Source organism: Galendromus occidentalis, unplaced genomic scaffold, assembly GCF_000255335.2.
Source record: "Galendromus occidentalis unplaced genomic scaffold, Mocc_1.1 scf7180000076872, whole genome shotgun sequence".
Taxonomy (NCBI): domain Eukaryota; kingdom Metazoa; phylum Arthropoda; class Arachnida; order Mesostigmata; family Phytoseiidae; genus Galendromus; species Galendromus occidentalis.
This window is the reverse complement of record NW_003804861.1, coordinates 1-63,889: the sequence shown is the minus strand read 5'-3', so window position 1 is coordinate 63,889 and position 63,889 is coordinate 1. Positions and strand designations below refer to the sequence as shown.

At 51.0% G+C, this 63,889-nt stretch overlaps 8 protein-coding genes and 1 long non-coding RNA gene across 9 annotated transcripts in view; 3 read left to right on the top strand and 6 right to left on the bottom strand.

Moving 5' to 3' along the window:
- Positions 1-709, bottom strand: part of LOC100907701 (lachesin) — a 22,400-nt gene extending 21,691 nt beyond the window's left edge. Inside the window, exon 1 of the mRNA XM_018638313.2 lies at positions 454-709. Coding sequence (XP_018493829.2) covers positions 454-562 — 109 coding nt within the window. The 5' untranslated portion in view covers positions 563-709. The remainder of the gene's footprint in view (positions 1-453) is intronic.
- Positions 710-7,504: 6,795 nt separating this feature from the next.
- Positions 7,505-9,730, top strand: LOC100906400 (serpin B6). Its single transcript, XM_003740296.2, has 8 exons — positions 7,505-7,582; positions 7,674-7,800; positions 7,912-8,041; positions 8,149-8,240; positions 8,315-8,471; positions 8,654-8,849; positions 8,942-9,356; positions 9,496-9,730. The coding sequence occupies exons 2-8, from the start codon at positions 7,744-7,746 to the stop codon at positions 9,682-9,684; spliced, it is 1,236 nt and encodes a 411-aa protein (XP_003740344.1). The 5' UTR covers positions 7,505-7,582; positions 7,674-7,743; the 3' UTR covers positions 9,685-9,730.
- Positions 9,731-10,753: 1,023 nt separating this feature from the next.
- On the bottom strand, positions 10,754-12,351 carry LOC100907556 (serine/threonine-protein phosphatase PP1-beta). The gene is made up of 5 exons (XM_003740303.3): positions 12,268-12,351; positions 12,012-12,180; positions 11,644-11,876; positions 11,369-11,546; positions 10,754-11,239 (listed from the first exon to the last, which is right to left on the bottom strand). Exons 1-5 carry the CDS (start codon positions 12,301-12,303, stop codon positions 10,965-10,967), a joined length of 891 nt encoding a protein of 296 aa, XP_003740351.2. The 5' UTR covers positions 12,304-12,351; the 3' UTR covers positions 10,754-10,964.
- Positions 12,352-13,474: 1,123 nt separating this feature from the next.
- Positions 13,475-16,774, top strand: Rpn2 (Regulatory particle non-ATPase 2). The gene is made up of 2 exons (XM_018638317.1): positions 13,475-14,438; positions 14,581-16,774. Exons 1-2 carry the CDS (start codon positions 13,586-13,588, stop codon positions 16,629-16,631), a joined length of 2,904 nt encoding a protein of 967 aa, XP_018493833.1. The 5' UTR covers positions 13,475-13,585; the 3' UTR covers positions 16,632-16,774.
- A 1,034-nt stretch (positions 16,775-17,808) lies between these two features.
- On the bottom strand, positions 17,809-18,682 carry LOC100907412 (uncharacterized). The gene is made up of 5 exons (XM_003740302.1): positions 18,621-18,682; positions 18,494-18,521; positions 18,224-18,315; positions 17,990-18,075; positions 17,809-17,896 (listed from the first exon to the last, which is right to left on the bottom strand). Exons 1-5 carry the CDS (start codon positions 18,648-18,650, stop codon positions 17,809-17,811), a joined length of 324 nt encoding a protein of 107 aa, XP_003740350.1. The 5' UTR covers positions 18,651-18,682.
- A 9,871-nt stretch (positions 18,683-28,553) lies between these two features.
- LOC100907127 (solute carrier family 13 member 2) lies at positions 28,554-32,996 on the bottom strand. The gene is made up of 13 exons (XM_029110608.1): positions 32,916-32,996; positions 32,518-32,646; positions 32,135-32,271; positions 31,384-31,489; positions 31,132-31,227; positions 30,951-31,057; positions 30,682-30,801; positions 30,335-30,526; positions 30,177-30,237; positions 29,388-29,514; positions 29,109-29,277; positions 28,849-28,972; positions 28,554-28,694 (listed from the first exon to the last, which is right to left on the bottom strand). The coding sequence occupies exons 1-13, from the start codon at positions 32,994-32,996 to the stop codon at positions 28,554-28,556; spliced, it is 1,590 nt and encodes a 529-aa protein (XP_028966441.1).
- A 5,237-nt stretch (positions 32,997-38,233) lies between these two features.
- On the bottom strand, positions 38,234-45,791 carry LOC100906981 (anoctamin-7). Its single transcript, XM_003740299.2, has 18 exons — positions 45,714-45,791; positions 44,846-44,933; positions 44,510-44,637; positions 44,192-44,323; positions 42,881-43,002; positions 42,227-42,395; positions 41,844-42,097; positions 41,574-41,740; positions 41,269-41,489; positions 40,966-41,161; positions 40,533-40,797; positions 40,221-40,345; positions 40,039-40,126; positions 39,824-39,941; positions 39,594-39,733; positions 39,328-39,412; positions 39,060-39,191; positions 38,234-38,928 (listed from the first exon to the last, which is right to left on the bottom strand). Exons 1-18 carry the CDS (start codon positions 45,789-45,791, stop codon positions 38,836-38,838), a joined length of 2,601 nt encoding a protein of 866 aa, XP_003740347.1. The 3' UTR covers positions 38,234-38,835.
- Positions 45,792-48,060: 2,269 nt separating this feature from the next.
- LOC100906004 (eukaryotic initiation factor 4A-I) lies at positions 48,061-50,881 on the top strand. Its single transcript, XM_003740293.1, has 4 exons — positions 48,061-48,126; positions 49,003-49,090; positions 49,250-49,412; positions 49,539-50,881. Coding segments are annotated over exons 1-4 (1,236 nt in total). The 5' UTR covers positions 48,061-48,124; the 3' UTR covers positions 50,522-50,881.
- A 7,063-nt stretch (positions 50,882-57,944) lies between these two features.
- Positions 57,945-58,949, bottom strand: LOC100905856 (uncharacterized). Its single transcript, XR_001951151.1, has 3 exons — positions 58,855-58,949; positions 58,468-58,584; positions 57,945-58,267 (listed from the first exon to the last, which is right to left on the bottom strand). It is a non-coding gene; the product is annotated as an uncharacterized LOC100905856 (long non-coding RNA).
- Between the last annotated feature and the right edge of the window lie 4,940 nt (positions 58,950-63,889).

The window sequence follows — 63,889 nt, the reverse complement described above, 5'->3', positions numbered from 1 at the left end:
AGCGAGAGCAAGCCCGCTCATCTGTCGAGCGGCTACAGGGGAAGTGACCAGAACTGCCCCCTCGCGATTCCGAATAATCTGACCGCCGAGTATAGGTATGTAGGCGGCCTGATTATTAGCGAGACGTGATGTGGGGTTTTCAAAACCCGGGTCGACCTACAAATCCCGCGCTATCTCGTCTAAATCGCGAGGGTCAGTTCGAATACTTTCCTTGTTTGCGTGCATGAGAGAGACATTCAGCCATCGAAAACATCTCGGCCTGGATTCTTACTCATTTTGGAGCATGTCAATGGTGGTTTAGACGCCGGGAATGATTTGACTTGCCCCCTCGGAACCGCGGGTAAGAACCGAGAAAACCAGTCGGCTCCGGATCCGAGAGAATCGGCCGAAACCCGCGGTTCCAGAACCTCGGGTAGGAACCGCTGGAAGCCCTACATGTGACGCTTCACCTACCGTCATCAATCTGTTGACCTTCTGTGTGAATCACCGAAACCAGCAGGGTAAGCAACAACAACGACAACAAGGTCGAGAATTCGGACGTCCAGGCAGGAGGATGCACCATATTGAAGGTTTGGGAGCAGATTTATGATTCCGGGCAATTAAGAGTCACTTTTCAGTCTGAAAGCTCGTCGCGGTGTCGAGATTCTCCGTCCACTGACATGTTGACAACAATCCTCAAGTTTGGCAAGTGTTGCCGGCGCCCGCGTAACTCGTGTAACAAAAGAGGCCAGCCGAAGGGAGTCTTGAGACTCGTCCACGTTCGTCCTGTGACTCCTCCCGTTGGCGCACGCGCACTTGAGACCACGCCTCCCCCCGCAAAAGAACGACGTGCGAGATCTCAGGAGGCGGATTGAAGACTGCCAGCGTGGACTCCATGTGCTCCTGAGCTGGGTGGGGTGGAGAGAGCAGGATCGAGAAGGGAAACCAAGGTCAGTCGAGGACGCATCAGGGCAGAAGCCGACGACGGAGAATCGATCCAAAACTCGATATGATTCGATCGCGAGAAGCCCGAGGGAAAACCAGAGAGGAGGGATACCGGAAAGCGATGACCAATCGAATACCTTCGAGGGACTGCTACCGACGCAAGGCCTTGCACGGCTCCTCGAATTAGAAAACTCGAAGGGCTCTGGACAAATACGAGATATTCTCCGTTGCGTACAACACGAATAGACGTCGGAAGTTTGGCGTTTCTCACTGCTCGCTGGGACTGTTGGGCAGCCGGCAAGTTCCCATGCATCGCCTCCGAGGGAAATAGTGGGAATTTTCACATCCTTTTGTTTTTCTCCTGTCTTGAACAAGGGAGGAAGACAGCGCTGGAAAGAGAGTCACGCCAAGCTGCCATTAAAGAACGCTTAAGAAAGAATTTTGAGGGTGAGGTGCAACGGTGAGGCGCGATCAAATCTCTCGGAACTAAATGAACACCGGAAACATCGAAAATCATTTTCGATCCGTCTCTCGCGCACCTCGAGATGAGATCGATCAGGTCATCGGATCTTAAAAATCCCTTCCAAGGTCTCATTAGCATCATCCAGAGTATGTGCTGCGATAGAAACTCATTTTGTGTAGGGCCTGGGGTACACCGAAAATTCTCTTGCTCTTCGTCGGAATCAGTCGGCTCCATGCCTCTTTTACAATTCAATCACAAGGTTTATACCGAGGAGAACATATGGAAAATGTTCGTTCATATTGCTTTCATCATTTGCATGAAAACATTCACGAAAACTTCTTCGCAAGAGCCCAATCTCCTACTTTCAGCCAAGTTATCTGAAAAATTGTTCGGGAGGGTCTATGAGACGAATGCCTTGGCTTCCGCTTGTTGAGTCCATTATTCAAATACACATATGTATGTATGTGTATATTCGTTAATATTCATATTAGTATCTTAAGTATTATCGATGTTTGAGCCTTCAATCATGCTGAGGGATATCCGACGAGGAGTTCTCACCGAGCGCCGTCAGGACGGATTCCTCGAGGACGTCGTCCTTGAATCTTTCTTCGTCCATCCCTGTTCCATAGATCGCTTTCAGAGCAGACGCGGAACACTCCTCCCTCGAAGCCGAAACCCAGTGTACAAAGACAGTAAATTTCGGGAGACTTCTCGGTACAGCCAATGCACCTACGGTTTTGATCAACTGCCAGGAGAAACTCGTCACATCGACGTTACGCTATGCGGATTTTCGAGTGACCTATGCTGGAGCCCAATCGAATGCCCACCTCGAACGCTTCGGCGTAGACTAGCGGACGCTCTTCCGAATCGACGCCTCCTGCGTACGAAATGGCGAAATTTTTCCATGCCGACTCGAATTCCGAGTCGCATCCACTCGTATTGACGACCGGCGCTCTGGAAAATCGGGAAAAGTGCTCGGAGCCTAGTGATTCCGCTGCAAGAAAGCTCCTCAGGGAGAAATAGGGCAATGATCATCGGTCGCTCCAGTCGATCCCTCCCGGGACACGTTGAGCGGATTCCCAATGAAGTTCCTGGGGGGTCACTCACTGCTCCTGTAGAACACCGAATTCCTCTCTCGAAATGACGCCATTTCTAGTCTGCGGACAGAACCAAGTCGTCCGCACCATTCCAGACCCTCTGTCGACTCCGATCGAACGGATGATGCCAGGTGAGAATTCCAAGCAAGGTCGGCCTTTTACATCACCCAGTGTCACGAAAAACGGCAATATCCCGGTCTCATTCACGTGTTTGGTAGCCACATCCGCGAGTTCACTCAGAGGAAGCTCCCTCCGTCCCGAAAAGACGATTCGCAACCAGTTATTATTGAGATTCTTCTTTAGACTGTGACACTTGTGGAACGGAAATGACGAAGAAACCCCGAAAATCTGGGACATGATCTCCGACTGCTTTCGAATTTTTCCGAGAATGTTCTCTAATTGAAGGCCGGTTGCCGAGAAGAAATTGAACATCTGGAATCGCCACAACTTCAGGTAGTTGTCTCCCGAAGCTTTTCTGATCGCGAACAGTTTCCCCGCGAGGCTCATAGTGTCGTCGACAACGATTTCTCTGATGGCTACTGTGAATTTTGTCATCAGTGCGGGATCTTTCTCGAGAGATCCGGTGCTCCCGACGTAGAAACCGATGGCCGCCACGGCCAGGAATCCTAATACCGCTGTTGAATAGTTCACGAAGAAATCTATGTCATATTGCACGTAGCGGCACAACTCCTCCCTGAACGATCCCCGGGTTTCCCTACAGAAGGGTGACTGCTGTTGATTTGCGGGTAGATGAGCAACCGAGCTTTTGGAGCCTGATGTTTGAGTGCTTTCTTCGTTGTTCATTCTTTTAAGTGTGAGATCGACTTGGAATTTTGGAACCCTGATGTTCTTCGTGGGCGATCGGGGAGTTCGGTTCAAGCGCCCGTTCTGCCTGGAGATAGCTCCCGTGTTCCATGTCCAAGTCACGAGATGAGGGCCCGAAACTATTGTATTTGGTGGAGAAAGTTCCAGTACGTGACGTCTGAGATTCCTCTCCGTCTCATACCTGCCCCGGGCGACCCACTCGAGCGATTGATGTCCGATGTGATACTTTATGAGGAGCAGACGGGGGCCCACGTACAGAGTACGAAGGATGTGTGTATCCATTCTGCAAGGAGCCACTCGGAACGGGGTCGAATTCTTCCCTTCAAGCTGAATCAGGATCGATACTGGCATCTGGCAATGAATGGTTTGGGAGCAGTAGTTAATCTTAGAGGGGGGAGCGAGGGGGAACAGCGCCATCTAGCTCCATGGTCTTCATCATTCCCGAGATTTCATTGATGGGGAGCACGACAAGGGGTAGACTTGGGGATACAAGTTCTGATCGAGTCTCTCGACGGCATTCCATGGGTTTTCCGTCGAAGGTTCCGAAAGCTTCCTTTCACGGGACTCCCATCGACCGCGGAGGGAATTCTCATGAGTCCTCTAGAATGGAAATGTATCCGCAGAATACAGAGTTCAGGTCGAAACATGAAGAGGTTGGACTGTGGGCTCTTCTGGAAAATGTCGCGACTCCCGATATCCTGCGAGTTTTGAAGAGCCGTGCTTTCGATAATTCGGATGGTCGCGATCGTTCGCAGTATTTTGAAACTTTTAATTCTGTGGCAGGGTTGGAGCAAGCTCAGAGCATCTCGAGGCCGGTAGTTGCCTCAAAGCAGACATGAGAGCTCAGTTGATCATAAAGGTATGACGCTATCCGGGACTCGTCGGGTAGGCAAAGCTCGGATCATCTACCTAAGTAAGTCCAGGGTCCCGATGTCAGCTTGTTCACGGTCGCCGGGGAGGGCGGGAGCAGGCTGCCTCTGTTTTCTGCGGAAGCGGATACGATCAGGGTCACGATTTCCTGAAAAGCGTTCCCAAACTCCCGACGCGAGATATTCCAGGCCAAAATCACTGTGTCGCCACGCTCTGGACGGTAAGCAATTCTCAACTCAAGCCTAACGGGGTACATCCCCGAGGCCGAATGGATGCTTTATGAGAGACGGACCAAGTTATGGTTGCCCTCAGATGCGACGCTCGGACTCGCCCACGGGGCCGCTCACCTCAGGAGAAACGGAAAGAGGCCAATCGCCGCATCAGCTCAAAGTATATTAAGGTACATAATCACATCCCATCCTCGCATCGAGGAATCGAGCCCGAATCGAGTGATGAGGATCAAGTGAAGCATTCGACACAACTTCCACCATCGCTCGACGGCGGGCAAAATTACGACGGGGTATTCCAGTCCTCGCAGAGGGTCTTTATGGACCGCTTTGAGGACCGTCGTTTCAAAGGCTCTTCAAAAAGCCTGTCTATGCACAAAAGAACTGATGCTCACGGAAGGACAGAGTGCTCGCGCCGGAATTTTATTCCTCCGTCACGGAGGAGCTGTCACAAGCAGGAAAAGGCATCTAGAAAGATGATATGTACCGACACATGCTCCTCATGGCTGTTACGATTCGGAGCATCGATAGGGTCTCGAATTCTCTGATCGTTTCCTTCGTACGAGGTCCGGAATCCGGAATATGAATGAACTTCGTGCGAACATACAGATTCCGGAGAGAATCGCCTCCACGCATGGATGTGGCGCCCTCAAATGATTCGAAGAATCGCTAGAGTGAATGGATACGACGTATGGTTGGTGCGACGGACATCCGTATGAAGACTAATTGGCGGATCGAGTTGCAGAGAATTTGGGAGACTATTCTTACTCTATCAGCATTAGGAGGGGGACGAGGGAGTATCCCAGGGGTACTCTGTACCGATTGAGGTCTCGAGACCTCTATTCGAGTTCATTGTCGTCCAGATTGACCCTGAAAAATATTTCCGGGGCTGGCGCTGTTAAAAGTTGACGAGGAAACTCTGGAATGGACACTGAGTCTAAGAGCTGTAGAAAGATTTCTTCATATTCACCCATGGAAATGATCTCTTGCAGCGGGTCCACACCCCTCGCTGACGGGGCCGATGGGGTTCTTAATCGCCTAGTCCAGAAATGAGCATTTATGAGTCAAAAATCGTTTCGCTCGTAAGCGAGGCTCCATGATGGAAATTATCGCTTCCAGCTCGGAACTTCTTCTGGACTGACAATGAGCTGACTTCCGACGCCGATTACGCGAACACCGAGTGCTGACTTCTGAACCAATGCACTACTGCGACGGGATCCTCGCGAGACCCGCCTTCAGCTGCGGAGGAAGCCGCCGCTTCCCGGCTATCATCCTGTCCCAGTAAAAAGCCAAGTGTTCAGGTGCTAGAGGGAGACGCACTCTCAATGAATCAAACCCACTCGATATATCGGGAGACTAGAAGAAGTCGTCTTCGATATGATGGGCCAGCTTCGGACAGCGGGGCTCCTCACTGAGCGGAGCAGCATCCTTTGATTGGCTCCTTCCCCGCATTTTCCGTGTCCGCGATGGAGATGCGCAAGCTCTGGGATTCCGCACAGTCGACCCTATCGCTCAAAATCGATCTCCACCAATGCAACCGAAAATTGATCGTGAACCGAATACGGAATGCCAATCGCCGGAGCGATGCCTCAGCACTCGCAGCGCGGGTTTGAGAGGATATGACTTGGTTTCCCGCGAGGATATGGAAAGTTCCGCTGAGCATCTTGAGTCCATCTCGATATCGCTGGCCGCGGAAGAAGTCCACAGCGAATTCGCGTTCCGTGGACGAAAGAAAATCCTCTCCCTCCTTGATACTCTCCCGAGGTCTCGAGCTAGCCTGAAATGGAATTTTGGGACGACCTTTCGGTGCCTCCGGCAACTCTTAATTCTGAGTAATTTCCGGGAACTTCTTGGAGTCGAGGGACTGCCTATCGATGGGAATCACGGTTTTGGTGAATCACCCCGAAAACCGCGAATTCAAGCTAATTTTTTCGACTTCTATTGCACTTCAATAACGCTGATGATCGATCAGGCGGCGTTCTCTTCAAAGCATAAGACCGATCGCACTTCAAACGAGCACTCAGTCAGTCGCTGTGCTACGTGAATTCGCGTAGCTGGTTTCCATCAGAACTTTCTGTGGATCGGAAGCAAGTGTCTACTGATGACGCCTGAGTATGTTCGCCCGATCGGGCACCCTTGTTCATTATTCGGAGTTCTCCCGCATAAAATCCATCGGAGTCTTGGTAGTCAACGGGATCGGACTACAGGCCATGTCGCGATTCCTACGAAGGGGTGGAATCGCTGAGACGATCAGGTAAACCTCAAATCACCTCGACATCGGACGGGGCTCGGTCCTGTGGCTTTGCGACGGACCAAGAGAGTGTCTGATTCCCGTTCAGTCGGATTGAGCAGGTAGAAGGCATCTATGACAACTTCGTGTTCGCCTACGCCCAATAAAACCTGCATGAATGACGATTAATCGTGATTCGTGACTTTTCCGTGCTTCGAGTGGACCTTCGACTGAGCTTGGTTCCGCTCGATCAGAAAAACTTATTTCGGAGAGCCCAAAGTCTGATGTCCCGCTTGAAAATTTCCCGGAAGCTCCGGAACGCCAAGCATGAATGAGCGGAGATCGAGATGTCGAGCGATACCGGAATACTCAGCAAGGTCTCCTCGATCTCGAGTATTCTTCCGTATCTCTAGGTCCCAGATAAGGCGGGACAGCGGTCATGCTTCAAGTGGATTGATCAAGCTGCCCTTTTGGGCTGGACGAGCAACCACCCTTTCAAGCAGGTGCGATCTTGAAGCCCGACGCCATATTAGAGGCCTTCCTGAAATTACTAGGCGTCAGATGCTTCCTCGGATCTCGGGATTCTCCCCCACGAGAGTCTTCGCTAGATGTGGCCCTGCTTATGAGAGCACCGAAATTCGGCAGACTCGAATCAAAAGGGTTATCCCAGAGCGAAGCGCTGATCGAGAGAGGACGGTCCTTACTCGCTCCTGAGACGGCGCCTATGGTCAATGGGAATCTATGAAACGTCACCGTGCGGCATCGACACCGTGTTCTTCGATTCCGCCAACTTCCTCTTCCCTCTGCACTCCCTCCCATGCTTCCCTCTCCCTAGTTCTGGTATCACCGAGCTAATGCTCTCGATTTCAGAATCTGCCGGTCGATTGTTCCTCGAGGCGGCAAGCAGCGCTGGATATTCCAGAACGAACCGCGAGGATTCGCTAGGGTACGCGGCCAGCATCTGGACGGAGAGGTGGGCTTCATTCAGGTACATGAAGGAAAGCTTGCCAGGTCTGAATTCGCGAGGATTATTCCAGGGAACCCTACCGTTGGGCTCGGAAGATTTCCGTTTCCTTCCCAGGAATCAATTGCGACTGCGTTCCCGAGATGAAGAGTCTCTTATTGTTTCTGATGGCGGGGACCGCGACAGCGCAAGTAGACATTGTGAGTGATTTGTTTATGCCACAGTATCGGGCTCGTCGACCCTCCGATTCATGGTCTGATCATTGAACAATAGCCTAAGATTGCTCAACAAATCATGGGTCTTTGCCGAAGATAAATAATGCGATCGGTGAGTTCAGCATACGGATGCTCAATAGAACCGCAGAAGGAGGAGGAAGGAACACAGTTTTCTCCGCATACAGCGTCTCGACAGCCCTCGGCATGTGCCTCCTGGGATCTAAAGGTCCGGTTTCCTTAGCGATTCCATCCGCTCGTGGCACGTATTCTGGATCTCTGAATCTCCGACCGCATCAAACTCTTCACGGAATTATTCTTGTCGGTGGTTTCCAGGCGAAACATTCCTCAACATGAAAGAAAATCTTGGACTCGCTGATGCTAATATAAGCGATATTGAAGACGGATTCAGCGATAGCGTGACCGAAGTAGGCTCGAAACCTTTTCCGTTATTCTCGACCTGTACACAGCAGGAAAAAGGCTCACAACATGCTCTCCACAGCTGACGCCGTTCGCGCAACCCGACGAAGGGCTCAAGGGCTTCGTTCTCAGCGCAGCGAATCAACTTTTCGTTGACGAGTCTTTCTCCTTGAGTAAGAGCTATCGTCAACGCATGCGGAATATTTTCCACGCCAATGCAACCCCGGTGAATTTCACTCGTGAGTACAATCGCTTTGCTGACCGGTAGGTATTGCTTAGGTGCTCGATTCTAGATCATTGAAGCCTTGGAGCGGGTGAACTCTCTCCACGCCCCGTCAGCTTTGATGAGGACGGTGATGATTTTGTTGCGAAGACACTGCTTCCAGCCCCTTATGCCGGCCCGGACATTCTCCATTCACAGATCGAGGGCCCGAGGTGCAGGAGGAAATTAATTCGTTCGTATCGAACAAAACACACAAACTCATCCCCAAACTCCTCGATGAGCCGCTGCCTTCAACCACCGTGATGGCTCTAGTGAACGCGCTCTACTTCAAGGGAACCTGGAAGAAGAAAATGGAAGAGCGACCGTCTCCAAAACGATTCAACGCATTCCCAGGGTTAGCGTACCACGAGGCGGGCGTGTGTCCATGCAAGTTTTTCGAGACTGACGCGTCGACAGCAGATAAGGCGCTAATTTCCTTAATTGCAGTGGCTCCAACCAAACAGCGAATTGGATTGGTTTGACCAAAAGTTTCAAACATGCCGCGTCAGAACAACTGAATGCACAATTCGTGGAAGTCCCCTACGCCTCCCGTCAGAATTCTCCGGTACGGACGTCGATGTTGTTCATCGTTCCCGACGAATCACTGAACGGAAAATTCGTGGACTGGCTCAAGGACGATAACTTCACGTGGTCGAATATAGACGCCACTATCCGATCCATGAAGAGGAAGAAAGTGGATCTGACTTTCCCGAAGTTCTCTCTTGAATCGGAGTTTTCTCTCAAGAACATGCTGACCGATCTAGGAATGGACATACCATTCACGGCGCGCGCGAATTTCTCGAAAATGGCCGAGAAGTCCGCGGGAAACCTTCACCTGAGTGAGGTCCTGCATAAAGCAAAGGTTCGTGGTGTTACTCCGGGAACTGAGTGTCACGGGGGCGTGATGGCTTTCCGTTCCTTGAGAAAATCCCAAGTCCCGATCGCGGGGAAAAAACTCTTCAGCACTGTGGAGCAAAACAATTCCTCGCAAACAATTTCAGATCGAAGTCGATGAATTCGGAACAGAAGCCGCTGCGGCAAGTACGGCGACGATAATGCTCATGAGCATGCCGATGCCCGTCATTCCGGAAGTTCGCCTGAGAATCGATCGTTCGTTCGTGGCCATGATCATCCTACGACAAGAAGAGAGCTTCGTCCCACTATTCACCGCAGTCGTCGATCAACTTTGAGCGTTTGCGGGAATGATTTGATAAAAACACGCGCTGTTCCTGCCCCTCTCGAGTTTCTCGCTTAGATTCATACGAGCCTGACGCCCGTCATCGATGTTCAATCGCCTTCATTCGATCTGTGGTGTCATATGCTATCCAATGACGCCAATCATGAGCCCGTCCATATCCGAAGCCGACCGAATACCGGAAACCGAAATCATTGGGGCATCCAGAAAGTCTCCGAGACTCCGAAACTTCGAAATAGGGGACATAGGAGCCGTCCGATGTCGTGTGACCTTCTCGCTTCTCGTAAACATGCCTCCGTTCGTCACAGCCACGTGCGAATACCGAGAACTACTCGGAAAAGGCGCAAAAATGATTCTATAATGCTCTCGGGGTAATGTCCGTTTTTCCGGATCCTGACTTCATGGAGGACTGTGCAAGCGAGGTCGGAGCATCCACGTCGGTCTCCACCTAGAAGCAGATATCGGTAGGAATGCACGGATAAATGACATCACCCAGAGAAGGAGTCCGATATGACTGTCAGCGAGTAACACGGGCCAGCGTTGGAGTCACTCTGCGACGGAAGAGTTCTCCCGGGACCGAGAGGTTCACGACCGAATTTCCGCCCCGAAGAACGAGGAGGTGAGCGGAGGCCAGATAACTGAGCAGTGGTCAATCCGGTCGGAAATCTTCTGGCGCAGAGACAGGCAGAAGACTCGGATTCTGCAACGAGTCCTGGCTAATCACTCGATACGTTTTGCGAATAATGATCAATGTTTGTTTGGGCTAGCAAAACTCGTTTACTTCGGGTCAGAAATCTCCCGTATCTCGATCTATCCAGTCGACCTTATATGACTGATTGCTCTCTCGCTGTAGCTATCCTTATTAGGTCACGAAAGGTGCCCGAGGCAGGGACTGACCTCAGCTCTGCTAGAATGGATGTAGACTCGTGTTGCGATTTATTTGGAGAATTCGGACAAACGAATCGATCCGTAATAAGTATTGATTATGGGCTGATTGAAACATCACGCTCGCAATTCGCGAAAACCTTCAGAAGTAGTTTTGAGATGAGGTGCGAGATGGAGTGTCGGTTCGCTTCAAGAGTTCTTCGCCAATTTCTTCTTCCGAGCTCGGAGTATTTTCAATCGACAGCAGAGGTTCTCGTCAACATTCTGAAAGCGACAGAGAAATGCATGACGACAATTCTCGGATCGAGATGACTCGAGATCGATTCCCAAGAAAGGGAGGAGCCTAAAAGTTTCTCGGGTCGCTGCGAATGAATTCTACGCGGGATGTCTTCAAGCTTTCCCGGTCACGTGTGGAACGCCGAGACACGCTGCGTCCAACCATGGTTCGTTATGAGGAGGATGCCCTGATCGACGTGAACCCCCGTACGAGGTCATTACCATGAAGGCACCGGCGTTGTCGAAATATCCGCAATAGTTCGGAGCTGAGAATAGCGTTATGAGTTTCCTCTTGCAGAAGAACTCGTAGCCATCTTCGACGACTTGATGAGCTCGACAAACTAGATCCATATCTTGTTTTGTGAGAAAATCTTCGACGATATTAGCACCTGAGGAAAGAGTTCCCTCCGCTCTAATTCTGAGGCTGATCGGAGGACTGCCCCGTTATCCCCAATGGGGATTATCGCGTCTCAGCATTCACCCTCCTCCAAGGGAGGGTGAACTTTCATGACTTTTACCGAAGACAACAGATACTCCGCGATCATTATCGGCCCATCCCATGATATCTTTCTCAGGATCCGACCACAGCAGATCGCACAGCAAACCCGCATCGGGTACTTCAGCAGGTCTTTTCAGCTTCCGGATTTGTTCCAAGCTGGCAAGTTCTGGTGACAGACCACCATGGCAGCAGAAGATCTGTTCGGAGCGTCCAATCGATCATTATTCGAGGAAGCAGAGTCGCGGGAGGTTCGAAGATGTCTTTCAATCTCGAAGATCTCGCTCGTCTTCTCACTTTTTCATCGATCACCGCAGCCACTGGAAGCCACTGGAACGTGTAGGTGAACGTGTTCCACAGCTTTACGCTGTACTGACGATTGCATTCGTCGTAAAATCCGTACAGTCGCGATATGCTCGACGCTTCGTGATTTCCGCGAAGGAGGTGAAGCTTATCTGGATATTTAATTTTGTACGCGAACAGCAAGGTGATTGTTTCTATGCTGTGCTTGCCCCGATCGACGTAGTCACCTGGAATCGATGCTTCCGTAGAATTTGGACTGCTCGCCGCTGAGAGCAGCGGGTGGTCGACAGGTATCGGCAGAATGGAGATCATGTAATTTCTCCGAGCGGAGTACCCATGGATAGAGTCATCTCGATTCTCACCCAAGAAGAGGTACTGGCTCTCTGGCGGGAAGCCTCCGATTGTGAAAATTTGCAGAAGATCATGGAATTGACCGTGAACGTCGCCGCATATCTGGATCGGGGCCTTGAGTTCCAGAAGCATGGGCTCTTTTCTGAGAACCTCCTCCGTAGCTTGACATAGGGCGTCGAGCTGCGTTGCATCGAAGGATGTATTTTGTGGCCTGACATTCAGGATTACAGATAGCATGAAAGCGGAACTTGCTCGAAAAATCGATACCTCAGACTCCGTAAACTGTACGCCCTTTCCGGGCATGGTGTCTTTAACCGCCAGAAGCTGCTCGATCAAGTGATCGACGTTAGCCCTATCGAACGAGGACCCATCCTCATCGCTTCGTCGTTTGTGAGCCATGGAGCCTCGAAAACTCAACCCATCACCCATGGGTAATCTCGTAATTCGTAATCTGGTCGCATAGCTTTTTCTCATTCACTTATTCGAGAAAATCGTGTGAATTGATGTCGGAGCAGCGCTCGGAAGCTGACCGCCATCGCAATCCAGAGGTACCTCTCCCTATGTAGAGGCCTCCAGATTCCTCGGATGTATGTTCTCGTGTCTGGCTCGGAGCGAGGGCTCCCACGATTTCCTGAGCTCGCCGAGGATCCTTATCGTATGATACCGTAAGAGAAACACATGCATCCACCAGACAAGGCTCCTGCGGAATCAGATGAGACCTCGCAGATGATAAAATATCGATATGACGTGTGACGAGCGCTCATGTGAGCCCCGAGCCTGAGGGTCACCAGAGAGTTGACAGAGCCATTCTCAGACGCCGGAGCTCTCTCCACCCACAGTTTCACAGATTCTTTCATTCTTCGAGGCTGCCGTCTCGGCTCCTTCGGAGCGGCTTCCCGCCCCGATGGACATCTGGAATTCAGGCGCGCATGAGAATCTCGGGGGAGTCGTTTCCCCTCTCATTTGGAATAATGATGGACTTCGACGGAATCTTGGAGACCCCAGGGTAATTTTTTCGAAGTAGAAAACCCTCCGGAGGGTATGACTGGAAGCTGATGTGACCAGAGGGAGCCTATCCGCATTCGGATTGGAATTCGCTCAAATCCCACTTCCTACCTTCGTGGACTTCATCCGCGAAAATTTCGAATGCTTAACATTGTCAAGTGTTCGGTGGGGATCACCGCGAAGAGGAGGATCTGCAGCTTTATTTGCAAACACACGTGCGTGAACCGGCGGATAGGAACAGATCCGACTCTCCCTGCTTTCTGTTCACAAGGGGTTTTCCCCCGGAGTCCGGATCTCGGGTGAGAAGATCGAGCGACGATAAACTAGTTTTTGAAAGGGATATTTCCCCCGCTCGGTGTTCCGTGGACGACACCGCATTGGAGGAAATTCGAAGGCTCCGATCCCGCAAAGAGCCGCTTCCATGACATTTGTTCGTCTGCTCTGACGGGACTACTGCCCTGTCAATGATACAGTAGATTTTTGTTTGTGCCGGACCGACGACTGGTGTCTGGCTCAGATTGACACGGAATTCAGTGCTATCAGTGATATTCAGCATCGAAGAAACAAAGTTCGAGTTGAAATGGTAGCGGGCACCTTACCCCTGACCTCCGCTCAGGGAATCATCTCCCTGCTGGACGAAAATCAGACGGAACTGAAGATCTTCGCTCTTCGAAAACTCGATCATATCGTCGATGAATTCTGGGCTGAAATTTCGGAGGCGATCGAAAAAATTGAGATTCTCTATGAAGACCAGCAGTTTCCCGACCGGAAATTGGCGGCCCTTGTCGCCTCGAAAGTGTACTATCACCTGGGATCCTTCAAAGATTCCTTGGAGTTCGCTCTACATGCAGGGGATCTGTTTGACATAAACTCATCGAGTGAATTCGTGCAAACAATCGTGTCCAAAGCGATCGACGACTACATCAGTATGCGACAGGCCGTTTTTAGCCAGGTCGCGAAGAAGGACCTCACCATCAACGCGCAATTGGAAGCGATCGTCGATCGAATGTTCGACCGGTGCTTCGAACACGGCCAGTACAGACAAGCGATCGGAATTGCGCTCGAAACTCGGCGAATGGACATGTTCGAGAAGGCCATCAGGCAATCGGACGACATGGTGAAACTGCTGCAATACAGTCTGCGTATTGCGATGACCCTAACCCAGAACCGATCCTTCCGAGACGAGATTCTCCGAGTTCTTATAACTTTGTACCAAGATCTGGAAACCCCCGACTACGTCAACATGATCCAGTGCCTGATATCGCTCGACGACGCTGCCTTCTCCGCCGAGATCCTGGAGAAACTGGTTCGTGGCTCGAAAGAGAATCAGCTGATGGCCTACCAAATTAGCTTCGATCTCTACGAGTCCGCTATCCAGCAGTTCCTACTCAGGGTGATCGACTCCTTGCGCGAGATAGTCGGCCCGAAAACAGGTCAGTTCTTTGGAGCCTTTCGAGTTGAATTACCAATATAAGCACAAAATCGAGAATGGACTTCCATGACGTCGTTAGGCCTCCCAACCTGACGTCATACTTTCTGGCCTACCTACTCATTCCAGAAAAATTCGATCCACAGAAACCCCGGCTGTCGCCGAAGGCAGCGAGGACAAACCCAAGCTGAAACCAGGCGAAATCCAGAAGACCGGTGATGAGCAAGTGGACAAACTCATCCGGATACTGTCCGGAGAGCTTACGATCGAGCTCCATCTCCAATTTCTGATTCGTTCGAATCACTCTGATCTCCTGATCCTGAAACAAACGAAAGAAGCCGTTCGGAACAGCGTATGTCACACTGCGACTGTGATCGCAAATTCTCTGATGCACTGCGGAACTACTTCCGACACGTTCCTCCGAGACAATCTCGACTGGCTCGCGCGGGCCACCAACTGGGCCAAGTTCACCGCGGTCTCGTCTCTCGGAGTGATCCACAAAGGACACGAGAAGGAGTCCCTCCAGCTCATGGGGCCCTATCTTCCAAAGGAGAACACAACCTCGTCGGGCTACACGGAGGGCGGAGGACTCTACGCCCTCGGCTTGATCCATGCGCATCACGGCGGAGCGATTATCGATTATCTCATGAACCAACTGAAAGACGCTCCGAACGAGGTCATTCGTCACGGCGGATGTCTCGGACTCGGTCTCGCGGCCATGTGCACCCATCGCCAAGACGTCTACGAGCAGCTGAAATTCAATTTGTACCAGGACGATGCGGTCTCCGGAGAGGCGGCTGGTATCGCGATGGGTCTCGTGATGTTGGGTTCAGGAAACAGCCAAGTCATCGATGACATGGTCGCCTACGCCAAGGAGACTCAACACGAGAAAATTCTCCGTGGTCTCGCCGTCGGCATCGCTTTCCTCGTGTTCGGATGCATGGAGGGAGCCGACGCCCTCATCGACACACTCGCCAGCGATAAAGATCCCCTACTGAGGAGATCGGCCATGCACACGATCGCGATGGCGTACTGTGGCTCGGAGAACAACGCGTCGATTAAGAAACTGCTCCATTTCGCAGTGTCCGATGTTAACGACGACGTGCGCCGAGCGGCGGTTGAAGCTCTCGGATTTCTCCTGATCCGGACACCGGAGCAATGTCCGAGTGTGGTCTCCCTCCTGTCGGAGAGCTATAACCCGAACGTCCGATACGGATCTGCGATGGCTCTCGGAATTTCCTGCGCGGGAACCGGCAACAAGGAAGCTCTCGCACTTCTCGAGCCGATGACAAACGACCCGGTCAACTTCGTGCGTCAAGGTGCCCTGGTAGCCACAGCTCTCGTCCTCCTCCAGCAGAGCGAAGCTGTCTGCCCGAAGATGAAGGAGATCCGCGCCTTCTACCAGAAAGTCATCACGGACAAACACGAGGACGTCATGGCCAAGTTCGGAGCCATTCTCGCCCAGGGCATCATCGACGCGGGAGGCCGTAACGTGACCGCGGGTTTGCTCTCGCGAACCGGGCACGTGAACTATCCCGGTGTCGTCGGTATGTTGGGCTTCACCCAGTTCTGGTACTGGTTCCCGATGAGCCATTTCCTGTCTCTAGCCTTTACACCGTCGTGCGTGATCGGATTGAACTCGCAGCTAGCGATGCCGAGACTGGAGTACCGCTCGAACGTGAAGCCATCGACTTACGCCTACCCGCCTGCTCTGGAAGAGAAGAAGGAAAAAGAGAGGGAGAAGGTCACTACCGCCGTGCTCTCGATCACAGCGAAATTCGCCGCCAAGAAAAAACAGAAAGAAAAGGAAAAGGAAGAGGAAAAAATGGAAGTGGAAGAAACTCCCGCAGTGAAGGCCGAGGTCAAGGCGAAGGAAGAGCCCGAACTCCCGAAGCCCGAAACCAAGAAGGACGAAGTCGAAGCGAAAAAAGAAGAGGAGAAGAAGCCCGAACCAAATTTCGAGATTCTCAGCAATCCTGCGCGAGTCGTTCGGCCTCAATTGAAAGTCATCCAAATGCACGAAGCTCCGAGATACCGGCCGGTGAAGGACATTTCAATAGGAGGCATCATTCTCATGCAGGATACGCAGGCGGAAGTGAAGGAAGAACTCGTGGAGCCGGTCAGTGCCGGCGGTTTGTCCGTCACACAAGACGAACAAGAGCCCGAGCCTCCGGAGCCATTCGAGTATGACGAGTGATTAGGAGAAGCTCTTCGTACAGAAGACCATCCTTCGATCTAGCCTCGGAGCACGAGAGAAATATACGCGGATATTTAAGACTATAAACTTCTCTACCACAATTTAAGGGAGATCGCAAATAAAACTGGTTTTCATAAACGAGATGGATAAGTTATCTTGCTTTCCCTTCGAAGCGAATTATCCGTGGAAAAATGAGGGCGGATCATCTCACAATCAGAGTGCTCGATGTCGAGAGCAGGAGCACTTATGATCTGGATTAAATGGCATCTGATGGCGCAGACCCCTTTATAAGGACCCAATCGACGCTCCCTAATTTTACTCCCGGGATCATTTCCCTACGAACTGGATCAACCGACCGCTGGAAATTGAGCCGCTCGATGCCAATTCGTCCGCTTTTCTCGTCCCGGCCGGACGAAAGTCCAATCATTCGCGGCAGCTGAGAACCACTTCGTCTTCCACCTATCACCCCAATGTCGAGCGGAGTCAAATCGAGTATCGTGGAAGATTAGGAAGCAAACCCTTTTTCGAATAGGCATTCTCGACAGAATCGTTGCGAACGACTGCCCTGTTCGCCTGCTGAGTATTCGTAATTATTCAATCATTGAGGACACGACGGCTCCCGTAGGTTTCCGCAACTTCATTGATCGAAAGGCATTCGTCTCGGGGTAGTAAACCATTGAGCCTTAATTATTACGGATGCGAGTTAGACGCACGCACTGTTTGTGCTCCTACAACTGCTTGCCGGGCCTTGCAAGCTGAGGTATCGTCGAAGAAACGAAGGAGCGAGCCCGCAATGATTCTGAATTCCGTCGTCTGTTTCTATCTGTTCTTGAGGACGGGCGGCCATATCTCGGAGGCTCGGGCTTCACTCCGTCGAGGACTGGAATATAACATGGAATATAATATTCGGAGTCATTGTGTATGCGTATCGCTAAATAATGTTTCTTCCTCCCGCGGAGACACTCGATGAAGAATTGTTTTTTCTCGAAGAGTCTTTACCTGGGTAGAACATGGGGTCAGGGTCCATGTCGAATCTTGAAACCGAGAACAGATCCATCCAGTCGGCCCCGTGGAGCGGAATCGATTCGTCATATTGGATCTCTTCATCTGGAAGTTATCGGAAGCATCAGCGGTCGGCATCGCGAGGGAATATTCGTATCGAGATTCGAATCCGAACTTAACCGAAAGGATTCTCGTCACTGTCCCTCGGTGAGCCTTGATCGTGATTTTTCATGACCGAGGACGAGAAAGGTCGATCCCAAGCGCTGAGGAGATGAGCCTCCGGTAATTTTCCGCAAGTTCAGAGAGTAGAGGAGAATAAGATCGGAGCGTTGTTGGCTATGAATCGAAAAACCTACTTCAGCCGATCCCTAGATGGCTTTCTGGAATCTCCCGAGGAATCCTTGGGAGGTCGATTAGATCCTGGAGGGTCGATTAGAACTGTCTGGAAATTGGAGCACTTTGACCATTTCTTCTTCTCCGAATCCCTCCTCAGACCTCGAGCCGAATTGATACTGTGGCTCGCGGTCCTTTTGACGCGAGACGAGCGGCATTTCTGAGCTCAGTTCTCGACAGATGTCCTCACAATTCACCTGGATCTGTTCCTCCCCATTCTCGGCACAAAGTTGGGTCATGCTGGTCAAGAGCGCTGCACATTGTTGGAGGGAGCATCCTTGAGCGTGACCTGAGTGCGAGAATTCAAAAGCCCGAGATAACATTCCGCTGACTTGCGTTGTCCTCATGATACCGTTTCGGAACAACCTATTCCGGTTTAAGACATGAGAGAAGAATCAAGGGGAAATTCTTGTGAATCTCCATCCCGCTCAATGGCTGAGATCCCAGTCCCGATCGGTTCCACGAACCTTGATCGACGATGATCCCAAGCTTTACCTGCGTGCGAAGTAAGTTGATCATTGAAAAATACGTGGGAACGTTCGAATTTTCGCTCAATCTCAAGGATAAATTTGCAAACTCAGACGCAGGACTTACAAGGAGCACAATAGCAACGTAGAAGGCCATTGTGGCAGACGTTGCTCCACTACCGACAAAACGCGGATAGATCTCGAATTCAAGCCCTTTTCTCGGTCAAGCAGGAGGGACCTCGGAATACGTGGGTCTCTAAGAATTGATTCTGGGAATCGTGAGCCACGAAAATTGCTTCTGTCACTGTAAATGTCCATCGAGTGATTTATAGTCTATGGTGATGATCTTGACGAAATCAGGAAAATAATGAGTTTGGTCCTTCGTCGACTCTGATCATCTGGGGACTTCCGCTCCCTTTTGGACTAGGCTGCGAATCAGCTTCATCGGAAGAACGAATAGATACCGGCTGAAGATTCGGAGCTCGACTGAAACGGAATGACGGCAAGGCTTCTGAGACGAGCTCATCGGATTGAGAACTCCGAATCTTCTTTAAAAATCGAGCCCATATTACGTCCATCCCGTGTCCTCCTCCACCCGCCGATTTCGAGATGGTCCGTGCCATTCCGGGGATTCATAAACATAGATCCCTCTGCGTTCCGACCTCCGCTGGAAAGTTTCATGATAGCCGGACATCAGCATCCGATCGAGCTCTATGAGCTCGCTCAGCCACTTTCTCGTTCGATCAAAGGAAATGATTGTTGGGGAGGCAGCGTTGACCTGGGCGAGCTAATTCAATTAGTCCGATCACGACTCCATCTCAAGATGACTTTGAGTGATTATCGATCAACAGCTCCTCATCCTCAGCTGTTTATAAGATGCTGAGAGGATAACATTTGGTTCCGTTGAGTCATGTGGCACTACTGGACGATAATCGCGGTGGGTGGCGTGGCCTTTAATTCGTGATGTCCTGGTTGCGGCTGGAGTCGCAACTGAGTTCTTTTAATTTTTCTCTTCCAGTTGACTTGCTCTTCGCTGGTGGCGAAAGGTAAAACGTCCGGAAGTCGAGTTGACAAGTCCGGAATAAGCGCTCCGCGAGCATCAGGCTCGGGAAGATGAAGTAGGGTTGGAAGTGAGCCTCATAACCCTATCTTCTTGAACTTGTTCAAATTTCCAGCGCAGTACAAACTCGATCACAACTGCGCGGTTAATCGGCAGATCGCGCTGAACAAGGCTGCCCTCCCGGTGCCTGACGCAGGAATCCAGTTCGTTCCTGATTGCAGCCCGAGCGGAATCGATTACTATCCCCTGCAGTGTCTCGCATGGGATTTCTGCGCTTGCAGTTCCGCCGAAGGGCGTATGCTCACCAACTGGACGCGAGGACTAAAAGGCTGTGACTGTCTCGTAGCTCAAGACAAGGCTAGACAAGGTGCGACTTTCGATCTCTTTGAGGAGTGAGCTCAATCTAGCTCCTCGGACGGGGAGCTAACTCATTCCCCTATCGGTGTCGGGAATCATGCGATTTCAAGGTGGAGTGACCTAAGAACTCCTCTCAGTCGGCAGCTTTGTACCGCAATGCGACTCAGTGGATCGCTTCACGGAGCTGCAATGCAATGAGCAGAATGGGCGGTGGGTCGATTTCGGTATTTCACTAGATACTTCTTCCCCTCGGTCAGGAAGGAATATTCGCCCATAGAGGAAAGAGAAGAGAAACACCCATGACGCATGAGATTTCGTATCGGCAGATGCTGGCGAGTCGACCCGCAGACTGGATTGGTCATTCGACAGAAGAAACGCTTTCCCACGCACCATGGTCTCCCCCCGCCCCCAGCTGCTGCTCCGAAACCTCATGATCTCGCAGACTTGCTCAGGAAACGCGAGATCGCCAACCACAATCGGTAATTTGCAGAAGGCCTAGAGATGAAATAAAGGGAAGCTCCCCGGATCCTTCCTCTATTCTCGATTCCTATCGCTGTTCTAGAATCGAGCCTCTCAGAGTCGAACCGGTCAGGGTTGCGCCCGCAAGAGTCGAGCCTGCCAGGGTCGAACCAGCCAGAATAGAGACTGGAAAAGTCGAACCTGTCAGATTCGAGCCGGCCGGCGTCGAACCTGCCAGGTCGGAAATTGTCAGAATCGAACCCCCGAGAGTCGAATCGGTCAGACACGAGCCCGTCAAGGTGGAACCTGTCAGGATCGAAGCAGGCGGGCTGGAGCCTGGAAGATCGGAGTTCGCGCGTCCGGAACTCGTCCGGAACGAGCCAAATGAAGGCCAAAGGGAGACGATGTCACCAATTGAGATGTACAGGCCCTCAGTGCACGTGATCCTGTCGAATGGGACTGTGGTGGGAACGGCGATCCCGGTGAATGGAACCCTCGTGATCCTCAGGGAAGGAGGTAAGCAGGCTTGAGTATCGGAAAAGCCCACCCTCGTTGCGAGTTCCCTGAAACATTTTCAATCAGAATGCCATTCGCCGCGAATTGCTGTCGGGACGTCGAGTCCGAGGGAATGACTGAATTATCCTGATTCAGATCTGGAAAAATTCGTGGATTCCCGAGCTGGAAAGTGCGTTTCTCCACGGGATATCGAACAATCGTCGTTGCGTGTGCCCCAAGAGCTCAATGTTGTGGCCACGGAGAGAGTAGAATAAACTTTATATCTCACCTCATATGCCTCTATCCTTGCTACATCAATGCTCCATCGATTCCCTTAAAGATGCAGTGCCGGGCTCTCGAATTTCTAGCCTAACGAGTTTCATTCCTGCCTTTATTCCCCTCGGTATATTATTATTTGGCAGAGATATTCATCCAGTGTTCATTCTCTGCCGGAACAAGGCTTGAGTTCGACCGGAAAGACACAAATTTTCGAGAAATATTTCCAACAGCGACGGATTGGATTCCGATGACTACCTCCGTAGCTCTTCGCAGTAGCTCAGCGCAGAGACGCGTGTTCGATGAGGAGAGATTGCAGGGAAGGCGGCACCGATGGCTACGGTCACAATATTAGTATACAGACCTATGTGTGATACATTCGATTCACGGATTTGAAGTGGTGAAAACCGTAGTACACAGTGCAGCCGCAGTCTCCGCAGATTCGGATGGTTTTTTTCTTCAATCAATTTTTCCCGCTTGTCGAGCGAAAATATCAGAACCTAATATCCATTCTGAGGAGCGAAGACGAGCCGACAAGGATGAACAAAATCTAGTGCTGGAAGCCCTCCTCAGAGCCTATTACGTCAGCTGCGATCGAAACGGTGTGAGAAAAGACGTCCATGCACCGCTCGCTTACTAGACTGTGGAATGTGGATTCGAGGCGAAACAAAAGCCACATAGAAACGCAATTAGTCCAGGTCGACTTCCGTAGACAAGCTCCGTCAGAAGCTATGGGATCGCTCTTTCGCGAGCAAATGGTCGGTCAGAATAAACTTCTAGAGAGCTAGCTTCAGACCGCGGAAGCAGTACCTGCTCAGCAGCAGTGCGGTCCCCGTTCGTTCTCGCTCTGATCGTGCTATCGTCTTTCGGGCAGGAACTTCCTCAGGCTTTTCTCTTCCCCTTCCTCGAAGTCAACGTCTCGCATGGGACTCGGAATAGGAATTTAAATATCATATATCGCATCTGCTCCGATATCCTCCTCAGCTCAACGAGGCCATTGGAGACTTCAGTATCCGACTTCTGAAGAAAAATTTGGGATACGACGCCAACGTCAACTCGATATTTTCGGCATCCAGCATCTCATCTGCGCTGGGCATGTGCCTCCTCGGAGCTCAAGGTAGGTGCCGTCGCCGCCATTCCTTTATCCCTTGCCAGATGGATTCTAATATCAGTCCGTGGACCACCCCGTGAATCTTCGAGTTTTCCCTAGGTGAAACCCAGAAGCAACCCCTGGGTTTCGATGAGATTTCCGTTGAAGACATCAAAAGAGGCTACGAGCAGAGCTCGAGTTCGGTACGGCCAAGCATCACATCCCACATCCCACCCTTCGCTGCGCGCAATAAATTACCGAATTCTAGCTCAAGCAGTGCGTACGTGTAGACGCCGATCCAGTTTGTGAAATGATCATTTCTAGATATCGGTCAAGACCGGCGCGGAATCCAGGGACGGGTACATTATATCGCAAGCGAATCGCGAACAAGTCGCAGCCTCCAAGCGGGGACTTCCTAGTGAAAGACATCTGAAGTGGAAGACATCTTCGACTCTCGATGGATTCCGGTAAATATCGGGATTCCCCTCGCAAAGAACCTCACCATCGATATTGCTCCAAATCTACTAATAAACGAAGAGGTCTCTCGACACAAAGTAATTTCGGTAAGGTAGCCATCGTGAGAGGTTTTCTCCGCAGGCGTGAAACGAGCGACCCGGGAAGCGATAAATGAATTCGTGGCGCGACATACAAATGACCTGATCCGCAAGATGCTCGTCGAGCCCCTCGAGTCGAGCACAATATTGGCTCTCGTGAATGCTTTCTATTTCAGAGGGGTCTGGCAAAAACAAATGAAGAAGGTGAACCTTTCCCCCTTATTTCGGAGGTCCAGCCAGGTGAGTGTCGCTCGGCCGACCGGCAGAGCAACCTCCTTTTCTCCTTCGCTCAGTCGAAGGACCCTCATCCCTCTGGGGAGGGTTCAAGCAAGGATTTCGGTTTTTGCATCCCTGAGCGAAATATTCGACTTTGGACATCGGAATGCTATCTGAGGTTCTTAATCTACCTTCAGCGGCGGCGGCGAACCCCAGTGGATGAACTCGACAAACTCATACAGGAGCAGCCAGTCCGACGAGCTCGAATCCACCCCCATCGAAATTCCTTTTGTCGGTAACCCTAACTCCTCGAATTCGACCTCGATGGTCATCATTCTGCCTGGAGGAGAGCACAAAACATGTCGGAATGGATCGAGTCTCATGTTACTTGGACGAAAATCGAAGAATCCATTCAGGATCTCGAGTCGGAACCGGTAGAGCTCACCATGCCACAGTTTCGGGTCGAAACTGTTTTCGATCTCGGCTCGACGCTCGCGGGTCTCTGTATGCCTCTCGCGTTTGCGACCGATGCGGGATTCGGCAATATCCACAGTGATCAAGTCCAGGGAAGAGGTGTGCGAATTTCAAAGATTGTCCACAAAGCCACGGTACGAGTCGTCATCACTGGAATCTGGGTTTGCAGCCCGATTTCTCGCGTTTCGATACCAATCTAATTATTGTTCATGCCTTGGCGTTGGGAGACTCCTAGGGGTGAAAAGAATATGTCTCCATTCCAGATAACTATCGACGAGAAGGGAACCGATTCAGCGGCAGCGACTGCCGCCGCTGTTAGATTGATTAGCGCCGCGAATGCGCCGTCGAAGACGATAATAATCGATCGACCCTCCTTGTGCCTCATCGTTCCGGAAGAGAACAGGAGCAGACTTCCCTTATATACGTCAATCGTTCGAGAACTGCGAATGCGTCCAGGAACAATGAAAGATGTTGGGCTCCAACTCCTCGTTAATCATCGGAAATACCCGCGATTCCGACTATCTCAATACCTACTATGCTGATAATGTCCGACGTGAGATTCTGCTCTGAAACTATTGGGAGAAATGCTGCGAATCAAGAGAACGAACGAGTTTACCCTCGAATGTCGACAAGGCCAAGAACCATGTGGGAAAACCTTGCGTCCACGGATTCCTCCTCTGGTTCGGGAGCGGAGGCTCCTATGCCGCCTCGCTCGCGGGTTCCTACCCGTCCTGGACAGAAATTTCATCCTGATGTCGTTCGCATGAGATTCATTCAAGCACGCTCTCGTAGACGCAAGGCAATCCACCGATATTTATTATGATGATGAAGATGGAGAACTCCGGACAAACGCCTGTCATTTCGGAATGAGAATCACGATCGCATACGAAACATTGCTGGAAAGAGTCGCCTGTCAAGATCACCACGCGGGACTTCCCTTCCGTAGATACGATTTGATTCAATCGAAGGAACGGGATGATGCTCTGAGGGTCGGCCAGTCCTGACTCAGGGCAGAGATATACCTGAACTCACTCGTTTTTCTTTGCGAGTGTCTTATCAGCCGCGTTCGCGTCGTTCCCGGGTTCTGTCGTGCCGCGTTGGAAATCCCTACTCATGTGGGAAGCTACCCGATTCTCAACTTGCAAGTCGCTCATGTTTGCAGGTAACGGTCTTGCTCCTGAGAGGAAAAGGAAGAGATAATAATCATCGAGATCCAGCATAAACCGCCTGAATCGTGAGATGGATACAGCGAAACACGTTGATGTGGTTCAAGCGCTTATAATATCTGAGAGCCCCATACGCAGTTTATCCGGTATTCGCAGCCGCTCGCGTGCGAAGGCGTCGAAGAGCCTCTTCAATCGTTTCGTTTGTTCCATCTGCTCTTCCGAAATACTGAGAGCTCTCGCATCGGAATCTTTCGATCGATCGCGACCAAGAGCTTTCTGCAGATCTGCGGTGAGCCGCTCCAATTTTCCGATGGTGAATTCGATCTCTACGGCCAATGCATGACTGGCAGTGCATGTACAGGTAGTGGAGCAATCTTCGCTCTCGGCTTCTTCGGGCTCTCTCGAGGAGAGCTGCACTACGATGGAGAGTAAGGTAAGAAGGTAATTCTCCGGATGTTGAGAGTCACGCTCCGTGCCGGGAACGTAATGATATGCCTCTCACTTATTCGAACCTGTCACAGTCGCGGTCGGGCGGTACTGATCGCCCTTCGTCGTTTTCGCTCTGCACTGTTTCGCGATCAGTGGACGTTTTTTGCGTTTGATCCTCACTGGTGAAATGGCTTTCATCGGGCTCACTTGTTTACCTGAGTTAAGAATCCTGTCATCAGATTGCGGAAGATTTCTGCGAATTCCCCCAGGAATTTCGCGTTGTGGGGAAACGCGCTCTCCTGGATAGAGGAGCGAGCTCGTTCAGAGAGCGATAAAGTCTCATGTCGCGACCTTGTTCCGAAGCCTCGTCCTGTTGGGCGTTCTTTGCTGCCATTATCATCTCTTCGGCCTCTTGGGCTCTCATTTTGAAACTTCCTCGACGACTGAAGATGTCTTCTTCGTCATCAGAATTCGAGGGTTTCCTAGGGAAAAGGCGTGAATTTCCGTTCCTAGGCTCGAGGGGCGAGTGGCTCCCACAGCTCAATATGGGGAATTCCGAGTCTGCGTGAGAAGATGAAGGGAGCGGCAAACTCACTGTTTCCGGGGATCCATATGCATGAAGTGCTGTCTGTGGTCGTCGATGAATTCGAGACGTCTCATGTCATCATCGGTCAGCACGTTCTTATGCGACACTGGAATATCGCGAGAGATCTCGGGATGAGGATTTCCCAGATACCTGAATCCTGTCGCAGGGCGCACGAATCATCGTGTGTGCTCTGAGGACGTTGTAGCGACTCACATCCACGGAGGGCCTTCATCTGTTCCTGAGCAAGCAAGCGCTCGCTCTCGTCGGCCCTGATTCTAAAACTGCCTCGGCGAGAGAAAATATCGTCCGCGTCGCAAATCAGAGGCTCGGGATCAGCGTCATCCAGCTCGGTGCTTTTGACGCTCGAAGCTCGGAATGAAACCTGGGATCGAAAACTGTCGCGGTCATGTCACGATCCGAGGAGGACGCGAGCCTATCTCATGTGCGCGTGGAATGATCAACGGCCGCTGACGATCGGATCGCGGAGTACCTTGTCGCAGGGACGCGGGTCGGGCGGTTGGGTCTGAGTCTTTCTCAAAATGGCCTCTAGGGATTTCCCCTTTGACGCAGCGCACTCAATCTTCGAGTTTGGCGGCGAACGCGCCGAGATCTTTTTGAATCCTTCGTTTTGAACGAATGATGTACGAGGCTCCTTCGGTATGGGGGCTTTCGTGTCACTCGATGTGCTCTTGTCATCTTCTCTGATATTCTTTGGACTCACCAAGCGATTCGGGGTCTTCGGACTGCGATGAAATAGCGAAAGTGAATCCAGATCCTGTCGCGGGAACTTTCTCAAAATCACGCGATCTGGTCGGTGGCTGAGGGTGGAGGCGGTGGAACTTACAGGATTTTATCTTCCGCTGGTTTTCGGCTCATCTTGTGAGCTTCGTTATTGAGAGCGGATCGACGCTCCGCTCAGATGAGTGCCGTGGTGGAGACCTGGTGTCCAATCGCGTCCAACGACTCGAGAGAGCGCAATGAACCTCGGGAACATCGAGTGCGGCTTGAGTTCCTGACTCACCACCGGAGTGACGGTTTCCTCCGGGACGATTCCGGAATTCACGTATTCACGTATCCGGAATTACTGCAGTCTCGATCGGTTCTACTTCGGGGGAGTTGGTATCATATGACGTTGCCAGAAACATGGATATCCGACCAAGGAATATTGGACGTTTTCGAAGGCGCAGCCACTCCTGCAAATGAAATTACTGTCGACAGGCTCCGCTGCCTGACCTGTCGAATGCAGAGATTCAGGACGTGATGCTACGAAGATAGTCGGGACGAACGAAGGGAACGGAATGAAGTTCTTGGATCGAGCTATTCGCGACCTCCGACTATTCCCAGTCGTCAATGCGCGTCAGCGATACTTGCGGGACGCCGCGATACATCTTGAAAGGGCTGTTGTGGTTCCGATCGCATTGAAGCTTAGCAGCGACGGAGCGGCGGAGCGCTAGCTGACTGCGCCACCACGGGGACCCCTGTGGACTGTGGGAGCGTCGTGAACCTCGTGTTCTTCTAAGGGCATCAAAGATAATACCAGATTCCATTGCGACGATCGCCTGGAAAATTCGCCTCGGGCCCAGACGAGCCTCGATACTTTCACGTCACGGATCCATTGTTGCCAGATCTCAATTATTCGGAGTGGTTCACTGATGTATCTATTCCCACAATATGAGAGTCTCCCCGGAAACAGGAGCCCGAACTTGGCACACGGTCTGTGGAATGACGACTCCCGATCATTTTGGGACCTTTGTGTTCTCTATCGCCGGGTTAGAGTCTAGAGCATATCGGAGTTTTCAGCCTCAATCTAGTTATTCGGAGCATCGTCTGGGAGACCTCGATGTATTCCACCCGGAGATTATGGAAATACGAAACCCCTGTTTCATTTCTTGTTTCTATACATCATAGTTAATTATTACTTACGCAGACACGGGTGCTCCTCTTAACCTCAATGCGCTAGCAGAAAAATGAGTAGAATCTCATCGAAAGAATTCTGGCTGCTCTTTATTCAGTCGTCGAATCACGATGGAACCAGAATTATTCACCCGCAACCGATGACAACATCGGGACGTCCCCCATTCCACAAGGCGCTTCCTCTGTTTCCTCTGAGTGGCCCTGATCAATCGCCGCGATGGCGCGGTGTGTTGAGTAGCCAGTCAGCAACTCTTTCGATCCGAAAGATTCCTTGACGCTTCACCGATCATTGACGAGCCAAATCGTCTTCCAATGACCCTCTAATCTCTGATTTATCGAAGCATATTCCGAGCGAGCCCCGGTTCATCGATCGATGTGCGCTCTTCGTGGTGCCCTACCCCTCGGCAGTCCCGTTCCCAATGATTCGCGGCAACAACCATCCACGATCATGACCCTGTCCCCTGATTGAGCGTATATGTATAGAGCTCCTGAGCATTTCTCGCGAACTCGATGATTGGCTAATCCGAAGTAATTTTTTCTCGATCACGTTGCTCCGACCTGTGCATGGTATCAGGCATGAGAGAAAACTCTCCAAACTTGTTGAGGGAGTTTCCCGTTCGAGTTTTGGGATAGGTTGTCCGGAATGAGCTGTAGTTTCGCGCCTTGTAATGCCAGCCCGAATTATCAAGCAAAGCTATGAGTTCGCTCGTCGTGTCGTACAAATTCCAAATATGAAGCTCGAGAGGTTCCTAAAACCAATCAGAATCGAAGACTCTCTGTCAGTCGAACCTTCGCTGGATCGGTTCCCGAGTCATTCCCCTACCCCCTGTACCCACCGTCTCTCGACTGTGACGATATCTATAGCTCTTCGATGCGTAAGGAAGTACAGAGGGCGAAGCATGGACTTGGAGCTACTGATGTTTGAAAGCGCCGACAATTCAAGGCCCCCATGGTAATTTTGTGTGATGAAATTCCATGGAGAGACTAGGAAGAAATTATTGTAACATTGTTCGTTTCGGCCCAAGCGGGGAAAGTATCGAGGCCGTATACATGTGTCCCGTAGAAGTTGATGGCGAGGATCTCCACTGCGACGCAGATGCAGTTCATGAAAATTCCTGGGAGAGCCTGGGAAAAAAAAATGGCTCACTCGTCAGTCGAATTTCTTCGTCGTCTGAACATGACAGGGAATGGGGAAAACTCCGTCCGGAGATGAACGACTCTGTAAGAGTCTCCCGACAGAGAGATCGAGGAATGCCGTTGCCAGAGATGACATTCTTACCATCTGGGGTATATTCATATGAGCGAGATCGTAAACGATGGCATTCACGGGAGTTGCCGCAGGTAGCATGAACGAAAATGAGCAAGCGATGGCTATCGGCATCATCAAGTAAATCGGGTTTACCCTGAAGATGAGGAGACAAAATCAACGATGCTGCGTCTCGATGACTGAGCATTGTTACAGGGGGCGGATTTCTGACTTGGTAAATGACTCCACATCGACACCGTGAATCAGATGAATAAATAAAAATTCAAATTCACCTGATGGCCACGGCGATCTGGGCGACGACCGGCAGCATGATCGAGCAGATCGCTGTGTTCGACGTTACTTCGGTTAGCAATGAAGCCGCAAAGCAAAGACACGAGACGGTGACCATCGGAGAAAAGTCTTTGAAAACCATGAGTTTTTCCGCTATCATCCTCGAGAGGCCTGCGGAGGGATTCGTATGGAGGTGAACGCCCTGAAGTTCACAGGGAACATACAGCATAAGCAGAAGCAATCCGCGAGTGATAGATAATAATTTGTGCGGTTGAACTTACCCGTGGTTTTACAGAGATCAGCCAGGGCTAGACCCCCTCCAAGCAGGAGCATGACACCCCATTGCATTTTCTGTTGAAGAGCTGGCCATGTGAGTATCGTTTCCAAGTTCTCGAGACGACCCGGTGTCTGAAAAAATCATGATGCCAGTGAAGGTCGTCTGTTGACGGCAGTCGTAACCATGGATATGGTTTCGGAGAAACGATACTAGGTAGCTGATTTCGACGCCATCAATTTCCGCCGCGGAACCTTCGCTCAGCGCTTGAGCGGCTGAGAATAAGGGAGAAATCGACCCACCCGTACTACCCCGTTCACGGCCAGACGTTTCCTTCAATTGGAGGCCTATGGAGATGTCCCCGTGTGATGTCGCCGCTCTGAATTCTTGACGATCCAAGAAACTACTACCCAGCAAGGACCCCACATCGAAGCAATAGATACGATTTATTTTGAGGAAATCGCTAGTGAGAGAAGGATGCTCGTGAGATTTTCTGAAGCCCATTCCGATTTCCGCTCGATGCCGCTCACGGGTCGACTTCAACTCTATTAGTCGAATAGTAGGGCATCAATCGTTCCCTAAAATCATCACAGGTCTATTCTCCCGTAGTGAAAGGTCCCTGATAGCCTAGTTTTCGGTTCTTGATTCAGGTCGAGATTTTGCCCCCAACACTAGGTGTTCGATAATCGGAAAAATCATAGAGGGAACGCCGAGGTGGGACTCCTCAAAAAACCTCGAATCTTCCTCCGCCGACTTGAAGTTCTAGATTCTAGACCATTTACCTGTGTGAGCTCACCTTTGGTATCGTGAATAGAAGCAAAGTCAAAAATAACGCCGGCGCAGTGGGTTTGATGAGTCTGCGAACGGGAGCACCCTCCCCTCGATTATTGTGAGCCCATGAAAGCTGGACTCGAGTCCCGGAATTTCGCTCCTCGGTTGTTTCGCTTTACTCACTTTCCATACGGGATGTAGTCAGCCCAGCCCTTCATGAATTGAGGTCTCATCGAAAACCAAACCAGAATGGTGGCTGTGAGGATGAAGACGACGACATATTCGGCGAACGTCATTGGTCCCAAGCGATCGTACTTTTCTTGCAGACTCCGGCGTATGCTACGTTCTGAGTCCTTATTCACTTGGACGTTTCTCCTGCACGATGAGACAAATAATATTGAGGGAGGATATCGACCGTCCAGAGGTCTATGAGGCTCGCCTTTTCCAGAGGGGGGTGATCGACAAGATCCCTCAGAGGGGGCATTTCGCAAAAGTCTCATCATGCCGAAGAGTCTCCGCGGTAAACTTACAGCGCGAAGAAGAGAATGAGACTCAGGAACAGGAAGCCCAGAAAAACGTTGACAGCCATCACTGGGGCGTTATAGAGCATCCAGCTGCCGAAAGTCACTTCTGTCGATGCCGGGTAGAGTCTTCGGAAACGATAGAGTTTCGTTTTCAGTCATTTCACTCTATTCCAGCAGACGGATATATTCTACCCACATTATTATTATTATTATTCGGGAGAATTCCGGTCTGCGACTGAGGAAGCTGGTGGAAGATTCCCCGAATTTTTACTAACGTATCCAGTTGAGCTTTGAGCACCAAGTTGGGACCCGTACCGATGATTGAACCTGTACCACCAATATTGGCTGAGTACGCCACCGCCAGCATCATTATGCCCTCAACCTGGATAAGGGATGAGGAATCCGAGTGTTGTAAGCGAAATTAGATTCATTTCTAGTCAAGGGAAAACTCGCCACCCGTTTACTTTTCTGTAGTACCTTGCGCGCGTGACGCTTCGCTCCGCCTTTCTTGTCGACTAGGCTTTCAGATGTCGGAAGGTCGTTGTGGAATACCTTCAAAAGACAATATTCCAAACTGTGAAGCCTCATCTTAGAAGCTCCGCAGCTTCAGCCTTTTTAGCTCTCAATATCATCAAGGATGAGCATACCTATTCGGAGAACCTCTGAGAGAAAGATAATATGAATAGCACTCCGGAGTTACTGACGAACCTGATCGATCACTGAGAGTGCTACCGGCCCCATTATGGAAGCCGAGGCCGTGTTCGGGATCCACATAGAGAGAAACATAGTGACCGCCATTGTGCCCAAAACTAATCTGGAAGATGATTCTCTCCGCTCAATTCGGGACTGTTCCACATGTATTCCATATGCACTGATCTACATGCATTCCACTGTCAGTGGGACACAGTCGCTTGTCCCACCGAACGAGCCGTCACCCTATCGACTTGAGAAGTGTGCATCTACGAGTTGCTGCTCCTTCTCAGTGTTGCGCGAATATAAATTCGATGCTTGATCAGGTGAAATCTGGCTCCGCGGATCTTCGAAAAAAGCAATCACCTTCCCATTGCCGGCGTCTAACGAGCGAATCAAACAATCCGAATCTTTCAAGCGTGTGAAACTTTACAGCTTAGACCTCTCAGTTTGTATCTAAACATAGTCCGGCCAACGCTGTCCGCGGGTGACATGTATCGCGTCGTAAAAGTCGTCACTTGAAGGGGAATCGCGTAGAAAAGCACCGTAATCGTAAAAATTGAGCCGACTCCTGTCAATCCGTTTTTTGGAGTAACGACCCCCTTCGAAAAGTCAAGGTTGACTGTCATGGAGTGAAACTGTGCCCGAGGAAACTTTTTCCTATGCGATGTTGCTGGGAGATCCGCTGATTCTCCAATCGCTTAGGTATGCAGTGATGCCGTCGGCGCTGTCTCTGACCAACGGAGCTGTTTTCACCCTCAAGACTCACCTGTAGGTACTTGTGCCGACGGTTAGCAGTGTCTTCAGAGAGATGCGCGTATGCAGATTACTGGACTCAACTGCCGATGCCAGAGCCAGCGATCCCATCAGAAGGAAACCAATGTCGTCCAGGTAGAACTTAGTCACCTGGAGAGGTTGCGCACCTTGATTTCGGAAGGAAGCAGCGGCTTAAGAATATTCTCCCAATTTCGGAGCGATACAGAGGTTGACCTACTCGAGAACGAGAAAAAAACTCCACACGCCCTCAAGTCAACCGGCAGGAAAAACTTCGACCTTAGCGATTCGACTCAATCATGAGAAGTCAAGAGCAAACAGGGCTGGAAGAGAAACGGGAGGGACAGGCCGGATAGACGGAGTGTGGATAACACAAACCTGAGCAGATGACATGAGTCCTAGCGCTGGAAACGCTATGATTGGAATAATTGATGTGACTGGGAGTGGAAGAGCCTCTGTTGTCCACATGGAGGCCATCCAAATCATCAGGTACGCGCACCATGCTGCCTGAAAGTGAGCGAAGATCTTCTCTCGTTCTTTCTGTAGGGCAGCACAGCTTGATTGATCGTCCTCGGAGCTCACTGCTCTCCGGCTTCTGCATGCATTAGATCTACATTTTCTTCTTGGTTAGCTCTACCAACATCATCACTGAGCAGAGAACACATGAGCCTTACATCCATTGAGGGGAAAGAGAGGTGATACATACTCGTTCGGAATCGAGCTACACTCTTTTGGGGCACTTCACAAATGATACGGTTACTTGGAGATTCACTCACCTCGGTTTTGAAGTGCAAGGGTATCGGCAAAAGTACCACAGGGAGAATAACCGAGAACCAACTCTTCCACGACACCGCCATAAGTTTCCAGAAGTGCCGACAGCTCCAAGGATCTGGAACGTCTTGTACGAGCTTTGTCGTGGAATCCATGTCGAGAGAGAGCTTCCAGTTATCAGACGTTTATGAGTGGCCGCCCGAAAAAGCGTCTCTGTGATCAGCTGCCGTCCACAGAAAGACAAGCTCCAGACTGTAGCAGAGAAAATCGACTCAATTGACTGACCCGCAGAGTAGCTCGAGTTCTCGAACTGAGAGAAGCTCTCCGGAATGATTCACGGATGGGGTTTTCCGAGAGGGATAAGGCGCCAACAGAGCAGAGTTCACAACCTAGATCTCAGTGCCCTTGATGCTTTTCCAAAAAAACGCGAATGAATTTCCGCGCCTGAGAGTTGGACTCTCTGCCTCCGCGACACTTTTGGTGCGTGCGACACTCTTGGATTCCTCACAGTGTTCCTAAGAAAGACGTCCGCTTCGTTTAGGAGCGATCCCTACGCCGGAGTCAATCAGAGAATCGCGGTCGAAAAGCCTTCTCGTTCCCCTTTGAGCGTCTTCGGAACATTTCCGAAGGCTTGACGACCGGACAACTTTTACGGTTTCAGTCCTTTCATTGAGATAAATTCATTCCTGATCCTCGCAGATGGAATTTCCCCGATTGCATTGGATCTGGTGTTTGCAACAGCAAACCTGGAGAGCTTTCCGTTTCGGAGTATTTGAAATGCGAGCCGATCTGCCCAGCGTCCAGCTCTGGATGAAACCGTCACGGTCCGACACGGCATTGAAGACGACGCGTTTCGTTTTGGTATAAACTTAAGAATGCTTGAATGGCGACGTAAATTAGGATTACCCTAAACAGAGCACTCGCCGTGTAATTATCGCTAATGTGACACCCGCGCATCGGGAAGCATCAGTCCGCCGACCCGGTGCTCGAGGGGCTGATCAATAGGCACTCATTCGTTCTGCTCCTCAACTTTCCCAGCGCTCAGATATCTCTGGAATTTTCTGAACGTGCTGAAAGGGGGTTTTCCCCTCACTGAAGGAGAACTCTCGTATTTCCCGGAAGCTGATAAACCATGTGGATTTGAATAATCTACTCCTCTACATTCGAATGAGAGATGTGATCAAAGGGTCTCACCTGTCAACGGGGAAACATCTCTCCACGAAAAGCAATCTGGGAACAGCACTGAGTAAGCTCTTCCCGCTAATTTCCGTGTCTGCCCGAACCTTATAGCCTCTTTTTCAACCACTGTCAATCCCGAGTTACTATCATGAACGGATGACCATTCTAAGCGGCTCAGACTGCGCCTCGCGATTACCAAAACGGCAAGGGTGTCTCCGGGAGAGGGAATGTCCCGTTCACCTCATCTCCGATCCTTCATTCCTTCGCCGTTCTCATTCGTATACGATATTATTCGCGAACCCGAGATATTGTCAAGGCGAGAACCTCCGAGGTCCATCCGATTCTTCCTCGCCGAACGATCCGTGGTGACTCCATGGGAATTGGTAGTCTGGTTGACTGACGAATTATTATGGCTCCTACTCGTTAGGAGCGCTCAGATCAGACGGCCCCACTCAAGCAGTAGGACTCGCCGAGAAAGGTGTCTCCTATGTTCAACTCGGATGCACTCGGTATATTGCTGTAGATTGATCTGAAGGTCACGACGTTGCATTGATCGACGCTCCTCGCTCGAGTTTCTATGAACATCATGTGTTCCGATGACTGCATATCAGTATGAGGCTCTTTTTGATTTTTCTGCCTGGCACCTGCCAAATTTTTTTCCGCTGATAATGGCGAGTCCGAATTGAGGATTCGATGATGCCTGAATCACATGAGATCACGTGGTCCCATGGGGATATAAACGAGGATTGTGGCCGATTTTCGCGCGCCCCACGAAAACCCCATCCATGATGGGAACGAGAGTCACTTCGCGCTTATTCGGAATAAATGAGGACATAGCCTGGGAATGATATTTTTATGGAAGAAAATTCTTGAAGCCTTTGTCCCCATCGCAGTCGATACATCGGGAGCGACCCAACAATTCGAACTCTCCTACGAGTCGAAATCGACTTTTCTTCGCCATATCGGACGGGCAGAAATCTGTCTCAGAAGTGTCGACCATTCGATGAATGATCGATCGCTGGGTCTTTAAGTTTCAACGGCCGCGGATCCAGTATTCAACGCTCAGTGGCTTTTCCAAAGGGAGTTTTTTTCGGGAGGCACTCTATTCACAGCGAGAGATGTGTGGAAAATCATTTGGAAGCTCCTGTCGCGATCTGAGCATCTGTTCAGCCGTAATGGAATCGCTCGAGAATATCATTATTCAGAATAAGTACGAGAAGCGTGCTGCGGCGGCATTCCAAATGAGCCTCCCATGATCTTCACCCATCGTAACAAATTAACGACATCCAAGAACTCCCCGCGACACAATGACCGCGAAACCCCCGTTCGCCTCACTGTTGATTTTTGAGGGATTTCTTGTGAATCTAGAAAACCACTCCCTTTCTCCCTTCAGCCTCTGGACCAGGTCATGTGACGACGGGGCACTCGATTTTCAGTCTCTCACCAGCGCTTCATTGCATGGGTCGGACCCGAGGTCGCTCGTCGCTCTCCTCAGAAACATTCTCGTTGATCGATTCAGCGGATGGCTCAGAATTTTCCGGCTCATTTTTTTCTCGCTGGGGATGCTCGCTGTATGAGTCACCTGATAAGTCAGAAGATATCGTTTTCCACCGGAATCGGCCTTTCGGGATAGATGACCGAAATTTTAGAGGGGTGGCGCTGAGAATGACTTTGAGTATTGCCCGCACGCGGTCTCTCACATCAAGTCCTCTGGTCTTTAATGAAATTGCTCCGCGCACGAGCCTCGACGAGACCACATATAGCGATCATGAACAGCTTTGGACACTATTCAAATAGTTATTTATCTAATACTGAACGTGAGAGCAGGGCTTGGTTCCCGATTTCGGCCGTTTGATTTGAAGGAGTTGTTCTGGCCGACAATCTAAATGCGGATGGCGCTGAATAAGATATCGAGGCCCTCGAGTCACGCTCCGAGTGGTTTCTATGTTTCATATTTCAGTGCGGACATGATCAGTAAATGAAGGGGGGCTTCCATCGGGAGACTCTGCTCAATCGAGGAGACGGTACAGCCCCTAGCGCTTCCGACCGTCCGTGAGCGAAACGTGCATTGTCGCGGGAACGAAGCGACGCCGCGCCGTGGCTCGAGCGGGAGCTAGCCCGGACTGCCGTCGGTTGAACACGCCCAGGCTCCGTTGAGCTGGGTCTTTTTCGCTTTCTTAAAATGCCCACAAACGCATGCCAATGAGATGCTGCTCATTCGTGATTCACCCTTATACATCCTCGCAATCATCGACTGATGGCTCTCCAAGCGGACGACGATGGAGTACACGCGGAAATGTGTTCGAGGCGGAATCGACTGTCCTCACAAAGCTCGGAGAGGTTCTGTTTTTTCCCTAACATTCTCTCTGAAGCTCGTAGAACACATGGTCGGAGTTAAGAGAAGCCTTTCCGCCGACACTTGAGAACTTCGTTTATCCGGCTACACGGATACCAGAAATATTCTATGAGCGTCGGTCCTTCTCGGTCGCGATCCATCGCTGAATACATTTTCAGGAGCTCTTGAATGATTTTCGAGTGCCTCCAAACACGCTGGATTGAGAAGGGTTCCCGGGAAGCTTCGGTATTTTTCGTCTCATCCCGCCAGAACAGCCATCTCGAGTTTAAGTCTGCCGCGGAATATCGATCCAAACCTTGAATTTTTTGGCGACACCCGATGCAGTAATTTCATTATAACGATCAACCCGTGATTACGTTCCATCTTAACGAGTCCTCGGGTCCGAGGCGTTGGCGTTTGACTAAATTATAAGGTAGCATTTTTTTGCTCGAGGACAAGGCGGATCGCAGACGTGTAATCAACAAAATAAATGAATGGAGCCATCGACAAATTATCGATAATAGGTGTTCTATTTCTATTTTCGAAGCGCTGAAACATACCTTCCAAACGGAGCGTCCAGTATATGTTGTGGATCTTATCCGCCATTCCTGGCGCCCCGAGAATTTTGATTTATCCCCAATCGAATTTGCCTCACTCTGGCTCCGCATGACCGGCGGAAGGGTCCCACTCGGGGAGTTCCCCTCGAGGCTTGACGTCGCCACACATTCCTGATCCATGGATGAGAGTCAAACAATGTCAGCGTTTTTTTGGATGGGAAGCGTTCGCTGTCATCATGGCGGGCGGAAAGCCTATCGTCTGAGAACAATTGAACCCACCATGACGAACGTTAAAGCAAATATCTTCATCCAGCCGTGGATGAGAAAACTGCTCTTGACAGAATTTTTGCAATGGAAGGCGAAATCTTCGGAAAAACCCCTTCCCCCGGAATTCGATCTAGGCATTTCCGAATCGAGCAGGCTGTTTGGTGCTTCTAGGGAGTGGCCCCGAAATTGAGTGCACACCATACTGGTTGCAGAAAGTCCGTCCGCATCCCAGGGAGTTAGCCGGAAAGTCTATTAGGTCTTTTTAGGGATGTCGACTGAGGGTAGTGGCGTTCAGACAATCTATCCTGACCGTATTCGCCCCTCGAGGGCGACATGTTTTTTCTGTTTCCCTTCGCTCAGTTCATCATCGCCATAGGAACCGCTGACGTTGCTTTGTCATGGAATTCTGGGCCCCTGCTCTGGAGCCAGTTGGCGCGGCTCAATAGAGTGTTACAATGCCCGAACCCGGGTGTTCCGATCCATCCAGACCGAGAGAATCCACGGCTTGAAGTCGGGGATTCGCTCGCGGCCGTATGAGCTCCTGGCCGATCGCCCCCGAAATGTGTTTCCCTACACATTTCTGTTGGACGCGTCAGGGCTCCGTCTCAGAGGATGCAGTTTGAAATCTATCTCTATCTGATCGTGAGTCGGTATTTGAAACTACTCCAGGGATTTCGTGCTCAAATTTGGCATATCAACTACCTCTGACTGAGTCTGTCGGAGCTCTCGAATACTGAGAAAAACATTCACATAGGAGGAATTGAGAACGTCTGAAAGTCCATCTACTCTCCGCGTCAAAGGCGATCCCTTATAAGATCATTGATCCAACTTGCACCGGAATCTCGAACATGATTCATGTGCGAAATGGGGCTCGAGTTGAAAGCGCTCCCGCGGAGCGCTTTCACCTCAAGAGATACCTCCTTCTACAAGAGATTCGAGTTGGGTCATCATTCAAACTATTTATTCAACGATAATTGATCGCACTCACAAATACTCGTGGAGCGATCGACATGGTTTTCTAATGTCATTCACAACAATATATCCGATGCACGAACCAAGTGCATAATATGTACAAACGAGGGGGGGGTTCCATATAACTAATAGAGACATTCTGCTCGTGTATAAGCATCGATATGATGCAAGCTGTGCAGGTGGGTGATATCAGGAAGTTGAGATGGTGCATTGATTGTTTTCATGGAAGCGGAGTAAATTGTGGACACTTTGGGAAAGTTGAATCACGAAGGTAGGCAAGCTAGAAGCTTCGAACCGTTCAGAGGCATGACCATCGAGGATTTTGCTCAACGGAGATTTGATCCGTTACGAGAACGATCTTGCTCTTGAGATTCGTGCGCTTTGTATTCGGTAAGCTCTCTGGGACCCGTCCACAGATTCGCGTGCGAGCCAAAAGACAGGATTCCCGCTGTCGGGCGGGGAAACCCTGCTTCCTGAGAACTCGATTCTACAGGTGTGAAAAGCACAGCCGTTGGAACATGGACGACGACTGCCCTCACGAGATATACCCTAAATAAACCGCGGGATATGGCTCTATCAAGGGGGTTCTCCCTATCACATCAAGCACACGTTCTCTCATTCAGGATCTAAACTGGTTTCGTTTATGTAGGTGGCGTCCTTCGTCGCTGCTTCGTCCTCGTCTTCACCCATGACGTCACTACGAACGATCTGGCAAATGAGAGGATTTTTTTAAATATTTTTAATCTTGCGATATCGACGGGATCCTGCCTAGTGAGTAGGCAGCGTCCGAATCGACAGACTCTCCCCTCAGGACTTTCCTGTGAGAGAAGCGGTCTCACCTTGAGTATGTGATCAGAATCGGTGAGGGCCTGCTTAGCCAGGTAGCGCTCTCGCTTAACTTTGATGAGAAGCTCCTGCGGCACGTCGGGAACCACGATATCTATTAGGCGGCACACCATGAACACGACGTGCTAGCGGAAAGGGGGACATCATTACTTCACTGATAACAGAATTGGTTGTCATTAAGTACGGAGCCCACGAGTCTCCATGAGCTTGACGTCATCGTGGACGGGAAATCCGGAGCCGAGCTGGATGTGGAGAACTCACCTCGAACACGAGAACGAACGCAAAACGCGCCGCCAGGAGTTCCCAGTAGAACATTGTTCGATTCCCCTCAGGATCTCGGAAATCCCTAGAAGCATGCGAATTGTGATTAGCGTGAGTTCGGGTATTCATTCCCCTATCCCATCTCCGAAAAATCCTCCCAGGGCCGGAGATTCGGCGATCTTGGGATTGAGAATCCTAGGACTTCGATGAGGAGTCCGGAGAGTCGGAACGATGGGATTCTGAAAAAATCTTGGGGACTCTGGTACCGATATCTGCAGCTTTGCGAAACCGATCCTGGCGGAGCGACGGCTAGGGTGAAATTCAAATAGCCTTCGAGACTCCTGTTGAACTTGTAGCGGTAAAGAGTTCGTGGGAGGAAATCAGACGTGAAAGCGATCAGGAACGCCTGCGACCCGAGAAAATTGAAATCAGATATGAGAAGTCTAAGTTTCTTCCGATTCTTCTGTCTTCTCCCAGATGAGACAGCAGGACTCACATTGCTGATAACAGCGATCCTCGAGAGCAATTCCAAGATGGAGAACCAAATTCCAATGTTTTGAGCTCGCTCGGGCACACTCCTTCTCGTTTCACAGACGAATTTATGAGCGTCCAATCTGATGGGAAGAATCGATCGTGAATGTCGTCGCATGCATCAGGGAAAACGCTGCCGCGACGAGAGGGGTGCCAGGCAATCATGGAGCGGATACTCGCCGAACTTCGATCCAGTTGTTCAAGAGAGCGAAGAGAGGGGCAAGCGGGAATGCGGCAACGAAAATTGTGATGAATCCGAACTGCAGAACTGCGAGAAACGGTTTCATATCTGAGCTCTCCTCTTTCATATAGTGGGGAATTTCTCCATTGCCCGTTATTCACGAATGCATTGCGATGCGTACCCATCTCTAGATACTCTTGGAATAATCCTTCGTTTTCTGACAGGGTGTAGTCCTGCTCCCACTGCGTGAGCTTCCCATTCTCCTCAAATCGATTCTTCTTTCTGTTCCACCAGTTTTGCAACTTTCTGAAAGAGATAATGCTCGCTGAATCCCAGAGAAAGGATTGTGGATTTAAAAAAACTGAGAGAGCTTGTTGCGTCCACCAGTCATTTGATCAGACCGGCGATCGTTATCGTCTACGTCTCGCGAGAGAAAACTAATTTTACGTCTGAGTGAATGAATGATCCAGATGCGCTTGGCTTGCCGACTTACGGTACGAGTATTTCTTGTGCGTTGTTGATCGTCTGCTTGCCGATCATTATGATAGCTAATTGTTGAGCTAATTCTGATAGGCAGTCACTGCCAGAACACTCTTCGTTTCGCAAGCCAAGTAGATGCGCGTAGTGTCCGGGATAGCCAACGAAACGACCTTTGAAGAACGCTATGTAAAATATAGATGAATAATAGTTCACGAATTGGAACATGAACACCTTGAAGGTGAGATTGTTGTCAAATTCTGTCTGAGTTCGATGCATCTCTGGAGTGGAACAGAAAAACTTCGTTAGTGCTCTGTACCGGCGAGAAGCTTGGATCTGAGTGCTTCAAGCTACCCTTGTACGTCCACCAATGGAACTCTAATTCAACGCCACTGTGGAACTCCACGAAAGACGATCCTCTATCGAGGCATTCTGGTCGTTCGACGCACCCCATTGAGTGAGTTTGTAAGCGAGCTTCCTGTAAATCCTTTCCAGGATCATGATGAAAATCAGATTAACGAAGGCACCGGAGGAAGACGCGATCACTGAGGCGAAGCCTTTCAGCTGTTTGTCTCTGAACAACGGAATTGATATGAGTACCCGGTAAACTATCACAGATACCATGAAAACCAACACCAAAGATATCTGAAATAGACAAATAATTTCTTTGATCAAATGCAGATTCAGAACGAGACTTCAGAGTACGAAGGTCGCATAAATCACTAGGTGAGATCGAAAACACTTCTCTCTACCATGAGTATGAGGATGGCGATTCCCGCCACGATACGTTGAGTGCGGATCCAGTTCGGAAACGACGGCTCCCGCAACCCGGTCACAGGATTTCGGGCCTCGCAGTAGGCTTTTGCCGTGAATTCAGGTCTCGGTTGTTCTTCCTCTTCTTCGTAGTCCATGCAGTCCCAATGATGGGCTAATCTGGCGCACTTACGTTTCCAATATTCCAGAAACGTGACCGCTGCGGGTAAGCCAAGGAATGAGCAATGCGTATGATGTCATGAAGATTCTGAAATTTCAGTCGCCGCTCCGCTTCCAAACTTACCCCAGAATGATAGAAAGCAAGCATAGAAAACGGTGCCCGGATGATCGAATAGATACGTCAGCTTGGTGAATATGCAGATCTCGGAAAGGTACCAAAAATCACAGCCGTAATGTTCGTCACAGCGTGGACACATTCGGTACTTTGTTCCACTGTTGCAAAGTTCTGCCCTGGAAGATTCGCGGTTGGATCAGAAGAAATGGAGGAGACACAAATGTTTCGGCAGGAAATTTTCGCATTCACGCAAGGAGCCAGCGGAAGTCTAGCACTCACGTAGGCTTGTCGATGGCTACGTTGACGATACCGTAAATGAATACGAAGATTCCTACGATTGCGGCAGGCAACAACCAAGCGGTGTATAGGCCGAGCCAGGCGAAGTAGATGGCGATTTTCTCCCCGAAGTATTCCCTGATATGGTCTAAAGGCTGAAAATTGTACCAACGGCCCCATCGTACCCAATACTCGTAGAGAATCTGTCTCTTCGAGTACTCTCGGGGCAAGAGATCGTCTGGCGGTCTGTACTCTCCCTGAGAAAACGTAGTCCGCATTAAATCCTCGTCATGCACTGCGGATGAGCTCCTCGTCATCGATCAGAACGACGCGGCACTATCTAATTTCCGGAAACTTCTGAACCATCCATTTTATTGAGGACAAACCTCATGCAGTGGATAAGCGGCGGAGAAGGCAGATTCCTCGAGGAGACGATCAATTCCGATATGAGCTTTCCGTCGTCGACCGAATTGCGTTTTTTGGAGGATCTCATGCACAATCCGTATTCGTTGTGTGGTCGTGAAGTATTCTTCGTGATTGTCGCTATCTAGAAATCTATGCAAATAGTTGCCGAATTAGGTTTGGTTGGCAACGGGCCTTGAGAATCCGACAAGCGGCTCAGCGATAGCGGCCCTGCGACCGCATCGCAGGATCGAGAATATTTGCGGCAATCGGAGCTCATCGTCTTCCTGGTTCCAGCCCAAGCTAAGCGTATAGGGGCTGGATCGAGATTTGAATCTATTCGCGAGTCTTGAATCTAGCTATGACGTGATAACGTCCCGATTGAGTTTGATGGGATGCTGGTCTGTTTATGGGGGCGGAGCTTAAATATCTGGATCGTACATCCTTTGCACAGATCAGGCTGCGGCTCCCCCTTCGACGGTTCGCAACTTTAAGGAAGGATACGCCGCCGTCCAACCCTGTTCACCTTCTTGGAAGGCTTCTCGAGACTTCAATTCATTTCTGTGGGTTTTCTCAGAGGTTTCGCCGGTAACGTACGAGGAGACGATTCCACAAGAGAGGAGGTCAAGAGGACTCGCCTTTCAAGTTTGGCTTTTTTGAACGGGCAGGTGTAGAAATCTGCTGGCAAATTTGGGACGTCTTGCTCGAATATATTCGGAACCCTGAGACATCGCATGGCTTTCTCGGTCCAAGAGGTTTCCTGCAAATAATAATTCGACGCTCATAAGTTCTGTAGTCCTCGAAATGGCTCACTGATAGACTCAAATATCGTCAAACACCCGACCTTCCCCCCCCCTCCCCGCGCTGACCGCTGCCGATCAAAGGTGCTTGAGCGAGCGGAGTGGTCCGAGCAGTGATCCTCGAACCCAGATGCTGTGGACGAATGAGAATCCGTACGGTTCTTGTCGGTGCGAAAAAGTCGATTTTCCGTATTCACGAAGGGAGCAATCGCTCCGATTGCACGACGGAAGCGGCAGGCAGACCGGCAAACACAGCTCGAACGAGTCACGGAATGTCGGGAGACCTTGTTCCGGGAGCAGCTGAGATGGAGAGTACGAACTAGTGGGATTTGAGTTTCACTTCTCGCCGCTATCTTTTTCCGCCCGCCAGGGATCAGACGGCTCTGAGTAGGAGGCAGTAACTAGCTACCGATGCCTAGTCGAGAGTCGAAATCTTGAGATACGACAGATGAATGAGGAGCAAAGGATGCCTGATGTTTTTCCATACGAGCTAATTATCTCATTACTACCCGCTCCAAGAGTCGATTCACCCCCTAGTCTCGATTGTCGACTGAAGAGCGCTCCCAATTCAGGCGCACATCGGAGCATCTTGTCGTGGTGAGACGGCCACTCCACGCGAAAACTGAATCAAGGAAGCTATCCAACCGGCGTGAAGCAGCTTCACGAGGGAATCATCTGTCCCTTTGTGTTTCCATGTTCTCAAGTTGCCGTCTCTCAGAATGTGAGACTCTGATCCCGGAGTCCTACACTGTGCTGTGCAATACGCCCGAGCACCTACAATCTTTATGTCTATCCTCTTCCGGAATCTCGACTACGAGTCGACAGAAGAGTTGCGGCATATGCGGGTGGAAATGAGTAATCGACGCTTTGCTCGTGAGTCGGTGATTTCTCGGTAGGAATCTTGATTATGAACTTGAACGTCGGATGTTCCCCCTGAACTCCGGGGCTCCGAACGGCTAATGGGCTTCTGAGATCTTGATACCGTGCGTTGATTTCGAAGAGCGGGTTGCGGCTGGCCACCGTCGCTTAGCCGGGGGCGTCGATTCTCGGAAGCAATCTGCAGTGCACTTCGAACAGTGCCCAAACCGGAGTGCATCGCTGACTGATAGGGCGCACCCGACAGTCTGCCGGAGTTTTAAACCCGCTCACCTTCTTGTTGGAGTGCAGTTGCAGAGGAGCTCTGAAACACAGAGCTTCGGCATAGTCAACGAGTACTCCCCAAGGCGCGGAAAGCTTCACGAATTGTAATTGTTTCGTCTCGCTGGTGACCACAACCGTCTCCTGAAAGCGTCGATAATGTGAGTACCGATTCCCCTCGTTCTTCTTTCCCCGTCGACTCCCGGAACGATGGATACGGATCCTCGACAATAGCGCCAGTATGCCGCCGAGGGGTCCAAACCGACTCGATACTTCCGGTGCAATCGGTTAGGAGGGGAAATTCTCGGTCAAGATCGGGTCGATACTCACAGTTTCGAAGACGAGCCCCGCTTTGGCAAGATTCTGTAGGAAAAACTCCCGCCATTCCTCAACACGTCTGTACTTCCGTCCCTCTTGAAGTTTCGTTTGCTCGCTCTCCTCGTAGACGAGGACGTAGTCTAAAAGTGAATGACGAAATGTTCTGTTTCGATGCGAAACTTTCAAAGTAGGAGCACGCCTCGCTGAAGCATCTGTGAGCGAAAGCGCCGCTCTCGGGCTCGGAACCGATGGATCCAACTCCTATCCCGTCGGATCGGTCGGACTCTCCCGCTCATCCTGAATCTTCAAAACTCTAGACAAATGGGGGTCTTTCAACGATAAACCCACCTATTTTAGTAGTTCCATCTCTGAAAACGTTCTTGTGCCGCCGGACCTCGAGTCCGGAGTCCGCCGCAGAGTCTGAACAATCATCATTCTGCAAGAAATTGCAAGTTTGAAAGCTGGGCGCCATCATCCTGGATCTCTCGGTCTTATTTTTCGTCCCCCGACGGGAGAATCGGAATGATATCGGAAAAATCAAAAACGCGGAGAGATGGTCGAGAGAAGCTGTAGAATTCCGTTGGCAGGCATTTCGCGCCTTCACCGCTTATTGATTTCAAACGTGGTCGTACATCGCGGTATTTGCACGGGAGGGAGACGCGAGGCGGATCGTATGTATGAGCGTCGAGACTCCGAGCATCTGCGCTCTGTCGATTCTTAGCGTCGGGAACTTTTCTCGCTCATAGGATGGGAGGCCAGTTCGACGTCGCAGAACGCAGCTGACCTATCGGATTCTCGCTGGGTGAAGTATTCACCAGATCAGAGCGCCTCGATCGTCCTACTCATAACAAATAAGTCAGCGAACGTCATGCGCGGCATTCTCTCCGGAATGTGGAGAAAGTCTCCTATCTGTTGTTCTTATCCCAACCTCGATAAGCCACCGGGGTTATTATTACGCCTCAGCTTTCTTCCACGTCCCCGATGATCACGGGATCGTACTTTCTGATATAGGTTTCGGGACATCCCGCGGGCGAAAAACATTCCCCCACGGTGAGCGTTTTTCAGTAACGCGCTCTGATGCAAGCTCAAGCTCGACCGAGCGTGGAGAATGATGCTTCGCTCCTCAATGTTGGTCACAGTCGGTGGTCAGATCTAATTCTGTCTACTCTGCGACAGTAACCATTCTCGTCTATCTGCGAGCGCCAGATTAGCTCACCTGCAAAGTACCGCTTATCCGGAGCTTGAGGACTTGATTATTCCAATCCATAGTCAAAAGTTTCGTGGTCTCGGACATGATCGGCTGCCTGCTCCGTAGGGATACCTAGCTGCCGCACCACATTCGCACTAAAAGTTCGGCTCCGTTCCAAGGAGAAACAAAGAGAGCGATCAGGAAGTGCATTGACGGAAATCACAAACGTCACTCACGGGCTCTTCGAGGAGAGCTTTCATATTCGTTCACAATTGCTCCGATACTCGTCGCTTGTTAAGAATACCGAAGAATGGAGAACCCCTCCAGTCGCCTCTCCAGGCGGCCGGCTGGTCAGTCAGCGAGCCACTCAGTTAGTCTTTGAGTCATTAACTCCGTGAATTAACGTTTTTCTCCTTCCATCGACACAATAAGCACATTTCAATTTCCAATCCGAGCCATATCCACGGTGCTCCGGAACGATATATCCGCGCCGAGCTCAAGTCACGATCTCGCTGTCTCTCCACTCGGGACACCACCACTTGTTGGTTTTGACAGGTTTCAGAGTTCAGAGCATCGGAGTCGAACGAACGCCATGAGCAAATATATTGTTCACAGAACACTCGATCCAACCGATCACTTCTAGCTATGAGATTCTTAATGTTCATCGGACTGCTCTTCTCGATTCGGGGTTCCTGAATCATTCCGGTGCGGAATGGCTTCCCGATCAATTCCCGATACGACCATTAGAGAAGATGTTTTTCTCATTCTCAAAACGATGGACCCACCTTGCGAACGAACTTCCGCAGCATCAGCCCCCGTCAGTCTTAGGAGGTGGTGAACTTTTTCGTCGTATCGACGAGTGAACGGTCGGACTGAAGCACGCGCATAACTGCCGGTGGCCGCATGACTGCCGAACAGTTCGTTTCTGAGCAGCCCTGACCTTCAGCTCGTCCAGACCCAAACAAGACTTTGAATCGACAAGAAGATTTTCTGACGCTGCCGCTTCCGACTTTTCGATGAAGAGAAAACACCGGCGCTCTTTTACAACTAATAAATGGCGAGAGAGCGAATCAGAGGGGGAGAGCGCCCACGATTCATATAATTCCGTCGGACAATCGCGCCTTCAACTCACGGGCCGCCCCGACGTCGGGGGACATCTTCTCGAATAGTTTTTCTCAGTGGACAGCTTCACCGAACGCGACTGCGATCAAACTTCTGGTTGTTCTGGTTTAGATTCATCGTCGCTCAGCTCCCTGTTTTCCTGCCTCTGCTCTCAGTGAGGAAAGTCTCGTGGTGTCTATGACCAATGAACGGCTACATAAAGGGAAATCAAATATCTCAAACGAGTCACTCGAACTTACAAACGTTGAATTGTGCCTCAATGGTATCGCGGTCTCCTCCAGATTATCGGCCTCGATTTGTCCGAGAGATTTCCTGAATCGAACGGGTGTTTGAGAGTGACCGCGATGCTTAGCCAGAAGGAACGTCAGGTCGTCGTCCTCCGAACCTCCCGTCGAGCTTCCTGAGGAAAATCGAAGAGCTATCCATGAGATGCAACCCTCTACTCTGTGTTCGGACTTTTCTCGGCCACATCGGCTGCCCGCTTCCTCGACGAAATTCTGATTCATCCGAGGAAATAAGAGCCTCGTTTTTGGGATACCTTCAGTGTGCAGAGCGGTTTTGCGGACACAACGGAGGAGAATCACAAGGGACGCACCTTTACCGAGGACAGAAGTGCACGGTCTACCGAGCGAGCCGTATGAGGCGGCTGTCCCGATTTCAGTGGACAGTTCGACTCTTTCGCCACCTGGAGATTCCATGGCGTGGAATGGAGCTCGCAAGTCACATCTGAAACAAGCGAGAATTTCCTCGATTTGCTCTCGAAATCATAGTGGCTTCAGAGAAAGCATCGAAAAAGGATGATGCTGCGAAATTCACAAGCAATGTCGAACACTATGGCTCTCTCCGACAGGCTCTGTCCCGGGGAAGTCCCGGCAGGGTTGAATGAGTTCTTTGAGGTGGGACCTCTGCAAACAAGCTACTACTAGAAGGGGAATTCCTCACGAAGTCTGCTCCCCCGTCCCCCATTTCGAATGGATGCGAAAGATCGCTTTTTGAAGACTTTCTGCATTTTCTCGGCGCCTGTGGCATCTCGAAATTTCGGGTAAACGCTCTCAAAAATAGCTGAGTGTCTCAAATTTCTGTTTCTAGAATACTGAGAAGCGCCGCAAACAATGTTCGCGGCAGGACCTCGGCACAGCACAAAACGAATCGAGAAAGTGATCTATGCCCGAGATTCGAATTTGCCGCGCCGGGCGCGCTCCGACCGCCCAAGCGGAGAGCCACCGGAGCCGCCATCTTAAAATTCATCTAGCCTACTGTTCTTTTCCGACATTGTTCGGGTTTCTGCCGTTGCAACTGCAGTGAATTTGGTGAAAATGTGAGTGTTTTACGCGAACTGCTGCGTCGCGACGCGGTTAGCTCGATGCCGGTCCCGACGTCCGCTGCCTCCGCTTTAGGAGGCGTCAAGTTCTCGCATCTATTTCACTCGAACCGGCACCTTTGCCCCACGTGAGAGCTCACAGGCCGCGTTGTCGAGGCATTTTCGGGATTTCCTCCGAAAGTCGCAGATTTTCGGCATCGGCTCGTCAGCATTTTTCTCGCGGAGCGACGTGATCGTGTTCCACGGCGCGATCGCTGTGTTTTTCATCTCATTTCACTCTAAACACCGAAAGCCCGCCTAGGCCTAGTGTTGGAGTAGTCATTACTGTGTCGGCTCGCCCGGCCATTCGAACGGGCAGCGCAGCCTTTTCGGCTACCGGCAATCCTTTTTTCACGCGGCGCATAAGAATCCCAAGCGCTCGTGTAGATGCATCGCGACTATTATCGAACGCGATCTCATGGCAAGTTTCGAAAGATGACTCATCGTATTTGGACTTGCCCCTTTGAGGGATCTAATCCCGACGAAATCAGAGTTTGCCGAAGGAATCCCGCCCTCTGGGGGTCTCTATTTTCTGGAAAAAGAAGCGGTGGCTCCGGATATCCGCTCCTTCTTCGATTTCAAGCCCCGAGCAGATGCTCAGAGACATAATCCACGCAGCGACGAGTATTTTCGGCCGTGGAATCCGCGGTGGAACTTCATAGCCGGCGTTCCGACGCAAACCACAAGACTTAAGTGGGCATCTCCCTCGCCTGCCCTCTCCCCATCGAGTATGAAGTTACGAGTGTGCTTCTGAAGTCGCGCGCAAACTCCAAATATGTAAATCGTTCTGAATTATCCGGACCCGATTCTAATGTCCACTTCTCCTCATTACAGGTCTCACGAGTGGGATAATGAGCCGTCCGCTGGATTCCCGGAAGGTTCCACGGGAGCTGCTGGGATGGATCCCGATGGTGTTATCGAGGTAATTTTTCTGTTTCCTTCTCGATATTTTTCACTCCCCGTGATTTCGCTATTGGTTTTCGAAGCGGCTTCCGAGCCTCGATCCTCGGTCGGTTGAGATGCGCACGCGCTTGACTGTTCCTGACGTTTGTCGCTGAACTTGGTATATTTTTTCTTACAGTCAAATTATGACAAAGTCGTCGAGAGCTTCGATGACATGAATCTTCGTGAAGAGCTCTTGAGAGGAATTTACGCTTATGGTTTCGAAAGGCCGTCTGCCATCCAGCAGAGAGCTATTCTGCCGTGCGTCGAAGGCAACGATGTCATTGCCCAGGCCCAATCAGGTTTGTTTGGAGAACTTGGCGGAGATGGATTCATATTCAGATTCGTTGTTTTTCGAGTCCTATTTTTCTCTCGACCAAAGATTGGCGAGCCGACAAGTAACGTCTTCCTCCATTCCCTCCATCCAGGAACTGGCAAGACCGCCACGTTTTCGATCTCAATTCTTCAGCAAATCGACATCACGGATCCCTACTGTCAGGCTCTGATTCTCGCGCCTACTCGGGAGCTGGCTCAGCAGATCCAGAAAGTCGTGATCGCTCTTGGCGACTACATGAACGCCAAGTGCCATGCGTGTATCGGTGGAACGAATGTCAAAGACGATGTCCGCAACCTCGAGAAGGGTATGCACGTCGTTGTCGGGACTCCCGGCCGTGTCTTCGACATGATTCAGAGACGTGCTCTGCGCACCGATCATATCAAGATGTTCGTCCTTGACGAGGCCGACGAAATGTTGTCCCGGGGTTTCAAGGATCAGATCCACGATGTTTTCAAGAACCTCGGTGAGAGCACTCAGGTGATCCTGCTGTCGGCCACGATGCCGCTCGACGTGCTGGAGGTGACGAAGTGCTTCATGCGCAACCCGATCCGTATCCTCGTCAAGAAGGAGGAACTCACCCTCGATGGTATCAGGCAGTTCTACGTCGACGTGACCAAAGAGGAATGGAAATTCGACACTCTTTGTGATCTCTACGAGACACTGACCATCACCCAGGCGGTGATCTTCTGCAACACCCGCAGGAAGGTCGACTGGCTCACCGATCAGATGACCAAGAAGGACTTCACCGTGTCCGCCCTCCACGGTGACATGCTACAGCCTGAGCGTGACCTAATTATGAGGGCATTCCGTTCCGGATCGTCAAGAGTACTCATCACCACCGATCTTCTGGCCCGAGGTATCGACGTCCAACAAGTGTCTCTTGTCATCAACTTCGACTTGCCCACCAACAGGGAGAACTACATTCACCGAATCGGTCGTGGAGGACGTTTCGGCAGGAAGGGAGTCGCGATCAACTTCATTTCAGAGGCCGACAGACGTATTCTCAAGGATATCGAGTCGTTCTACAACACCGATATCGAAGAAATGCCCGCGAACGTGGCTGATCTTATTTAACTGTTCCCCTGGAGAATAGATCAATCGAGGTGATCGTCCAACTTTGATGATTATTTGTGGTCGGCAACATTCTCATTACGATCAATGTCATTGTGACGACTATGAATGAAAGAGCGAAGTGGTGGAAAGAAGCTGTGGAATGTATATACAGTTCAGAGACGGACGTCTGCAATGACGGTGCTGTTTCGAGCTCGTCTGTCCCTCCGTGGGTCAGAATCTTAACGAAGTGCTAATTGGCTGAAGAAACGGAGCTGCTGAAAAGCACAATATATTATAAAGATGGTAACAAAACAAATTAAACCACAGTGGATGATGAATACAGATAAGAGACGAATAAAACCTTTCCAACAAGCTTCGCCCACTCCCCATTCTAATCTCTCGCGAGATCCGCCGCCAGAACCCGCTCGTCTGGACATTCGGGTCGATCCGTGATATCCGTGGTCAGGAAGGCTGGAATTCTCTCCACAACTGATCACCACTAGACCGTAGATCGTAATCTTCGATCGTTCCGTCGCTGTCTGTTGCGGAGAGCGGAGAATCCGGATGTGCTGGCCGAAGACCATCTCGAGAATTCTATTGCGCTTCCTCGGTTCTGAGATATTGATATAGGTCGATAAACCAATATCTCCCCGAACGGTGTGAGAGGTCGAACGCAATTATATTTCAACTGGTGCCGCAACGCCGAGGGTGGACCTTCTGTCCGTCTCAGGTTTGACGCTCGGGATGGGGGAGCACGGAGTCGGGGTCAACGATGCGATTCGACAGAGCGCTCACAGACCCGGCAACACGGAGAGATTGAGATTCCCCGTAAGTGCGCTCGACACGATTCTTTCGCTTCAGTTCGGTCCTTCGATCCTTCGATCCCGTTCGTTCGAGACTTGGATGGTGTTCCTCTCTGTTGGTATGCGATGTGTTCCGGATTCCAACGAGCTTGCGACTCCAACCCCATTTGGCCATCGACGGTGTCAAGTGTCTTTCTGGCTCCGATCGCCGGCTATTCATGAGCCACGCGGCCAAGAGAACGTGATGTCGTTCATCGGGACATTCACGTGAAGCGACGCCGATCGATGAAGGCTAGATTGACTCGTTCACGGAAGATCCGTCCGCTCCACATTAGGAGATTCACGACTACAGAGACGGACGACGCGCCCCTCGAGAAAACGACTGAAGCCTCAAATCTTTCTCTTTCACTGCGGCGAGAGGTCGGCTCCGACCTTCCGGGATCCGTTTTTGTTCTGAACTATGGTGGCTCCTAGGGACGCTCTACATACATTACAGGAGCTCAATTTAGTCAGAGCCCCACTCCTCAGCCGAAAACCTGACGGCGAACAAAAGAGCTGCACAGGCCGCCATCCAGTCTCAGGGTGATTGGAAACTCGTTTAACCTGATTATTCGGGGAGAAAAGCTCAATCGCGGCGCTTGCAAGAAGCTCTTTTCTCGGCTTGGATTAAAACAGCCGAGCCGCGTGTAAGCCCTCCGATGGTAGCGGCCTCACGCCCGCAGGAGCTTGCTCGAGTCCTAAGGGAGTTGACGACAGCGAAACGAACAACTCGAGCAAATTGTGGACATTTGTGCTATCGAAGGCGGCACCATGCACACCGCCTTGACGACGCGCCAAGCCTCCACTGAACTGTCACGTTCCCTCGAACGGCGGAACCAGTGTTTGTCGTAAGGACTGGGCTGTGTACGATTGGTCTTTGTTAGCTGCCCGTTGGTAATGGTGAATTCGCACTGTCGGAAATTGCGTCCCCCTCCAATCAGGGATCTCCCTCCGACCGAGCTTTCTTTCCCTTTGCAGCTACTTCCGAAACCGGGAATGCGACGAATTTTCGCTCCACAGAATAAATATTCAAATTTTCCATGCTCAACGCCTCCGGGAGTTTCTCGGTCTCATTCCTTGTTCCCAAAGTCGATTAGCGAGTTCGAGGGAACGCAAGTACCCCTAAAACGACTTCCCTCGGCTTCTCTCGCGCCTTTGCCTAGCAACACGTCCCCGGCAGTGGGGCATGCAGGTTACGATACGGCATCTCAGGAAAAGCTTAACCTGCGTACTTCGCCTCTCTTCGATCTCTTGGCGAGAAAAGTCTTAGTAATCTGGGCACGGAGATCCCCGCACTGCTTCGTCAGATCTCCTTTTCGCTCGAGAGGAAGCTGACCTATCAAGCGGACTCTCGGGGGACAGACTTGGCAAGAGTTCCCACTCGAATCTGCTCAAAAATGCATCGCGCGGTGTATCAGAAAGCGAGAGGAATTGCATCTTGAATCCAACATCGCATCATTCGCCACCAAGGAGAGAATCCGATCGATTTCCCGAATGGAGGTGATCATCTGCACTTGTCGCGAGGGGATCTGGCTGCCGTTGGGGTAATCGATTGGCGAGTCTGCTCGCGAACTCGGACGAAAGAGGTGAGTCACGTCATCGAGCAGGCAGAATATCACCTCAAAAGGAATTGGTCTGAGCTCTTGTGGAGGAACGCAACGTTCGTAAGGTTTCCGTGGATCGAGTCCATAGATAGAGTCGAACCAAGATATGCCGGCATTTAATCGAGCAGTCTTCGAAAGTGTCCGAAACGTTTAGGGCCCGTCCCCAAATCTCTACTGCGATTCCGACTCAAGAATTTCCGAGTCTCTCGTTTCTAATGACTCGATTGTCCGATCAAAGGATCAGACCGTGTTCCAGAGGGAGTCTTGCGTGGATGAGGACCCAAAGCGAGTGGAACCATCCGTTCACTCTTCTGCGGCCAAACGGGAGAACAACCGCGGAGCTCATTTATCCGAAATGTTTGGAGAAAGCAGAGGCCCATCAAATGATGTTCCGAAGCGATTTGGTCCGATGGGTTCTCCGCAGCAGTGGTTCTCAGGCTTCCTCGCCCCGCGGTCCCCCGAAGCGACCCGAATTCCCTCCGCCCCCCATCAGGTTGAGAATCACTGCTCTCTCGACGGGATACCTTTGGATTTCGATTGTTTCCCCATTCGCTTTCCCGATTAGCGAATCCTAAAACGGCTCAGAAGAGACTCGGCTGGAGGCCTCTGGAACGACCCGCGTGTCTACTCCGAAAAGGTTTCAATCTCGCCATATCAGCTCATTAGGGGCTGGACCCCCGGAGCCAAGAGCGAACTTCGAGGTCGGGAAGAATATTCCCTTTCAAAGATGAATACATCATGACTCCCGGGGAGCGCCCCAAAGTTTCCTGCAATAGCCTCACAAGCGAAAGGGAGCTACGTCCTGAGATTCAGCCCGGTGAACTCGAATGCAGCAGGCAACACAACGACAATAATTCATATGCGTCTCGGTGCTCGGTCAGCTCAGAAGTTGGCAAACGCAACCTCCGTTTTGGTGAGCTCTGTGCTTCTGCGGAAGGACATTCCCACCGAGAGCGGAAACGGAATATTCGAGAATTTCCCGACTCCACAACCTTGGTCGAGACTCGAGACTGTTTCTTCAAGGGTAGTAATCAATCATCCCTGTTTGCGTACGGCAGCAGAGGGAATTCGCATGAGTCCGAGGTGTTTTTCTGACAGCTGCGCAAATTCTCATTGGAGCCCAGGCTATGCCCCTTCACGACCGACGAGCTGCTTGTCAGAGTCCCGGGACCAGGAGGGATTTTCGGTAGAGCGGATGGATCGCTCCGGCCAGCGGGTCCTTGACCCTAGTCCGTTCCGGAAAACCCAAACGGAACTGTTGACTGCTAACAGGGCTGAGTCTTTCCACGCGAGATCCGAACGGAGAATCTGGACCAAACCGCTCCGATGCTGGAAATCATACTGTCGCGGGCAGCGGCCCTCGTCAACTCCCGAGAGCTCTGAGGCCCATCGGAGCAGCAGGAATGACGTCCAGGCATAGGACCTGTGGAATTATTTATCAATGCCGACCTCGTGAACCCTCGACGCTCAATTGATCTCGAGGCGAATCGAAACCGCAGAAGCAATGGCAGCGCAAATTACGTGAGCGTAAACAACGGGGGAGTGACGCCGTTATTGCTCTTCTCGCATCCATGGATAGAATCGATGAGTCTTTGTTCCAAATCATCCCTTGGCACGCGCTACTGTATAACCGGCTCCGTCTCGCCCTCCGTCTCGGCCCACCGCATGCTGGTCGCGTATAAGCCGAGATTTCGGTCCCAGGAGAAGGAGACCAGAGAAAAAATGTTCAAAGGATGACGATGACGACTGGCGCTGGGGCCGGGCCCGCAGACGGGGAAGTTTGTCAATGCTGAAGAGACTTTCCACGGATGTTGAGGGCGAAGCGGCAGACGGCGAACGGAGGAGTTCCCTCAGGGCAAAGCCTCATGCGAGCAGGACCGAGCGAATTTACCGAAGTATTCCGTCCCTCCACTGTTTTCCGAGCTAGACCGCAGCATTTCGGACAATCGGGTGGGATTTTATGGATTCATTGACCGCGATAACACTGTATCTGTCGGTTGTGATCATCAGAGACCTACGCAACGACGATTCCGAGTACCCCCGACCCGGCTGGGCAGAGGACCCCACGATTCGCGAGTTACACGTCTGATGCGATGATTGAGTCGGGCCTGAGCGCTCGGCTCATATTTTCCGCGGCTGCCTCGCCTGTTGTTTCGTGCACGTATGACTAGATTGAGTGCGATGCCTCTAGTTTCAGTAGAGTGTTTGAAGCTTCATGGCTGCGTGGCATGATATCGAGAGGAACAATCTGTGTGGATTGCGCGCGAAAGCATCGATTTGAACCTCCAGCTCATTTGACCGTGCTCTATGCGACGCCTAGCTCTCCCAACAGATCCCGCCGGAAAAGTACATCGAACCGAGGAGCCTGCAGCTATCGATACAGTCTCCGATCCGAACGCTTCAGGAAGAAATAGCACCGAGAGCAGTTGCGGGTTAAGGAGCTCCACAGGAGCACCTTGATCATTTGCCGGAACATCGGTGAACAGATTAGATTTCCGAGAGCTGCATGACCTCGGGCCGGAACTCGGATCACGGGCGCTCCGTTAGCGGACTCCGACTTCGGGCTAGAGTCAGAACCCGCAGAACTTCTCTGGGATGAAATCGTCGAGAGGAGGTCACGCGGTCGAGCTCCTTGACTTGAATGTAATTACCGCCAAGGAGGTTTGATATTCTACGTGACGTTTGTGTCACCCGACGATGAGTTCTCCGTTTAGGGACCGTCTGACATCTTCACAAAACTGCATTGTCATGCATCTGAGTCTTCGCGGGTCACACCTGCCAAATAGTGCCGCTTTGCGGTGGTTTCTAGCGCATACGCGAACACTTCACACCGATTCGCTGTGGTCACATCCGTAGCTGCGGGAACTGCGGCAGGTGATCGGTCCGGGGATTCCGTCCTGCTTCGCTGGATATCTAGTGCCACGTACCTCTTCGATCTCCTAGTACAGGAAGATTGATCTGGACACTCCTTGCGGCATTCCGGTGAAGGCTTTCTGTTGTTATTGTCCTTTGCTGAAGACTCGAGAGCGCTATTTCTCGTCAGGTTAGACTTCGTCAAGGGGGACTCCGGGGGCGGGCTGTGAGGAAGGGTCCCTTGGGTGAGGGAACTGCAGTCGGAGGAGAGGAGCGAGGTCAAGGCGACGCAACGACCTCCAGAACGAACGGCTAACAGCCCGTATTTCCAGCACGTATGCCCCCGTTACGATCTATTTCCGACCTCTACTCCAGACGAGCATTCTTTCCTCTACCCGGTGTTTCCTCTGCGCCTTCCGATACAGGCAACTTCCGGTGCGGTCAGACTCGATGGAATCACGTGCGCCGAGGAAAGAATTTTTTCTCAGGTCGAATGCTTAAGGAGAGAAAATCGTATTCAATCCGTGCTCCATCGGATTGATCGTTCCACCGATTTTCTGCGCTCTCAGTCGGAATCGTATTCGGCCGAGGGATGGTTAAGGCAATAGAAAAAGCGACAATCTCACGGCGTTCCACTGAAAAAGGGAGAAGAGATTGATTTCCCCGGAACGATCCGTTTCGGAGAGGAGCAAACGAATTATTGAGCTGTGGGCAAGCTCGGGAACTCTCCATAGTGCGGCAAAAAATACCCCTGGAAACTTCGTGTACATGGCAATGGTCAGCTTTACAGCTGAATGATCTCAATGCCTGAGTCGTCCTCCTCTGATTCCCTCTCGTGGATGCTCACAATGGGACTTATACTTCGATGTGCAATTTCCAAAAGTTCGTCGCCAGCCCTACTTCCGCTATCCGAGCCCGCGGCCGGAAAGGAATGTTCTTCTTCCTCCGGATCCTTCTAAAGGTCGCCGATTCTGGGTTCCTCTCTGAATTCCGGGACGACTGGTTTGTTCAGCGTTATCGCGAGGGTGAATGGAAATGTTTTCGTGAGAGAAATCGTGGGACTCCCACCCGAAATTTTGACTTTTTGGTGTATTATCGAGAAGACGCCACGCACTACCGGTGGGAGAAATCTCCTCAACGGTCTTGCTGCGCTACGAGGGTTATCATCGGAGCTCAAGATGATCCGAGCTACAAGCGATCGTCAGATTCTGATCATCGCCCCCCGAAAAATGACGAGAAATAGCGGTCGGTCGAATAGCGAGTGTTGTGAATATGAAGTGTCGGAGGATCCCTGGAAGTTCTGTCGGCGATCATTGCTTTCCGCACAGCCGAAGCTCTCACTTCTCCGTGCGAATTTTCAGGAATGCCTCAGCACTCAGAACGTCCGCTAACAGATTCGTCCCCGCTGATCGGCATTTGGCACGGAGGGAACAACCAGAAAAGCTGGCGGTGTCAAGGGAACCTGCTCGGGCTCTCTCCTCTAACCCACGAATCGATTTCACCACGATTATTCGGAACATACCGAGGTGAATCTGTATGGAAATCCATGCAGGCCGCGAAATACTGCAGATGCGGCGGGAAATCGCCGCGGAAAATTTGCAGGCCCAATCATGTGATATGAGCGAAGCCGTCCATCCAGTGTGAAGCTCATCTGCTCGACCAAGATTTCGCGTCGTTCTATCCATGTTCCGTCAAAACTAGATGTCGCCGATGAGGAGAACGAAGACGTTCTCCCACTGAATTCACGATCCGGGACCGGGACCATTTCGCGTCCAGGGACGAATTTTAGTCGCGAGTTACTGCCTGACGAGTCGTCTGTGTCGAGCAGTGTGTTTTCTCTACCTTATCCGACTTTTTCCGACAGGGCTGAACAACGAGCGATGTATGCACACGCGATTCTCGAAAATTCGTTAGATCGTCACGGATTGTATGAAAGAGGAAAACCCCCTCGGAATAGTACCAGTCCTCGATGTGGTGGTTGAACGCAGAGGTAGAGCCTTGCAGATAGCCGGAGAGTATTCCGCCGCGGAAAAATGGGGGGTCAAGGACCGTTCAGGCATTCTTTCCCACTCCGATTCCGATCGCGAGAGCTACCCGAGGGAATCGATCTTTCCAATCTCACAAAACCATTCTCAAGAAGGGCGGATGAATATTTTATTATCTTTAACAAACTTCATTGCACATAACTGTTGGCGATGATATTATTGTTGCTTCGCCAATATCGGCTCCATTCTCGACAATATTGGAATGATAGAGACGTCGTCCGCTAGAGCTTTTCACGAGGCAGGAACTTCTTCTTCAGGAACGATCTTAATGTTATTCTCCTCTAGGAATTCGTCAAAATTTTTACCGACCGGACAAACATGGTAGTCTCGTTGAAAACTGTTCAAGAAAGCTTCCGCCTTCAGCTTGTCGTCCTCCGAAACGCGAGCGGGTTTCACGTTTACAGGACGAGACGGCATCTCTCTCTGCAAAGAAAGCGAATGTCTCAAGATATCGATTTCTCAAAATTTCCGCGGGCGAGCCGTGTAATGGAGCCCATGGGAGCGGATAGGCGAGCTAGAGTACACCACGGGTGAAAACAAAATCTCTCACAATGAGTCTCGTGAAATAATCGACTTGATCTGCAATATAGCCCGGCTCTGGAAATAGCTAGACGAAGACCTACCCCAGTCTCTTGCATGAGTCTGTCTTGGTGAAGCCGGGAGTTTTTATGCTTTAGCTTTTCTGTCAGCGAGCCGAAAACCACATCACAGATCTCGCATCTTATTACCGGCGGTCCCATCTGAAAAGATGTGGGAAGGACGCGGCGTGAATGGGTGCCGAGCTTCGACTCTCGGCTTGGCAGAGAAATCAAATATCTGTTCTAGGTTGCGGGGGAGAAGAGTTCCAGTCCTGGGACAGACCGAGGTTTCGGAAGAAAATTCAGCGAAGGGAAAATTTGTACCGACTTTCAAACGGAAGAATCTAGGTACATTCCAGCCGGTTTTGGAGTGACGTCAGCGTAGGTGGTAAAGTGTTGACGAGGGAAACCGAGATATCCAATCGGGCTTACTTTTCGAGATGACGGTAGCTCTCCTTGTTCCGCGGAAATCCAGCGCGCAAATGAGCGAGCCGCGTCGAAGGGATCAGCTGTTCAACAAACCGGCGAGAAAAACGAGGACCGCATGCAGCGCTCCCTGGCGGGTGGAACCGCAAGTTCATTCCGCGCTAACGGGCGCCGCCTTCACTATGACACTTGTCACATCGGATCGATGGACTCGTGGAAGCTCCCGCAAGCGGAAATATGTCCGCAGACACAATTTCCCGCGAAGATTCACACATTTCTCATTCAATGAGTTTCGAGTTGGTGAGATTCTCTGCGAAGCCTTGCCTGTCGGAGAATCACATTTTCATTGAGGGAATGATGAAGAGGTCTTCTTCCTTCTCTGGCTTGTAGCTTGATGATGAGTCCTCTTAAATTCATATAGACGCAGAAGAGAAGACTCGAAAAAAATTCACACCTTTCCCGTACGATCCCTTCCGACAGGATCTTACGAAAAGAGGTAAGTCCTGTGCCTGTGGCATTGCGCGATCGCCGAGGCGCAAAATTCGAAGTCAAAATTGCCGTCGGATATTGTCGTCGATGTCGGCATGACATGGCTCTCAGCTCTCGTATGAATCATCAGCCGATCATAGAGCACTGAGATTTGGGTGGCTCAGCCTGCGATAGCAGCAAACATATTCCTCCGACTCAACTTCTGTGGTAGCAGAAGTGTACCGCGCCGTAGATTGTGCTCGCTTCGAGTCACTGAGCAATCTGGATAATAGGAGCCAAGAGCCCACCGAGACCACCCGTATACGCTGATGTCACTCGTCTGACGCGACGAATCACATGGCTCAAGGCTCTCACAGATGTCAGGGTATGCCGGCAATATATCGGCTCGAGACTCCAACCGCAATGGCAGCAGCGTCGTATCGCGAGTCAGCTAGGTTCAGAGCGCGTCCGGAAGAACCGCAAACGAAGTTCAGAACTTGATCGTCACCTCATCGTCGAACGAGAGCTTAGGGAGATCGACGGACATTTGTCCGAGCTCAAACATGATGGATTGACAAACGTTCTCAAGCCGGGAGCACCTTAAACGCCCGCCGGAGGCAGCGCCATTTACGATAGAGGTCGACGAGTCCGACACAAGAGATCACTGAATCATGGGCTCGGTTCAGCTGCGACAGGTTTCGACGAAAGAATCATCAACAGAATAAGAACGAAGGCGGCGCGGACATGACTCTCCGACACCGAGAGAAGCTCCTGGCCGAGTTGGAAAGTGGTGAGTTCAGTTCCCGAGCCGCTCACTCCGATCCTTCAACCTGCAGGGGGTCCCGAGTCGTTATCCTCCGGAGAAGAGCTCGGCCTTGCCAGCGCTCGGTCGCGGCTGGTGCAACATCTTGCCGGGGGCGAATGGTGAATAGAGCAACGGCGGTACACCTCGTCGCTCATCGGGGATCGCTCAGGTATCCTATTCGAGTTTTCCTCGATCGAGGAGCTCTGGTCACGTTGTCACGGGCGGGCACCGGACTTAAGGTTGGAGGGAGTCCGGTTTCACGTGATGACATGATGATATAGTCGCTGCGCCACATCGACAATGCCAGTTCGCGGCCAGCCCGCCGGCTAGTGAAAGCCGCAGGTGCCACGAAGGTTGAGATCATCGCGCACGATTGCAGGCTTTGGGTCGACTCAGCGCTCGTCAGCTCGCCCAACGTTCTTCGGCAATGAGACCGGAATCCGGATCCGGGGGACTTACCCTTGGTTCGTCTGTGCCAAACAACTTCACAATCGGTAGTTTTGATAGTGAGGGCTCGATGGCCGACAGATCGTCTTCACGGGAGGATGGGATTCCCATGCTCCGTCAACAGTGGCGGATCTAGCTCTGGTGGCGCCGGGGGGTAAATGGACTGAAATGCGCCCCTGACTCTGTCTCTGACGGTACCTAGTCCCTCAAGTGAAAAAACAGATGCAGATCCGATGAATTTCTCGACTTGTATATAAATCACTTCCGTTCTCGTTACGATCACAATGTCTTGATATATCATAATTTATTAAAGTCTGACTCGTCTTGCTCTATGAGTGGCGAATGGCGAATTCTCGATAATGGCTTCAAAGTCCGTCTCCTCCGTTGCTTCTTGCTCGATGCTCAGAAGAGCCAAATCCACAAGTCGCTCAAGATTCATCGAAGCTCTAAGGTGCGTCCCGATCAATTGGAGTTTACTGAATGATCTCTCGCAACTCGCAATGGGGACCGCCACCGTCAGTAGAATCTGGATTGACCCACGCAAATTAGGGAACACCCTGGCGTATTGAGCGATGAAGTCGAGGAGGAAAGGAGACTTTCGACTATGAAGGGGCGCCGATTCCGAGTCCCGCGCTCACGGGGAGCTAGGCTCGAGTCGAATCGAGCGTCAAAATCGTGTGCGAAACCCGTCGATATACATTACAAATCGTAGGGAATGAAACCTCGATCCTGCGCCCCGTATCAGAGGCTCGGCGCTCGTGCCCGGGGGCAATGGTCCCCTCTGCCCCCTCCCCCCCCCAGATCCGCCTGTTGAACTGTCCGTCAATCGTTTTTCGCGTTGATCAAGTCCACCGTGTCATGCTCGAAGGCGAGCCGAGGCACGCTGTCGACAGTATTCCTGCGTGTACTTCGAGGCTCAGTTGGCTCGTCGATGGTTCCGAGACAACGGCGGAGCGCGAGTTCGCTGATCCGAAACCGGTTGGGAATCTGGGGAGGTAGGATGCGATCGGTACAGTATTTCGAAGCCGGCCGCCTCCGAGCTGTCACTCCTGAGTCTGGACGGGCAGGCCGTTGAGGTAAGTTCTGAGCAATCGTGAAGCACTTTGAGTGCTATTACACCGTCAAGTCACGAAACGATAATTTGACGCTCGCCAACCATTGACTGGAATGAGCACGTGCCCGACTCCGTCGTGATTCTTCGGCGTGCCTCCGTCTCCGAATGCATGACTTCGGCTTTGGTACATTCCATATTCTCAGAAACAGCGATCATGATCGAAGATTGATATTGAGCGTAGAAGTGGTGATACGAACGGACCGTATGCAACACCAGGCCTCCTTATCCTGGACTCAAACTTGAAACATAAAGAAGTAGATATGGGTTTGGAAGTTGTAGGATGAGTGGAGGTTGTGGAAGTGCACGACTCATGTTCAGAGGAAAGTAGTTCATATGAAAACATCGTGACCGATTCGGTCCCGATAATGCTAGTGAAAGCAAGAAATACGAGAATGAAGGATTCGGCGGGTAATGGAATAGGAGATGAGAGGCTCCATATTCAAACATCGAAAACAACATTTCTAAGTAAGGTTTGGGTGCCTTGATCTTCAGTCCGTTGGGATTGGTCACACTGCTTAGCGCGACGTAAAGCTGGCAATGATTGCAGACGTCTTCCTGCAGTGATGAGCCAACGCGGGAAAAAGTTTGACCTTGGCTTTTGTTGATCGTGATGGCGAAGGCGAGTTGGAGAGAGGATTGTCGTCGTCGTCGTTATCGGAAGGGAAGTTTATTATCACAATAATTGTCAATTCGTGGAATGAGGACGCTTTGGTTTTCCCTTGAACCGGAAATGAACTGGAATGTCAAAGTGAATTGACCAATGGATTGAATACGCAGCCTAGTTCCATTACACAATCCATGGGCCTAAACCTTAGTTTCGGTGCCGCGCGGGAGCACTTGGGGTTAAGACGCGGAGCGGCTAGTTTGGCGGTGCGCTCAAGTCGGATTGGCGCTCAAATTGGCCCTGCGCTCAAATTGTACCAGCGCTCAAATTGGTCTTGCGCTCGAATTGGAGCTGCGCGCAAACTGGTACGCACCCACATCCAGATTACGTAGGAGCATAACTATGGCGCCTTTCTTCAGATGCAGTTTATGTGGCGGAATGTCCGACGGAGTGAGCGTGTTAAGATATTCCGTGGTGAAATGTAGTTGATCGTCTTCTGTGTCCGGGATTATGTAATCGATACTCCAAAAAACCCTGTCGTCGGCTGGATTAAGCACCTGGATTCTGCTGATGATGTCTTCGTTCAAAGAAGTCACGTCTCGATTCTTCGGAGCTAGGATGGCTTTGTGGACCATTTCTTGTAAGTGGTCTCGTTCAATATGGTCCCGTGAATTTCGTCGATCAAGTTTGAGGTACAAAGCAACTCAGGTAAGATGGAAACGCAACCTCGCGAGTCATTGACGCGGGCGTTGCCAACGTTCAGTAGAAATTGATGCCACTCTGAGCCGCTGTCTCTGGCGGGAACATTTTCAGTTGATCGGTACACGGCGAACAGGGACCAAGGCGGAGATTTTCGAGGATGAATAAAGTTGCTTTCCTCCACTCCAGTGTGGATGATATGATATGATATTCGTCTTGACAATAGATACCAATGATCCAAATCTAGGTAGCACATACCAAAGAGACTCGCTCAATGTGTGCGGATACGGCTCCAGCATGATTAGTGATTAGATTGTGATTATGACCGGGAAAAATGGGATCCGTGGAAAAACGCTTGTGCGAATTTCAGAGTTTTGCTGCGGCTTGGGGTTGACTTTCATAGAGGCGTAAACGGTACCTCTGATTCCATAGCGATCCTCACTCAAGTCGTCACTCATTATGAATCTCCATGACCCTTTCTACCAATAGGCCCTCACGATGATATATGTTGTAGACGCGAGCGTTCGACGCGGCGCTTTCAGCTGACATGAGAGACTTGATAAGTCGAGATATCCTCGCTGCCGATGGATCCAACCTGGATGCCGCTGGCGCTCATCTTGTGACAGACTCGCAGGTGGAGAAACAGTCTCGGATCCCTTCGTGGAGTACTCGCATCGTCGTGGTTGTCTTCGAGACTTCGTTGTTAATGGCGCTCATCATACGCATAAGTCTAGGGATATCGTCTTCTGGGCATATTCAATGTGCCTGATGAGAATAAAGCATTATAATTTACTAGCGCTCCCGGTCGCCGCTTCGCGGCGACTCGGTATCGCTAGGCTCACTACACATGCGCTGGCTCCGAGTGCGCTGGCTCCGGGTGCGCTTGCTTTGGTCGCGCGTGCTC

Coding starts and splice junctions, on each gene's coding strand:
- LOC100906004 (XM_003740293.1), top strand. Junction 49,091..49,249: donor ATCCCGATGGTGTTATCGAG/GTAATTTTTCTG, acceptor TTTTTCTTACAG/TCAAATTATGACAAAGTCGT. Junction 49,413..49,538: donor CATTGCCCAGGCCCAATCAG/GTTTGTTTGGAG, acceptor CCCTCCATCCAG/GAACTGGCAAGACCGCCACG.
- LOC100907127 (XM_029110608.1), bottom strand. CDS start 32,996: ATGGCGGTGTCGTGGAAGAGTTGGTTCTCGGTTATTCTCCCTGTGGTA. Junction 31,490..32,134: donor GTCGGCACAAGTACCTACAG/GTGAGTCTTGAG, acceptor ATCATCTTCCAG/ATTAGTTTTGGGCACAATGG. Junction 31,228..31,383: donor CACTCTCAGTGATCGATCAG/GTTCGTCAGTAA, acceptor TGTCTTTTGAAG/GTATTCCACAACGACCTTCC.
- LOC100906400 (XM_003740296.2), top strand. CDS start 7,744: ATGAAGAGTCTCTTATTGTTTCTGATGGCGGGGACCGCGACAGCGCAA. Junction 8,472..8,653: donor AACCCCGGTGAATTTCACTC/GTGAGTACAATC, acceptor CTCCATTCACAG/ATCGAGGGCCCGAGGTGCAG. Junction 8,850..8,941: donor CGATTCAACGCATTCCCAGG/GTTAGCGTACCA, acceptor CCTTAATTGCAG/TGGCTCCAACCAAACAGCGA.
- Rpn2 (XM_018638317.1), top strand. CDS start 13,586: ATGGTAGCGGGCACCTTACCCCTGACCTCCGCTCAGGGAATCATCTCC. Junction 14,439..14,580: donor GATAGTCGGCCCGAAAACAG/GTCAGTTCTTTG, acceptor TTCGATCCACAG/AAACCCCGGCTGTCGCCGAA.
- LOC100906981 (XM_003740299.2), bottom strand. CDS start 45,791: ATGTCCGAGACCACGAAACTTTTGACTATGGATTGGAATAATCAAGTC. Junction 44,638..44,845: donor AGATGGAACTACTAAAATAG/GTGGGTTTATCG, acceptor ATTCACTTTTAG/ACTACGTCCTCGTCTACGAG. Junction 39,942..40,038: donor AACAACTGGATCGAAGTTCG/GCGAGTATCCGC, acceptor TCTTCCCATCAG/ATTGGACGCTCATAAATTCG.
- LOC100907412 (XM_003740302.1), bottom strand. CDS start 18,650: ATGGCCTTCTACGTTGCTATTGTGCTCCTT. Junction 18,316..18,493: donor TGGGATCATCGTCGATCAAG/GTTCGTGGAACC, acceptor TCTCGCACTCAG/GTCACGCTCAAGGATGCTCC. Junction 18,076..18,223: donor ATGGGGAGGAACAGATCCAG/GTGAATTGTGAG, acceptor TCCAATTTCCAG/ACAGTTCTAATCGACCCTCC.
- LOC100907556 (XM_003740303.3), bottom strand. CDS start 12,303: ATGCCCGGAAAGGGCGTACAGTTTACGGAGTCTGAG. Junction 11,547..11,643: donor CTGCGGTGATCGATGAAAAA/GTGAGAAGACGA, acceptor CGCTCCGAACAG/ATCTTCTGCTGCCATGGTGG. Junction 11,240..11,368: donor CGGAGTATCTGTTGTCTTCG/GTAAAAGTCATG, acceptor CTCTTTCCTCAG/GTGCTAATATCGTCGAAGAT.